The sequence below is a fragment of the Phaethon aethereus genome (assembly GCF_964289735.1).
Source record: "Phaethon aethereus genome assembly, chromosome: 16".
Classification (NCBI taxonomy): Eukaryota; Metazoa; Chordata; class Aves; order Phaethontiformes; family Phaethontidae; genus Phaethon; species Phaethon aethereus.
Window position 1 is genome coordinate 370,440 of NC_138592.1, and position 68,285 is coordinate 438,724.

Here is a 68,285-nt window from a genome sequence, read left to right on the forward strand (position 1 = left end):
GCCTTCTGTGTGAGCTGTCCCCCCGTGGGGGCATGGATATGCTGTTTAGTAGGGGTATGAATGAGAAACTGTGTTTTCTGGTATTGGAAAGCTGAGATTTCAATAAAGTGATCCAGGCGCGGTCACTTAAGAGCATTTAAACAGTACTTCCTGATTTTGGGTCCTGTTATGCAATGTTGTGATGAGTGTTTCCGCTTATTAAAATATTGCATAAATTTCAACACTTCTTACCAGTGGATTGAAGAATTAGATATGACAACAATGGCTGTATTGAAAAGCTTAAAGTTAAGATGTTTTAGTGGAAAATGACTTTTATTTGTGTCTCAAGTTTTAGTGGTTTAACTCTAAACTATCTGCAAAATAATCAGATTTACTACCTTTCAGTATTACAGAAAAGCTGAACCAAAATGCTGCGGTCTACTTTTTTGCCAGGCCTCTGTATCCCTTGTATTAAGACTTCTCTGGAGTGAAATTTGCGTCAAGCAGACCCAGTTGGCTTCTAGTCTGCAAAGCTGTTAAGTTTAATCTTGTTCCAGTTTAATTTTAATGTCATGGATTGAAATTATATGCATGGCCGTTTTTCTTTTTTGCGAAGAGTTGGATTTGGAACGAAAGCAAAATGGCTCGAGGACGCAAGAGCAATAGCATCAAACAGAGCGACTTCACTAACAGCACCAATCCTCAGGATTTAGAGAGAAGACTTTTTATCGGCAATTTGCCCACAGACCACATGACTCGTGAAGAAATGGAAGAGATATTTTCAAAATATGGCAAAATCAGGGGTTAGTATATTATCTTATGCCTTTTTGTGGCTGGGAATTCAGTGAGAAATATAACTTTCATGCTTGTCAAATGCTATTAGATGATGGTGAGAGGAGTGACTAATGTTGTTCCTAAAAAGTGACCTTTTAATGATAATTTTCTCTGCCTGCATTTTCTCTGAAGAAGTGATTCCTTCAGTACAGCTGAAATATAATATGTATATATGAGCTATGTTTTAGCTTTTGTGGTTGCAGTGTGATGTTACAATAATCTTTCAAGTGACTTCATAGTCCAAATCTTAGTTACTTCGTGGGCTGTATTTTGCCTTGTCAGAAGGAAGTTGATCTACGAAATATATTCCAGAGTGTTTAAGTTCTGCATTTTGATCCTGGTAGATTTGGTTTTCCCGCAAAACTTGCTTAGTTGTTTCTGGGTAGAGCCCCTTTGCTTGTTCATCTGGTGGGGTTATGTGATGGCCTGGGTGCGGGTTAGTACTGTCCCTTAGTTGTAACCGGTCTTGCCCTGCTGTTAACTTTTCCAGCCCTCAGCATGTACCATGGCTATGGGTTCGTGCAGTATGACCGTCTAGAAGATGTCCAGGCCGCTCTGGATGGTGAGAAGGGTCGCCTTTATAAAGGGTATAGATTAGGTAAGGAAAACTGATCCGTGCTCTCCTACTGACCCTAGCATGCGTTCTGGTAGAAAGAGTGCTTCTGTTTTAAAGCTCTCTGGAAAGATCACTTTGTGAAACTTGCCTGGCGTTGGTCTAAAATCAGTTTTACTAGGTATGTATTTGTCTTCTGAGTTATTTGCTGTAAGTGCTCTGTGGTTCATCTGCAGTGTTTTCTCTTGTTACGTAGGTCTTACTCTGACCTTATTTTTATGTGTTAGTATTCGAAAAGCACTATTCCCCCATGTAAGAAACTGTTCAACATGTAAGCCCTGGAAAGCAGTCATTGAAACCTCATACACATAGATGTAAAAACATTTGAAAACCAATATTGGGCTTCTTGACATGTTCAGAGCAGTCGGACTTAGACTTTCAGAGGAAAGCACTTAGCGGCTTATTAGATAAGTAATCTTAACTTGGATTTTTTTGCACATGTGAAATCACTCTGTAAGTAGTGCTATAAATACTAGGTTCTTTAAAAAGGCCATTTTCATAAAGATGAAAATAATTCTGCTAAATATGCTGGGAGCAAACTTAAACAGAAATAAATGGTTAGAAATCTAAGAGTAATCTGTTAAATGCAAGCAAAAAAATTACTTTTGAAGTAAGCCTATGCTAATTTAAAGAAAAATTGTTTGACTTAGGAAGGAATGAAAGGAGTAATGACTTGTGGGAAGGTGTGTATACAGTAGCAAATAGGAGCCTGAAGATGGAAATGGAGGCAAATAGACAAGGAGCGTAGAAGGATACAAGAAGAAATTATGGCCAGCATTGTCAAAGTCTAGAAGCTTAAATAGGAACAACTGTGACTGTTTTAGAAGCTAAAGTGTAATTGTCCAGAAATGATAAAATTCCAAACTGGAAAGGACCACCTAGTTTTCAGATAATGTTTCTGCTGTCTATTTTTGAAGAGGCAGAAGGTGTTTTTAATATAGTTTTAATTTCAGTAGCAAACTAAAAAAGGTAAAGCAGCTGCCAAAACTAGACCTCTCAAAAAAATTTAAATCTAACATTTATGAGGCATAGTGAAATTAAGACCTTCCTCGGCTATTATTTTTCCACAAGTCTTGGAAAACTAGGGAGTTGCCAGGGTCCTAGCAGAGCACTGCAGATGTGCCAACAGGCAGCATAAATGGGATGAGCCTGGCATCAGCCCCTGAAAACAAAGAGGGTCTTTCACCTGACACCCAGTGAAAAGTGAATTAATTAATGCCAGTCAAAATGAATCCTGTCAGACTAACTTATTCTTAATGATACTGCAGGTTTTTATGGCTGAAAGTAGCAGTGTTGATGTAAAAGACTTCTGTAGGATGTTTGATTTGATTTAGAAACTAGAACAATTAAAAACAACATAGGGCTAAATGGATTTCAAGTGAATCTCAGTGTAATATAGATGGAATTGCTCAGGGCTTTGAGTGGTGTTCTGGAAAAAATTTATTCCTGGCCATACAGTGCTTTTATAAGTGACTTGGAAAGAAAACACACAATCACGTTTTAAAAAGAATGAAATAATGAAGACTGAGTCACTGATGATGAAATGACCTGGACTTCTTCCTGAGCTGGATGCAGGCAGAACTGAGCTTTCAGTAAAGCCAGAAAGGAAGATCTACACCCAGCGAGAGTGCTTTTGTCATCCTTAGCTGTACAAAACACAGATTTGTAAGTAGGGAGGTTTTGGTACCTGTGGTTTTTTGCTGCTGGAATACTGTGTTCAGTTCTGGTATGCCTGGTTCAAAAAGGATAATGCTAAATTGGAGAAGCCTCAGAAAAACCTGAAGAAGGGTTAAAGAGTTGAAGAACAAGCCCTAGCAAAAGCCTCAAGATATAGGAGTGATGTGGTTGGTGTGTTACAGACAGACCTGGAAATAAGTGAGTTTTAATCTAGTAGGCATAAGTATGACAAGACTTTAAATGGAAACAAATAGTTTTCTTTAACAGCAAAGTAATTTGCTTCTGGAATAATTTATTGGAGCTTTGGTGGTTTCTGTGCTCTGAAGACTTTTAAATTCCAATTGGATGTTTTGCTAAAAGATAAGCGCTAGTTCAATGCCACTGCTGCACTTGAGATAGGAATGTGATTCAAGAAACTCTTGTCACCTGTGTTTATTCAGAAGGTTACACTGTATGATTACAGTGGCCCTGTCATCTCAAAATCCTACAAGACAGAAGACTTTTTTTTTTCTCGTAAGTTTTGTCTGTGTTCAAATACTTAACCTGTAAATGCTGTTGGCATTAAATAAAACGTTATTAAACATGTTTGTTTTGCACAAGAGAAGGATCCCTGTCAAAGGTGTTTTTTTTCTTCTAGTAAAATATTTTTGTTCAGACTTAAATACATTTTTTAATTTGAAAGAAATGTACGGTATTGAGTGTAAAAATCATAATAGGTTTCTGCAATGGCATCTTAAAACAGAAAATAAAAATAATCTTAAACCAAAGAAAGCAGATAGTGTCTTGCTTAAAGATAACGCTTTAAGGGGAAAAAAATTCTCAACTAAAATATAAGTGCAAGGAGAACAGTTGCTTCACTTATGCATTCTGAGTATTAAATATAATTGCTAATAACACAATAAGGTAAAAGGCTTTGGGAGAGTTTAACTTCAGTGTTGCATTATACTAATACTTCCACAAATCCATAGAAGTATTTTCATATCTTTAATGAGTAAAACTATGTAGGGAATAAATGTGCATAAAATTTAGTTTGTGACAGTAGACAATGCAGCTGTATTTGATCCTGGAGAGCCTCCTTTGTGGTCCTGTGAATGTTGTTATGCTGCATTTGTAGTTGATGTTCAGATTGCACTTGCCTTTCCCCCTAAAAAAGGAGAACATGCTGCTTGATTGACAACAAGAGCAAAAATTAGAACCAATCCCTTAATTCTAATTTTAGTCTTGAAAGTAATGAAGGATAGTTTGGGAGGTTAACAGAATATGTTAAGACTGAGTCTGCCTAAAGACATTGTGGCATGTTTATTCTCTTGTAAGAGCTTTGAAAGTAGTTAATGTAAATAACTAATAAGAAATTTTAATTGTCGATAGATTCTCAGGAAGCAGATGGGACATAGGTTTGGTTTGTTCTTTTCTTTAAAAGGCACTCAGAGTAAAACACCTGAAGTCATTTCTGTTTGTTCTTGCCCCCCTCCAGTACATTATTTCATCTTCAATCAGCTGGTACAGAATGCTTTGTTTCTTCACAGTAGAACAATATGGGTCCCTGCCAGATCTGGGCAACTTTTTCTGGTTGCAGACAAGACTCTGTTTCTTCAGCTCTCTTACTACTTTGTATTTAACTTCATGGTGGTTTTCATGGAGGTGCTCAGAAGCCAACCAATTTTAAAATTTCTGATCTGTTGCATCAGTTTGCATCATGTTAACAGTGGTGTTTTGAATGCACCGTGTTGACTTCATAAGGAGCTTATGCTTCAGGCTCCTTGGATCCTGTTTCCTCAGTGGTGAAGGCTGTACAACTTAACGCTGCAGCAGTCCCTTGGAAAGCAGTTGCCTGTGCCACTTGAGAACCCTTGGATTATTTTCAGCAAGGGTAGCGGCATGCTCCGTTGAACAGGACTGGCTGTGAACTTAAGACTGTGCTGCCCATCAGCTTCCTTTCTCGGAGGTTTTCAGACTCTGCTTTTTCTCCTAGAGTCCATGAGTCGCTTTCTGCTTGCTCATAGACTGCAGAAGAAAGAGGTTCTGTTATGGAATGAAGAGTCTGGATGTAGGCCTGAATATAGAGGGTTAAAACTTCACGCAGGCTGTCCACCCTATTTTGAAGTCAGAGAAATCCATGAAAATTTCATTACATTGTACTATCTAAACTTAATAAAAAATTGTCAAAGTGACAATGTCTCTCTGCTGAATGGATTTTCTTACACCATCTGGATGTTGTTGAGCTTAAGTTGCTTTCGTTTGAATTGTGCTGATGATCTTTTTTTTGTTCCATAGCATTGAACAGATGGGTTGATTATTCTTTACAGATATTAATAAAGCAGTGGAAAGAAGAAATATGAATAAGGCTTCATCAAGGTCCAGTCCGGCACGAAGGTAAAGTACCTGGAAGCAGTGAGTTATACTAGGAAGGTCAGGCTTTTAGGGCATAAGCCCGGCAGCCTGTGCTAAATGTCTGTGTCTCTTCCCTACCACCACCTCCCCAGTCAAATGGAGATGCTCAAGCAAGACAGTTGGGACGTGGCTGCTCCACCTCTAAGAGCCTTTCTGGCACTGACACCTCAGGAGGCATGAGGGAAACCTTGTGTCTGCTGCTGTTACTACAGCTAAACGTTATGTTTTGCAGCACAGTTTGTAAGAGACTTGTGAGGAAGAATACACTTGATGTTTGCTCCTGCCTCAAGTTATCGGAGAAGCTCAGGCATAGCTAGAGGACGCCTGGGGGCTGTAGCATTCCCAGTGCCATGCTGCAGAGGACTTCAGGATCTTGCCTTTTCTGATGTCGAATACTTACAGGGCTGAAATGAGACTTGAAAAGAGCACGCGAGCAAAGCACAAGATAGAGCAAAGATCTCTATTGCACTGTCCCGTCTGCATGTGTGCTTGCGTTGTCAGTACCTGGAACCAGTCCCCTTCTGTACACTTAGTGACGGGTACCTGCCAGCTTCTGGTTTCCCACCCCTCGGTAGGCACAGCATGTGCAGCTCCTGCATGTCTTCTCTGTGTGAAATCATAGGCAAGTGGAGAAGACACAGACTGTCCTGTCACAGGAAGACAACTTCAGTTTCCTTTCCTTTCCTGGCATTACTAGGGAGCGCATGAAGACGTGCTGCGGTTACAGTTTGGTATAAGGTGTGCATCTTCTATGCCTATACTGTAAAGCTTTCCACACAAAGGAGTGTTGGACTTGAAGGTAACCAAGCTCTCATGTGTCTGATGTGCTGTACTAACTTGACCTGTTAAATTACTAAAAACAAGGAAAAGTGCAACTAGCAAGACATCTACCACTAAAAAACAGAGAATGAGTAGCTGCAATCCTTGGCATTATCTAGATCTTTTGTATGTGCTGCACTTAACTCTGAACAGGACCAAATGCACTTGCAGAGACCAGTGTGTGGGCATCACCCAGGAAGTGCTTCGGGCACACAGCTGGGGGTTCCCATTACAGATGTGGCAAGCCTTGGGCCTGAACGGTGTCAGGTGTGCTCAGTGCTGGCATGAGGACCCCAAGAATACTTCAAGTACATGAGCAGCAGGCACTGATGGCACATCTCTGGCCTCAGTGGCACTGCAGGTGTGTAATGCTGAAGGCACCAGGCAGCACTGCAGGTGTGAGAGGCAGGCACCTATGCCATGAGTGCTGGTCCTCAGACCACATTGCAGAGGGACAAGCAGCAGGCACTGAGGCCATGGGCATTGGGACCTGCATTGCCCTGCATGTATGCAAGAGCAGATGCCCATATCATGGGCCCTAAGGAACACTGGAGGTGTATGAGCCGTGAGCAGTGGTGCAGTGGGCACTGCGCTGTGGACTGGACTACCACCATGGCTGCTGAAGGCATTGGTGAGACTGTGACAGGCACTGGATTCCAGCTGGTACTGCAGACACCGTGGCTGTCCCGTGTTACTAGGGCCAGGTCCCAAGCAGCACTGGGCATGGGTGGCGATGAAGTCATGGGCATAGAGCCCTGGGCAGGGCTGCAGGCGCACTGACGGTGGATGATGGACTCTGGACCACGCTGCAGGCATGTGAATGACAGCTCCTGATGCTGGAGAGCAGAGTCCCATGCAGTGCCACAGACGGCAGCGCTGGGCCACCAGAGTGGTGAGTCCCAAGCAGATGTGGGCAGTGGTGCTGATGTTGCAGGAGTCCATCTGTGATGACAGAGGCCTGGAAGCAGAAGCCTGCTGCGCGGTGGTGCTGCCCATTGAAAGCAACAGGGCAGCGATGCACGTGCAAGAACAGAGGAGACCCGCGCCATGTCTGTACTTCTGTTGCAGTTGTGCGTTGTTCGTTCTGGATCTTTTTGTCTCTGCAGATAATGAATATGGCCTGTTCTGGTCACCCCGCCTCCAGCTGGAATAAATGTCGTATGCCAAACAATTACACTGCATCTGGCTGTTTTGCTCTATAGTCCTACAGCTACAGAAAGATCGCTTACCCAATATCCATTAGAGCAAATCAGAAGTTTCCCCTGAGCTTCTGCCATCGTTCCTTGTAGACTGGGGGGAAGGGGGCAATGACGTGTGTATCTCATGGGATGTGGTTTCAATGCAGATCACAAACAAATGGTAGATTTGTGTGTCCAAGAGGCTGAAGAAGTTTACACTTGTTTGTGTGCAAATACAGTGTTTCTTTTACAGGAGGAGGCTATATACGCTCTTGGTGGCAACACTGTAGTTTGTCCCAAGATCCGTTTTGTATCTGACATAACAACAGAGAATACCAGTGCTCCTGTGTATCCCCCAGCAAAGCTGGGTGTCCATCCACCAAAGTCCACACACAGAATCTGTACATCCATCTTGTTACTGTCCATTCTACCTGACACTGAACTTGAGCACGTGTGACTCGCTGCTCCTACTGTTCTCTCCAGGTGGCTGCTATGTGGATGTTCTGTAGTGGAAGCAGACTTATGTTCTGCTTATCTTTCATAAACTAGATTAGGCTGGAGAAGACTCTAAAAGTCTGTCAAGTTTTGGAAATACAAAGATTCGAAAAGCTGATTTTTTTTTTCCCAATGATTGTCAGTACCTTGGAGAAAGAACATTCCAAACATGTGAAGCTCAGTAGTTTCTCTGCAAGATTTTTTTATGTTTGGTTTAGACTACAGTGAAAATCATGGGGTTTTTTCTGGAAAACAAAATATAACTTGGAAAAAAACCTACTGTTTTGGGAAAAGATGAAGACTGGAATGTTATTCTTCCTTGCCTCTGAAGACAGCACAGTACGAAGTCTGAATGAGATCATTCAGATGTGGTGGTGAAGCCTGTTGCTGCTGGGGATGCCATGCTGGTTGGGTTTAGTACCCTCTTAACGTGTGGCGTCGTAAACGTAAGACTGGCTTTCTACAGAAGCTGTCCCTTCAAATCCAGGACACGATGGTAGCTATCATTGCTTTCTGCTAGCAGCACAAACCCAACCACAACATGGAACTACAGTGTCTTTGGTCACAACAAGCTCCTTTTTTAATCATATGCCAATAACAAACTATTTCAGGTATTCTGCTGTCATTGACTAGTGAATTCAATGGATCCCTTGAATGCTCCTGGCTATTGCATATTTGTGCGTATTAGGCTTCAGCACCTTGAATTCTCTCAAAGAATTTGCAAAATCATGTTTGGTAGATGATCTGTGGCTGATGGTGAAAGCCAGAGGCTTTGAAATGATGGTTTCTGAGGTGCCTGTTCACTTCTTCCACAGGTGCTCTACACTTTTAATGATGCTCCATTAAGGAGCCTTCTGGGTCTTGTTTGGCTATAATAAACATTAGAATTAAGAAGCTTCTCCAGGCTGCCTCAACAAATAGGGTTTTTGGGCAATTCTTGCTGCTGTGGGATAGGAGGGAGGATTCATCTGCTGAGAGAAGTGTCGCTTTGGCACCTCAGGTAAGAGATCTAGGGGTAACAGTACTTGTGTCATTAGCAGTCTAATGGAATTTCCCTGGTGTTTTCCTCAGAGAGCCATATGCCTATGGGGATGGTCGAGATGCCAGACGTGACCGCTCCCCTCTTCGGGGGAGCCCACGGAGAGACCCCAGAGATGGCAGGGACGGTAGAAACGGGCGAGATTCCAGAGACACTCGAGACATTCGAGCTAGAGACATGCGTGATGCCAGAGACCACAGGGACCCACGGGACCTGCGAGACCCACGGGATATCAGGGATCCAAGAGACTTGCGGGACCCTCGTGATGTTAGAGATCTTCGTGACCCACGGGAGCCACTGTACGATCGATACAGGGATCCACGGGATGTGAGGAATCCACGAGATGTGAGGGATCCACGGGATATGAGAGACCCTCGGGACCCTTTGTACAGGTAATTTCCACAGGTTTTATGACATTCCTGCCTCTATGGCTGCACTGATTTGAGAGGTGTCAGGCATTTAAGATAAAGAAATTGCTCTGGCTGGAGACAGTTGGGTGCCTGCTTTGTGTCTTGTGGGGAGCAGGTGGGTACTTCAGAAATTAAACTTGAGGAAGGTCTGTGTGTGATGCACTGGCCAAGGTTACTGCCTGAGATTGTGCTGGAGCATGGAAACCCTTGCTGCTTCTGTAAATGTTGCAGACGAGATGAAGCTTATGACCGTTACCTTCGCCTTGAAGACTACTATCGGCGGAAGGATGACTCTTACTATGATCGTTACAAAGAGCATTTCGATAGAGCACCAGTGAATTCAGAAGGTGAGTACCTGTGACATTTTAATGGGCAAACTCACATCTTCCCTCTAGGAGGATGCAGGAGATGCCTGTAGTGCCAAGCGTGTTGCATTCTGTGACACTCCAAGCAGGTCCAAAGGGTGTTATTTGTTTTGTCCCTGTGGCTTGCTTTCAGACCGTCTGAAGCGTGAGGAGCGGCGCCGAGAGGAGCTGTACCGTCAGTACTACGAGGAAATCAAGAGACGTTTTGATGCAGAGAGACCTGTAGATTGTTCTGTGATAGTGGTGAATAAACAGACAAAGTAAGAAATTAGTTACAACCAATTTTATTATTGTATGGTAGAAGAAAATGTAATTAAACTTAGTCCTGCCTTGAGACTGTTTGTCTTACAGGTTACTCTTGAGGAATGTGGCTTTAGAGCCCTCAGAAAGCTACAGCTCCTATTGCTGTTCTGGGAATATATGTTGATGAGATGGAAAAATGCTGCATGTTGTGCTTTACTTTTATTTTCTTGTCACCTATCATTAGCCCTTCTCCTGATGCTTTTCTACCTACTCTTCATGTCAGCCTACTGTTGCAACAGGTTATAGTGGCCTGTACTCGTTATTCTTTGGTTAAATGATAAGGATCTTATTAATATGTGTCAAGCAGCAGATAGTACAGAGCAGTTGTCAGAATGGAGTTGTGGGGGTGTTCGTTTCAGAGCTCCTGTCAGATTGGTTACTAGGTCGGATACCAGTCACTACCATTAATCCAACATGCAAGAAATATAAAATCATTGCTGAAAGTAGTCATGAGCTATATCAAAAGCATGTGTAAATAGTAACCACGGTGATCTCATGTGGCAGCCTGAATACTTCCTGAGGTAATGGGGTGGGCGCTGTGTTGTGAACAGGGGGGTACACCTATGCCTGGTAGAGTGGGAGGGAGGCTGTAATGATGGCACCAGTCTGATGTCTGTATCTTTACAAATAAATATATTAAAGAATAACAAATACGTAAATAAATCATAGATCTGGCTTGGATTCTGAAGAAAAGGTTTGTCAAGGTGAAATTTAAAGCCTTGTCTCCTTAGCCATTTGGAAGAAACATCAAGAGTTGCTTTTATTTAACTTTGCTATATCTGTGAGGCAGAAAGAGAGCTGGCGCTTGCCTGATCTGGTGGTAGATGACAGAACAGAAAATTGGAACAAAGGAAGTGGTGAAACTAGAACTAAACTTTTGTGGTTTGCTTTTAATGGAGTTGATTACCTATTGGAACAAATCTTGAAAGGATATTTTAGGTTCTTTATCCCTTGGTGACTAAAAATCTTTGGAAGATATTCTAATAAATCACAAATTATTGTACTTGATAGAGGGAGAATTTTTTTGTGCAAGAGGATCAGCTTGATATCCTAAGGATCATTTTGGTCTGTAACAGCTACAAACCTTAAGAGGTAGAGCATGTTAATAAATCTTGGATATTGAAGCATTGCTATCGTCTACTGTAGACCTGTTGAAAGATGAGTCCCAACTTACTTAGATACATGATTGGTGTAACTTACAAATCCTTAAAAAGAGAGTTGGCGGGGGGGACAGTTTTAGTCACCATTATGGTGTTCGCATCCAAAGATGATAAATTGAACGTCTTTCAAAAAGTGTGGCTGCACACAGACTAAATTTCACAGAATGCATAGGCAGTCAGTATTGCAGTTTTGGTACTGAGTATAGTGAGCTTAAAGGAAGACTTGAAAACTTTAAGCTCAGCCATGTGAGCTATGCTTTGTACTTGGAATGGGAAGTCTGCAGGACAGTGGATACAGGAACAGTAGATCCGTAGATGCTGTGTTGATACTGGGTTAGAGCAGAAAGCAGCTAGTAGAACGAAAGAGCAAGACAATAATGAGTAGGGCGCATTTGAACAGTTAAGATCCTGAATGTAGCCAAGTAACTGACTTCTGTAGGTTGGCTGCTCTGCTCTGTACCCCTTAGATCTCTGCAGGCATAAATTACCTCACTTAATGAGTTCAGTTTAAACACATTTATATGTAAACAAATTTATAATAGTGTAAATCCCTTTGCAAACACTGTTTCTCAGCTAAGCTAAGGCTTGATTTGTAATTTATTTCAGTTAAACTGAAATGACTGATTCACATCAAAATAAGGGCTTTTATATTATTGTAATGAGATTGCTTTAATACTGTCCTGTTAAACATTATGAAGTTTGGCAAGCCATCAGAAAAACGAATCTGAGATGATGGAGAGGGTTGAGCGTGCCAGGGTTTGTTTCTGTATGTGACTGACTTGTTAAACTCTGATGGCTTTGCTTTGTGGTAGGGAATACGCGGAGTCAGTGGGGCGGAAGGTGCGGGATCTGGGCATGGTAGTGGACCTGATCTTCCTCAACACAGAGATGTCACTGACGCAAGCCCTGGACGATGTGAGCAGAGGAGGGTCTCCTTTTGCCATTGTCATCACCCAGCAGCATCAAGTTCACCGGTCTTGCACTGTTAACATCATGTTTGGCACCCCACAAGGTACTGAGGTCTCAGTAGGCTGTATAACTCTGTGGTCATTCTGAAGCGTTCAAAGTGTTGCTTTAGAACACTTTCTTCCAAGGAGAATCACACAGAACAAAGTTCGCCCTTGCTGTGACATAAGTAGTTATTAATGACTTGACACCATGTCATAAATGTGAATATCATTATTTACAAGCTTCTGTAATACTTGTATTTGTCCCTTGTCAAAAGGACTGTCTAATTTCTGCCAAGAGGGAACATCACCAGCTCTTGCATCTTAGGCCAAGTCATGAAACCCAGCTCTAGAAATGACTGCATTGCCTTCGCAGACTTCTGAGTAATACCAGTCCAACCTCAGTTTATCACTTGTTGCTCTCAAAGAGAGTGTTTGCAATGTGACAAATTACAGGACAGATGTTAAAACCAAATGTGATTTAAGGAAAACAGAGTAGTGATAACTTTCTCAGTCAAGGTAAAGATCTGATCTTGAAACTGGGAAGAGTTATAAAAAGATAGAACTATAAAGTGATTTAGTGTATGTGCTCCACCTTTTTAGCGCCATTTACACTTGTCGCATCACTTTACGTCTCCGGGTGACTTGGTGGTTGTGAGCATGAGGGTAGGTGTATTAAAAAACCATCTTGTCAGAATGTGATCTTGGAAAGCGGCCTTTTGCTCCTATCATAGGCCTGTTCACATACTCTGTTTACCCAGGTGGCTTGTTTGACCGCAATAGAGCTTTCAAAGGTTATTTCTCCCTTATTGTGTTCTCAAGTAATGTTTTGTGAAGTTCATCTGGGATAGTAAACTTCTGAATGCAGAGTCACTGGTTTTTGTGTGCTTAATGACTGAAGAAGCCTGGTTTCTTTTAACATTGGATGCTGATGTGATAGCAGGATTCTCTCATTTTCTGCTGAAACACAGCTCATGCTAACTTTCACTGTGCCTTCCACTGCCCTCGGTTTTAACTCTTAACTCTTTTGGTTTAACACCTGTCCTCCCACCAAAGCTTCTGTTCTTCTTTACTGGATCTAATGGTGTATCAGATCTGGTAAGAACCCCAGTCATTACCTCGTCCACAGATCTTTCTAGAGATTAAATATGCTCACTTTAACTGCACGTGGCCACCCTTCCATTCACATTAGTTTTAGAACTCTTTCACAACTTGTGCAATGAGTAATGTTAAAATGAACCCCAGCTTCCTGTTACAAGGAGAAGGGTGGCAGGATTTGATGGTCCACAGGTGTGGAAAGTGCCCAGAGCTTTGGGCACTTTTTGGAAGGTAAAGGCCTTCTCTTTTGATTTCTGTGCTTAAATCTGTGTTCAGGGGAATGTTTGCATTTGTGCTTTGTGAGGTGGAAGTAATGACCTCAAAAACTTCAAAAGGCAAGTGGGAAAAAAAAAAAGTTGGAATTGACTGTTATTTGTTGTATTACAGAAGAACTTGGTTGCTGCTTATTGCCCTAGTGTAGTAAACATAAGCAGCAATGTGACATTGAGCCAGTGCTTCTTTCCTCCCCATCTCCTGCACACATGCACACTATATTAAGGCATTGGCAGTACAGAACCAAAAAGTATTCCTGTTGCTGTCCTACTCTGGGAAGCTTTAGCAGCCTTCAGAGGGCAAGTTTTGGATCTGTCCAAGGCTTTAGCAGTAGAATGGCTGTAATTGTCTCCTCTTGGAGCACTTGAGAATTTATGTGAGAGGTAGAGGGAGCTGCTTTCCCTTTTAATTGGGTGAGAGGTAAGAAACACATTTCTTGGGCTGATACGGTATCTTCTCAGACACCTCAGCTATGGAAGAAAAGGGTGGCCTTGCTGGGTGATATCCTTGAGCCTTCTGTTGGCTGAGGAAGTTGAACTGCTACTGTGTGCCTAGGAAGCTTCCCAAGTCTACGCTCGCAATCCCAAAGCGGTGCCTGCATACTGAATGAGGTGTGCTGGTGTGCATGAGGCAAGGCAACTCCTTTTAATGTCACTTTGGCTTACTTAAGATGTTTCTGTTCCTTGTGCAGAACACCGCAACATGCCCCAAGCTGATGCCATGGTCCTGGTGGCAAGGAATTATGAGCGCTACAAAACAGAGTCACGGGAGAAGGAGCGTGAGGAAATTGCCCGGCAGGCTGCCAAGATGGCAGATGAAGCTGTTCTGCAGGAGCGGGAGCGCCCACCCCCCATGGAGGAGGGTGTCCGAGGAGGTCACCCTCCAGGGATTCAGACTCTCTTGAACCTGCTGGCAGACAATCGCTATCTAACTGCTGAGGAGACTGATAAAGTAATTAATTACTTGAGAGACCGGAAGGAACGGTTACTGAGGGGAAGCAGTGATTCTCTGCAGGGTAAGTTTCTCAGCCACAGACAAGGCTATTAATCATACGGTTTGTGGGCCCTCTGAGCTGGGACCTAAAAACAGTCCTGGGCCTGCAGAGGAGTCCTAGCATCATAACTTCCTCACACAGTGCCTCATTTTATTGAGATGTATGTGTCCTTGTGAGTCCTGAGATGATTCAGGTCTTTGATGTGAAAGAACTTTTATATTGGATTCTCTCAGGGAAACCGCAGGACTGCCATAACTGGTTTGGCTGCTACATGAAGGGCAACGGTTCTGCTGAGTAGTTTGGGTTCCCCAGAGCGGTGCAGCTCTTCTGTTCAAAGGGTGGGAATTCATTGATGCTTGTGTCTTTGGTAACTGTTTCACTAATTTTATTTAGGTGCCCCTTCAAGGGCATTTGCAGAGCTTTAACCCTCTTTCCTTTCTTTCCCAGCATCCCTGTCAAGACAGTCTTTGGGGGCACCTTCAGGATCATCTCTGGGTAGTCAGTCCAGCCTTCCAAGCTCTCAGGCTCATCAGGGTTCACAGCCTCTGGTCTCTGCTCCTTCTGTTCCAGTGTCCTCTTCTAATCCTCAGCAGGAGCTTCAAGCAAAAATCCTCAGTCTCTTCAACAGCGGGGCAGCAGCAGCAGCTGCTGTCGCAAACAGCAGTTCTGCAACCTCTGCGGGCACTTCAGGCAGCACTCCGAACCAGAACTTTTCTAACGTGGCCAGCGGTCAGGCCCGGTCAGCCCAGATGAGTGCTGGAAATTTAAACCAGGCTCAGCAGAGATTGCAGACTCCAAGCACGCAGCTTCCTGCTCTCCAAGGCCCTTCAAGAAATGCAGGTCCAAGACCTGGAGCTCCTCCACAGGCTCAGTCGCTCTATGGTCAGCACCAAAATCGCCTCCCTGCACCTGGTAATGTACCTGCTCAAAGGCCAGTATCTTCCGGTATCAACTTTGACAACCCTAGTGTACAGAAAGCCTTGGACACCCTTATCCAGAGTGGTCCTGCACTCTCCCACCTAGTGAGCCAAACCGTGGCCCAGGGGCGAGCAGGGACCTCAACCCAGCAACCTATCGGTTCCTACCAGCGACACTATTGAAGCTGAGCTGCCAGGCCCTTTGCCCTTCCCTTTGCCATTCCATACTTATAGCTGTTTAAAGAGTCTCCTGTCCTTGATATGGGACAAATGCCCCTGGATATCCATGTCCTCTCTGCTTTGGAGAGAGTGTACCCCCAGTGGCATTGCTGCTGACTGTTGCTAGCGCAGCCCTTCCTCACCTTGGTCTGGTTAGCAGTGTTTGAAGAAGTATGCTCTGTTTTCTCAGCGGCAGGATGTACTAAGAGCCGCTTTGGATAATTGGTTGTTTTGTCCAGTCCTAGCAGCTGCTGCAATGACAGTCCTTCTGCATTTTTCCTCAATTCCAGTAGCTGGTGCATCTTCACATTGCGGAGCAGTCTGGTCCCGCTGAATGGTCTTAGTATAGTTTTGGGTCAGTGGTGAAGAAATGACATGGGACTGAACAGAGCAGTACCCTGACTAGGCCATCTTGGAGACCCACCTTTTTGGAATGGGCACTATTTTTCTTTGGATTTTTTAATTTCTTTTGTTTTTTTAATGGTATATAAGCCAGTTGGAAAGTACAGTGGTAGTGCTGGCAGCTGAACTCATGAAGCACATGCCTGACCACTACTCAGTAACGCAGGACCGTGCCGTTTGGTCCTTCCATAGCTGGGACTGTCATATCCTGGCAGAGTGAGGCAGAGGACGCTTGCCCAGCTCACAGGGACTGGCAGCTTTGGTCTGAGTACTGTGGCAGATCTGAAACACAAGAGCTTCCAGCCAAGGCAGGGGTTTCAAATGGTCTGTCAATTTTCCTACACCAAGTAGTCAGCGTTAAGATCAATCTGTTAAATTTGGCGTATAAATTTCCTTTTCTTATAATCTTGCTTTGGGACAGTTGGTTACCGTAGCCCAACAGCTCAGCTGCAGCCATACTGGTGTGCTGCTGGTGCTCCCTTGGGAATATCTGCAGCCAGCTACTAGGTGGTGAATGTCTGCTCTCTGAAACTTTATTTCACTGTTAATTGGTGTTTTGTCTATCTAAGGTGGAGAGGCAGTGCCAAGATGCAATACCGTAATTTTATACATTTTTTTCAACACTTTGGTAGCTGCAGTGGACAGTTGAGTGGAAAATAGGGCAGTGATTCTTCACCATGTTTTTAACCAGTAACATACTTTGATACCAGAACACAAAACATCTCTTAACTAAGTGGTCCTCCCCATCACGGCCTTCTTGGAGTCCGTAGGCTTCCTACAGAGAACCAAAAGAAACTAAGAAAGCAGTGTTCTTGGAGCAGAGGATTTTCTTTGTCCCAGGTGGTTTGTGTTGTAGCATTTTTTTTTTCTCTCTGTGCTGTTAACAAGAGGACATTACTTTTTAATAAAAAGGCAGGAAAAATGTTTTTGTTGCATTTTTGACACTTGACAGCTTGAGTACTACTGGAATACATTATTCCACTGCATTTGCCATTACTTTCTTCTTCCAGATAAGCTGTGTCAGACATTGCTGAGTGCTGGGTGCTAAGCGAAAAGTGTACAAACTGACTGACCCACTGTGAAAATATTGTAGTCTGTCTCCGTTTATAACACTTTGAAGTACCTCACAGATACTCATTCTCACGCAGTGGACTTGAACAATCTTGGGCAGAGCAGCCCACCCCATGTCCCCGTGTTGAGGCACCTGCACACAGGAGCAGTGTGTGGCAGGGGCTGGCGTGAGAGGTCTGAAGCCTCTCCTGCTTCTGGTGGTGGGAGGGGGGGAGTGTGCTCAGGCCAGCAGCGAGCTGGCCTGGTGTCTGTGCTGCAGTTGCTGTTAATTGTACAGGCGCCGCGTGAAGTTTAAGCTACAAGTCCCTGTGCATTTAGCACTGGCCTTCCTTGACTCTGTGCTGCCATTACTACACTACCTGAAATTCGATGGAAGTATGTCTGTCTTCCATCTTTCCTCTAGATCCCCTTTTCTATCTCTACAACCCTGCAGACAGGTAAAGCATCTTTGCTGGGGTGATCAGAAATTTGCATGAACTTAAACATGGGCACTATGGTACTTGGGAGGGGCTGTTCTGCTCCTGATGTTTTGCTTCCTCTGCAACCTGCTGCTCCTCATGGTGACTTGCTCCTTTTTACAGAAGTGGTAGCAGCCAAGTGCAAAATAGTCGTGGAGACCCTGGAAGCGAGTGAAAACTCCCCGTGCAAGTAGTGAAGGGTGTAATAAAATCATTTATTGCATTTTGTGCAGACAGGAATCTAGAAAAATGAGTACAGTTAAAGCAGTAAAGCATTAACAGGGAGCATTCAACAACCAAGGAGCCACTCCTCCATTAATACCTGCACAGAGAACACTGGGTCTGTACTGAGGCGGCCTAATGCACAATACTGAAACACTCACAGAAATTAAATGCAAGCCTAATACTTTTTTTTTTTTTGGTTTGCACCTGTTTTATTTACAAGGTTTTAAACTTAATTGCATTGCTCTGCACACAGATTCTCTAAAACACAAAGCATACTAGGTTACTACATGTCTAATTGAAATATTGCACTCGAATAAAAGTCACTTGAATGAACGTAGAACACTAGCTACAGTGATTAAAAGATTATTGAATGAACTGACTTTGTGATAACATTCATAACAAATATATTGCACATGTAGCACAGAAAGTGGTGTAACCAGCAAATAGACCTTTTGGTCTTTCTGCTAGTTTTTAGTCCTGCTACACAGAGGAGGGTCTTGACTCTTTTAGTGCAACTCTTACCCTTGTGCAGTGTCTAGTCCTTCCTCTTACCTGGCCACAGACCAACGCTGACCCGGGCTGGATGCTGCCTGCATCTCCTGTAACTGCTGTCTTGTGGCTTGTTGCCTTGGCGGCTGCAGTGACATGAGCCACCTGCTGCTGCTGCTGCTGCTGCTGTGTGCAGGGGCCTGCAGCTGCCCAGCTGACGGGGGTAGGGCAGCTCCCCGCTCAACTCTCCTGCAGCAGGAACTGGAGCATACGCCACTGCCAGCCCGGTGCTGCATGCTTGCCGAACACAAGCTGTGGGTTCACGTGCTTCCCCACCTGCTGTGGGCCACGTTGCCATCCCACCTTCCTGGCGGGTCATGTCTGCTCAGTGCTGCACCGGGCAGCAGCCTGCCTGTGAAACAAACTTGGGGGGTCAAGACCTTCCTGTCTGGAACAAAAACCGAAATGTGTCTGCGCATGTGCCAAGGAGGAACTTGGATGTCTACCGGAGGAGGACACTGTCTTCACCAAGGTGGAACAGCAGAAGGGTGCTCCATGGGGAAACTGAACACTCACGGAGGCCAAACGTGCAGGGCTGGGTTTGTAAACTAACATGCAGTGCTGTCTGCTAAAACTGGCCCTCTCCAGCCAACGGCAAGTGGGAACTCGCTGTGGAAACCAGCACCTCTCTTGCCACAGCCAAATTTTGCCTGGCAGGGGTGTTGAGGCAGCCCTGCCTCTGTCTAGAACTGTGCCCCTGCTCTTGCTGGAGGATGAGGAGGGGGAACACCTTCTTTCAGCGGTAATGATAGAAAGGGCTTGCCTTCCTGCTCCCTGGGGGAGCTGGGACCATGGCTTTACCGTGGGGGGTTGAAGTGATGCCAAGGGAGAATGGGATGTGCTGGTGATGCTGGGGAGGCGATGAAGCAAACCCCTCAGCAGAGAAGCATGCCCTGGCCTGTGGTCTCACACCACTGCTTGGCAGCCAATGTCATTCCCTGCTACCCTGTACCTGTGTCCAAAGGAAGAGCTCTTTGCCCTGATGCCACCAAGGGTGGATGCTGTCTGTGGCCTCAGCAGAGGCAGCTGCTGGTGGCTGCTGCTGCACCTAACCCATCTCTCCACTTGGGCCCTTGGTGCTGACCTACTCCGTGCGCTGGGGCGGGAGGGGACCAGGCCTGCTGCTGCAGGACGGTACCCACAGCTGTAAGCGCAGTGGTGCGGCAGGGCAATAGCCAAGCTGTAATTAGTGGATGATTGCAGGGAGCCAGTGGCATCTTTTGAAGAGGCAGAGCAGCTGGCAAGCATTCTAGCCCCAACAAACATGGTGCTAGCACATGAGATGAGTGGGCAGGCTGCTATGCATGCCTCCTCCATTGCTGCAGAAGTGCCTCAAATAATTTTGGGAGGCTGGAAACAGCACATGAGCTTGTGTGTGGTGGCATAGGACCAGATCCAAGGGGCAGAGCAGCTAGACACTGGCAAATCCTGGTTCCCGTGGCTCTGCCCTTCCCAAAGCTAAAGGAACTTTTCACTCATGGATGCCTGCCTGCTCTTTCAACAGTTCCCAAGCGGCTGAGACAGTGGCGGGACCGGAGAGTGCCGCCCTGTGCGTCTGCACCATTCATCAAGCTCGGACCTCCCATGCTGAAACCAGGACTTGGCTCACCCTCACAGTTACCTCCTGTAAATGCCGAGCTCCCCATGCCCTTGGGACCACCTTCCACACCAGAGTCTGCAACACAGACCAATGCAGCCGTGCAGGTAGCTGAGCTATCGTGGCAGAAAGTCTGGCTGTGGCTGCTGGAGAGAAGGGAGGCACTTTGGGAACGATGGAAATGTAGGAGCAAGGTATGAGCTGGCACAGATGTGCAGCTGGGCTTGGTTTTGGGCTTGGTTTTGGGCTTGGTTTTGGGCTTGGTTTTGGTCTGGGAGTGTGTCCAAGTAGTATCTTAAAGCAGAAAAAAAAACAACCAAAAAAAACCCAACAAAAGAAAACAAAAAAACCCACAAAAACCACACTCCTTTTTATCCAAGCAGCCCCACATAGCTTTGGCCTGGACCTAGAAGAGCTCTGCAGAGGGAGCGGGGTCTGGAGTCGTCTAGTGCAGAGGGAGTTTCCTGCTCTCAGGGAGGCAGGAGCGGAGGAGTGCAGCCGCTCTCAGCTGCAGGAGTGATGGGCAGGCAGGGGGCTGGACGCTGGGACCAGCCAGGACTGCCCGTGCCAGGCAGGAGGCAGCTGCTGCCAGGCCACTCGTGGGGATGCTACGGCAGCGCCCGCTCCCTCTGTGGCGACTGGGGGGCTGTGGGTTGCGCAGGGGCTGCTGCGGCGTGGGGAGGCATTGGGGAGCCGTCGGGGGGGGGCCGAGGAGGCGAGTGCTTCAGCACAGAGGCTCAGCTCTGGCCGGGGTCAGAGCGCTGCTGCGTCAGGCCAGGCTGGCGCAAAGCAGCCAGCACTGCCAGGAGAGGGCAACTCTTAGCAGGCTGCACTTCGAGTGGAAGCTCAAATCTGCTGTGAAACAAGTTCAGAAAAGTCTGTGACTTCTTTTCCCTGAAAACCCTGAAGAAGCTAAATTGAGAAGAGAATTAACCTGCAACCTGGCCCTTTCCCAGGGGCTGCCAGTGGCCGGGGAAGGCTGCAGCCTTCACCACCGCTCCAGAGCACTGAGCGCGACGGATGGGTGCCTGTTTCATGCAGGAGCAACCCGTCTTGGCTCTCCGTCTCCACGGCCTGGTGCTGTCAGAGCCCTGCATCTCTCAGAATAGATATAGATCTCTATATATAGACTTCATCTGGTTCTATTAACATAAATATGATCACTTTAAAAATACACGTACTGTATTATGTACACTATGTACACGGGGCCAGGGCGGGCGCCCGTGGGCACCCTGGCTGCCCTCGGCACCGCTTCCTGCGTGGTTCCTGGAACCGTTCACGTTTGTTAAAAGCTCCTCAGTTTCTCTGGCATGAGAGATGCTGGGGGGGGGACGACGACGGGGGGCAACCCTGCAGCTGCTGCCAAAGGTAAGACGTGTTTGAACTGTCCCGGTGTGCCCTGCTGCCTGCACGTGGGGGCTGCCTGCCGCTGCGCGGGCTGGCGGGACGGGACGGGCTTCGGGCTGCAGCAGCCATGTGGCTGGTGCCTGGGCCGCCCTGGCCAGCCGCGTGGGGGAGTGCCATGACACCGGGGGGGGGCGGTGAGACCCCTACAGCCACCCCTCACTGTGGGGTCCGGCCCTGTCAGACCAGGCAAACAGACTTTGCATATGTTAAAACTACGCATAGGTCTGGACTTTACTACAGCCCCACGGCAGCATCTGCGACTGCCTGGGGCTGGCTTAGCAGCAAAGCCCTGGGGAGCAGCAGGGAGCACAGCGGGGCATGGGGGACCCGGACGTACGTGCAGATGCTGCGACCAGCAGGGCTGGCCAGCGCAGGGGGCCTGAGAGCCCCGGGTGCCCCCTGCTGCAGTGTGGTGGGGGTTGATGACCAGGCCAGGCTGGGCCACCACTGCACCCAGGCCAAGAGCAGGCGCTGATGCCTTGGGGGGGCCGGTGGCACCCACACAGCTCCAGCAGCCAGAGAGCAGCTCTGGCTCACACCGCACACAGTGGGGCCTCTGCTTGGCTCCGGATGCTGCAGCTCCACACCGCAACTGTGGCACAAGCAACAGGAGAGCACCAGGGCAGAGAGAGCCTGGATTCAGTGGGGAGGGGGACAGGGAACACCCCCCATCCACTCCAGGGCAGGGGCTCGTGCTGTTGCGGGAGTGCTGCGCTCCAGCATCTGACCCCGCCGTGGCTGCCCCCCACCCTCTGCCCCCTCCAAACCATCACACTGCATCCCTGCAAGCTCGGCCCACAGCCTCCAGAGACGGACGGCACCAAGGCAGCTGCGAGGTGGGGCTGTCCAGGCCCATTCTGGCGAGGGGCAGCCGGGGGGGCAGCGCCATGGGAGGCAGCCCCAGGCACTGCCGGAGTTGGGAAGAGGAGCGTCCGGCGGGGAAAGCGTGCTGGTGGCCTCTCTCTTCTCCCAGCACCTCCGCGGGAGGCAGGGTGTGAGCAGCGGGTGGGCACTGGGCACAGGCGCGTCCAGCCGAGCTCTGCGCAGGGGTAGCGGCACGGCAGGGCCAGGCGCCCGTTTTGGCACAGCCACCCTCCTGCCCGGCTGGGGGCTGCAAGCAGCAGTGCTGGCGGTGGGGCTGGGCCTGCCAAGGACAGGTGGTAGCGGCAGCGCTGGGCTCTGGTGCTCAGTCCGCGGTACAGTGTATATATTTATATATAAACAAGGACAGCAGTGCTGTGATGTTGCAATGAGGAACAGCTGCTCTGGTGCTGGATGCTCCCGGAAGATCTGGTGCTGCAGTTCGAATGGAGAGATCAGGGGCACGGCCAAAACCAGGTGAAGTTTCTGTGCACCGGCTGCCATCAGGCCTTCCCTCCTCGCCTCTAGGCGCACGGTGCAAAGGGGTGGCGGGGCTCTCAGCGTGCAGACAAACCTCTCTCACGCGCCGTGTTTCAGGAGTAGATGGTGATGACCTCCCGGCCCCCACCGCGCACCAGGAGCACTCGGTCCAGGTGCTCTGTCAGCACTTCCAGGAACTCCATGTCTGCATGGCCATCAAGGAGGACCAACGCCACACTGGAGCGTGGGGACAGCCCAGCACCATCCCTGCCCGGCCCCGCTCCCGGGGACCTGAACCCACAGCACCGACACCTCTGTACCAGAGCTGGGAGCTGATGGGCCAGGCCCGAACCAAGGAGCCAGGGGAAGCCACCCACACTGGTGCTGCGCAACAGGGACCGTGGCTGAGCCTGCCCCAGCAGGCAGCCAGGCCCTGTGGATCTCTTCCCTCACCCCTGTGATATGCCATCATGCTCAAGTGTCACATGGCCCCACCACCCATCCTGCATGTGTCAGCTCTGCCGGAAAGGCAGGCTGGTGCCAACGACGGCTGTCGGACCCAGCGGGGGGCAGGAGGCATGGGGGGTCTGGGCTCAGGCGCTAGACCTGTGCCCCTTGGCACTGCAAGATCCACCAGCCTCAGGGCAGCTGTGGCCCTCTGTCCCCCAGCCCCCACTGCAGACAGGGGTCTTGGCACCAGCAGCGAGGCAGCAGCCCCACGGAAAGGATACAGTTCTCATCCCCCTTCCGGTTGCGGGGAGGCCCCGGCATGTTCAGCAGCACCAGCTTGGCGTCCTGGGACTTCTTCACGATCACCTCGTTGAGCTTCACAGCCGTGTGCATCCTCCGCACGTTGGACTGGTTCCTGGGGGTGACAGCACGTGTGGGTACAGGGCCAGGCACAGCCAGCTTCTGGCCCCAAACCAGCCCCAGAGGGTCCAGGGCTGAGCTGTAGCATGAGCCTGGGGTGCAGCAAGCTTTGCCTGTCATGGCTGCTGGTGACCCTGAGCCCACATTGGCAGCTGTGAACTGCAGGGCCATGCATGGTGCCCACAGGCAGCAGCACACCATGGCTACTCGGGGCCAAGCAGGAGCCGACAGCATGAGTGTCACCGTGGGTGCCCAAGCCCAGACTTGCAGGAAGCTGCCAGCAGCGTTAACAGGGCAGACAGGGAGCACGCGGCATGGGCACTGCACAGCGCGCAAAATCTGCACAGGGACTGGCAGCCACGGCCCCCGCACACCACGCGGGTGAGCTGTCTAGCACTGCACTGGCAGCAGCTGCCACAGCACACCAAGCCGCCCTCACACACGGGGGCAACCCTGATGGCTCTGGGCACATTGCCCTGCAAGCGGTGGCCCAACAACCCCTGCCCTGGGACCCAGCTCCCAGCCAAACCCAGACTTACAGGTTCTCCCACTCCCTGCCAGGAGCACGATGGGGCCGGTGCAGGGGGGGAAGAGAGAGAGAGAGAGAAGAGATGAGCTCCGGGCGTGCATGCTGGGTGCACACCCCAAGTCCCCACAGCACATGCTGCCCAGGCACCCTGTCCCTCACCAGCACAGGTCTGCACAGGGCACCCCAACCCACATCCCACCCAGCCCCTCCGCAGGAGTGAGCTCAGGGCACCCAGGCTGCCAGATACCCCCTCAGAGCAAGGACCGAGCTGGTGCTGCCAGGGCTCTGCCTGCACCCGCCTGGCTGGGGTGGACAGGAATGGCCAGGGATGTGGGGCACGGGTGAGATGGGGTAGCAGCATGTGGGGCCATACGGCTTCATGTTGAAGAAGTCCTTGATGCCCTCGGGGCTGACAGGGCTCTTGCTCTTGTTCTTTTCAGCGACAGACTTCTCCTTGGTCCAGGTGAGATGCACCTTCTCAGGGGCCGTCTCCACCTCGTCGCCAGGGGACTGGGAACTGCTGGAGAAGGTGGTGGCGTTTTTGTCATGGATAAGCTGGACCTGCAGAGAGGAGAGGGGCACGGTGGGCAGGGGCCAGGGCCAGCCGCCTGACCAGGCCCCATCTTGGCGCAGTCCCTCACCTCCTCCTCCGGCTTCTCCTCGCCATCGCCCACCTGCTCCTCGGGGACGCTCAGGCGCAGGCGCGTGTTGGCCGGGTTCTTGCGCCGGATGGAGCCACGGGACTCATCCGTGATGCTCTGGATCTGAGCGGGACGGGGTCAGCCAGGGGAGCGGGGCAGAAGAGGGCTTGGCCAGGCAGATCCCAGCCTGCAGCCCCAGCTCCCTGGCAGGATGAGCTTGCAGAGCTGTGGGGAAGCTTGTTTGGCAGCACAGCCACCACAGTGGCTGGATACCACCCAGGCTGTCCTGCATCCTCACCTCCCGCTCCCGCTCATTCTTGGTGAGGTGCATTTGCTTGAGGATCTGGGAGCGCTGCTCCATCACCAGTGTCTTCTCGTAGGTGTAGGCAGAGATGTCGCTCTCATGCTGTGGGAGGGATGAGAGTAACCATGGGGCAGATTGAGCTGCACCCACTGCTCCCAGTCTGGCCCTGCATGTGTCTGTGGACCTGTGTGTCTCCATGATGCCGCACATCCCTGTGGTGCTGTGTCCCACTGTGGAGCTGTGTGTCGTCCCCGTGGTGCTTCATGTCCCCGTGGTGCTGCGTGTCCCCCCATGGCAGGGTCTGTGTGGCTCTCCCACAGCAGCATCCCAGACTGCGGCACGCACCCCATCCCAGCACTCACCATCTCCACCACCTCCACCTCTGCAGTGATGCGCAGGTGGTAAAGGAACGTGGTCAGGTCCTTCTTCATCTGGATGCTGTTGTCATCCATCTGCGCCACCGTGAAGATACGCATCTTGCACTTGCGCCAGACCTACAAGGAAGGGAGGCATGGGCACAGCTCAGCGGGGAGGGTCCCGGCCCCAGCCCTGGCCTCTGCCCCAAACTGTGTGTCCCGAGCTACCTTGTGGTGCCGCAGGAGGAAGGGCAGCAGCATGAGCATCCCCCCATCGTGGACAATCCACCAGACATCAATGTGGCCCTCCGAGAACCGCTCCTGGTTGCCCGGGAACATGGCAACATTCTTGGCCACCAGCAAGGCCAGGTGCCCAGCCGTGGTCTCTCGCACCAGTTCTGGGAGGGGAAGGGCCACATCAGCTGGGGCGGCTCACAGCCCCTCCACCAGCCTAGTGGCACCCACCCTCCGCGGTGCCTACCGATGAAGTTCCTCCAGGTCTGGTGGTCCTCCTTCTGGCGCCAGCTGCGGGGCCAGCCCACCAGCACCGTGTTGTGCTGTAGCCCCCCCAGCCCGCTGGACTGGATGAGGTGGGACATGCCGTCCCGCAGGTTGGAGGAGATCACCACCTGGCAAAAGCCCTTCACCTTCTCCGCTTCCATCAGACGGCGGATGGACTAGTGGCAGGAGACGGGGGTCAGACACTGCAGGGCTCGGGACGGGCACCTGCTGCAGCACAGCAGCTGCCAGCCCCGGCAGCCGCAGCCTGGCCAGCAGCCTGGCCACGCGGGGTGCAGGCTGTAGGATGTGGGGTGTGGGGTACGGGATGCAGGGTGTGGGTGCAGGCTGTGGGGTGCAAGTCCCCGTGGGGTGCCCAGGGCTCCATGCCCTACAGCAGGCCAGCAGCTGCAGGCCAGGAGGTGCGAGGCCCGGTGGTGAGCGGAGCTGGCACACAGCTCCGCACCGTGCCGGGCGGACGGTGTTCCTGTGCCAGGGCTCTGACGGGCGGCAGAGCAGCAATTAGAGTTATTTACTCAGAGAAATTATAACATGTCGGCATGGGAGAGAAACTGTTTGCTTCTGAGGGCTTAATCTCATTAATGTGCTGGTGCGGAGGTGTGGGGGGGTGGGGAGGGCTCTTGTTCCGGCAGGGAAAGGCTCCCATCTCCCACCCTGCCAGGCACTGGGGCCATGGGGGCCTGTGGGGAGGGTTGGGGCTGTGGCGGCTGTGGGTGCTGCAGGGCAGATAAGGGGCTGCTCAGCCCAGCAGCACTGCAGCCCCTGGCTGGGCACGGTGCCGTGCTGCGCTGTGCCGTGCTGTGCCATGCCAAACCCTGCAGCAGCTGGCCAGGACTGGGACCAGTGCCCAGCTGGTGCTGGTGCCTCTGGTGTCTGGGGAGGAGGGCAGGTGTCTGGAGGTCCCCATGGTGCCCCCAGCATGGATGAAGCATGGAGTGTCCGGACTCTGCCGGGTACTACCCCAGTGCTCTCCCAGCCAGCCAGGGCCGCCAGCCCTGTCCACGGGGCAGAAATGCCCCTGGGCTCCTGGGGACAGCTGTGGGCACCCACTGCTGGCACAGCCCGGCCTGGCCCGGGCAGTGACCCCGGTGTGGGAAGCTCTCACCTCCTCTGCCCTCTGAGCCTGCGGGTGATTGTCCAGGAAGGTCCCTTCCAGCACGGAGGCCACGATGGTGAGACCCTTGCCAGCCTTGAGCTGCGACGTGAAGGACAGGAGCTGCGGGTGCACCACGTTCTGCTCCTGATCCCCGCGGACCAGAACCAGCAGCTGCGGCCTGGAAGGACAGTACTGCCGTCAGCGCCCGTGCCCCAGCTGGCCCCTGCCCCGGACCGCCCAGCCCAGCCTCACCTCCAGTTCTTGGTGTGCGGGGGCCCCTCCTCCAGCCGCAGCAGGGCGTAGCGGGCTGCGCTCAGGGACAGCCCCCGGATCCCGTCGCCCCACTCCTTCTCTGCCCTGCAGGAACCGGCAGTTACGTAAGGGATGCCCACAGCTCTGCCCATGGAGCACCACGCCAGCACCCCAGAGCAGCCCAGGACGAGCAGCCTGGGGGAGCTGAGCAGCCCACAGCAAGGGGCTGAGGGGCCAAGGGGAAGCTGTCAGTGCTGGCCAGGGTCTGTGGCACCGCCACCACCCTTACCCGCGGTACTCAATGTATTTGTAGATGAGGCCAGCGATCAGCATGGCAACCAGCGCGTAGTACCAGGAGCAGATGAACATCAGTGCCAGGCAGAGGCTCATGCCCAGGAAGGACAGGGTCCTGCGGAAGGCAGCATGCCGTCAGCACGCCCTGGCCCCTGCAGCAGTGCCAGGGTCCCCGGCCCGGGAGCATGGCAGGACACCTTGTCCCATCTGCTCCTGCCCCGTCCCATCCTGTCCTGGCTCACCAGTGGTAGTAGCGGAAGCGGGGCCGCCAGTTGGGTGTCCGCAGCAGTGTCTGCACTGCACATGCCAGGTTGACGAACATGTAGCACATGAGGAAAAACCTGCAGGAGAAAGCACGAGGCTGGGCCAGGCGCTCCAGGCTGGATCAGGGACGCAGCCAGGCCCCACCGCACCTCCCAGCCCCAGAGCAGCCAGTGCTGGAGCGGGCTCCGCTGATGGACAGAGGAGCCAGGGCCATGGAGAAACCAGGCCCCAACGCCAGCTGAGGAGGGACCCTGGGCTCCCCGCAGGGCTCCCCTCTTCCCAGGCGGGGGGCCAGGGCAGCGGGACCGTCCCCACCCTGAGCAACAGAGACCCGCACGCGCCACCCGCCTGGACAGGGCGAGGAGGCACGGGCCCGTCTGCCGCTCGCGAAGGTGCGGGTGGACAGAGCATGCTGCCTACATGGAAAGGATGGGAGCCACCTCGTCCAGGGAGGCAATCAGGATCCCGATCTCACAGATGCAGGCCGTGAGCAGCAGGGCCCACGTCGGCTCCCCGTTGGCTTTGCCATGGCCGAAGACCTGGGAGTGGGGCAGGGAGAGGGGCACGTCAGGGCTCTGCGACACTGGTGCTGCAGAACCCTGGGCGAGGGTCCTCAGCATGGCCCAATACGGCCAGACCCTCCCATGCGCCCAGCCCGGGCCAGGAGCAGGGACAGGGTGCACCGGGGACATGCGAGCACTGCCGTGAGCTGGCACGTGTCCCAGGCCTGGTCCCGCGGGGGGAGCAGTGCCAGTGCCAGCAGGACGGGCTCCCGCTGCCAGTGCAGCCCCGTTCCTGGCAGACCCTGTGGCCCTCCCTGCACCCAGAGCAGACTCTGTCTCCCCAGGACCCCCACCCAGGGACAAGCCCCACCTCAGCCTGGCCACAGCCAGCGTGGAGTCCGGCACCCCATGCCTGGGACAGACACGCTGCCAGTGGAGAGCGGCTCCTCCCGTGCCTGTGGGGACATGGGGGTGAGGGTCTGGGCGCGAGGGTGGGGGCCGGGGGTGCATGTCTGGATGCATTAGAGGGTGTGGGTGGCACGAGTGAGCGAGAGCTCAGGCTGGGGCTGGCAGAGTGAAGGAGGGAGGATAAAATTAGCCTGATCTTCCCTGGGGGGAGCTGTCGGGTTGGATTTGGAGAGATGAGGTTGTGAGAACGCGTCTTCAGAGAGCAGATAAAATATGAAGCGTCACGGCAGTGGGGGGAGGGGACCTGACCCTTCCCGGCACTGTCCTCCCACCGACACAGCAGCCAAACCCACCACGGCCACCCGCTGCCACGCTGGCGGGACGGGGGCAGGGCAGCCGGGCGGTGGTGGCGGCGTGGGCAGCGCGTGGGCCTGCCGGTCTCTCGTACTGGTGGGACCCGCAGCCACGGTGGGCGCTCAGGGCCGGTGGTGCTGGGCTCGGGGGACACCTACCCTGAGGAAGGGCACGATCCCGTCCCTGGAGATTGCTTGCAGGAGGCGGGGCGCTCCGGTGAGGCTCTGCAGCCCAGCCCCACATGTGGAGAAGAAGGAGCCGATGACAATGACCCACGGGGATGGCCATGCCAGGGTGCCAACCACCAGGTTCCCGTTGACAGCTTCACCAAACCTGCGGTGAAAGGTGAAGGTGAAAGGGTCACCAGCATCACCTGCTGCTCTGTCCCATGGCTGAGCCCCAAGGGCGTCAGTGCCGCGGCGGCACAGCCCAGCCCCCCGGGCAGGTCGGCCACCAAGGGACACCGGCGTGGGGGGACGGGACAGGGCTGGGGAAGGGCCCTGCCCTGGCTGCTGGTGGCCCCCACCCCCACAGGGGGCGAGCAAGGGAGTGGGGTCTCAGGAGGGTAGGGGTCTGTCCCCATCCTCCAACTCCGACCGTGGTGGGGGACAAGGGGGAGATGTGGGATGGGGCTCCCCATCCCCTGTGCCGGGAGGAGGCTGATTAAGGCTGCGTGCGGTTGGATCCCGTTTGTGTCGCTGCTGGCGACCCAGAAGTGTCACCTGCCGCGTGCAGCAAGCTGGGCTGCCCCAGATACGCAGGCAGCGCAGGCAGCCCTGCCTGTTGACAAACAAGCACGCTGCCTGCAGCCCTGGAGCGGGAGGAAGGGCTGCGGATGTGCAGCAAAACATGGGGGGTGGGTCAAGACACACATGAGCCCCCAACGCCTGTTACAAGCTCGGGGCCCCCCGAGAGACCCCCACCACCTGCCGCTCTCACCCCAAGACCCCCATGGACCCTCCAGTGCCGCTCATTCCCACTGCTGCCCGGCTCCTGCAGGGCCCCAAAGACACTCACTTGTCACGCAGGACGACCCCCTCGATGCATGCCCCGAAGAGGATGACGGAGCTGATATCTGCCGGGCGGTCAAGGAGAGCCAGGAGCATGCGGAGTCCCACTCGCCCCCGCTGGCGGGGGTCTGGGACCCCCGTCCCAGCCCAGCGGGGCACCCAAGCAGGTCTGCCCTGCACAGCAAGCCCACCCACCCTCAGCCCCGTGGCCCAGGCTCAGGTGAGCCCTTAAGGATACAGACTGCAGAGGTGGTGGCGATGGCCAGGATGGTGCCCGTGGGGATGGACTTCTGGGCATCCCGCAGGTCTCCGGAGCGGTTAGAGCCAGCCATGATGCCTGGAGAAAGAGGGGATGGTGCCACGGTGGGCAGATCCACAGTCCTTGTCCATCCTAGTTGGCCGGACGGCTCATGTCGGGCAGCACGCACACCCCAGGCGTGGCTGGGCACTGGCTCGGTAGTGTGCCAGGATGGGGAGCGGGCACCCAGCTGGCAGCGGAGCGGGTGCTGCTGTGGCTCAGGGTCCGCAGCCCGCTCCCCCCGTCCCCCCAGCACTTCCCCCCCCGAGCCGCAGTCTGAGGCCACTCAAGGATTAGGCTCCAAATGCTCTTAAGTGACTTGTCTCATTAGCCCTTAATTAGCTCAATGGCACTGCAGCAGTGACAGGGACAGGGCCCAGCCCCGGCACTACTCCGGGAAGGCAGGAGGCCAGGCTGGGACATGGCCGGCGCTGGCAGGCCCGGCACAGCCCGAGGGACGACCTGCGCTCCTGCTATGGCAGCGGCCAGAGCAGCCGTCCCACTGTGCCTGGCACGGCAGGACGCCACAGCTGCGCCGCAGCCACCTGTAGCTCAGCCCACGTCACTGAGGGGACACGCAGCACACAAAAAGCGGGACCTGCCAGTAAGGGGGCACTGGGCAGGAGGGTGCCAGGCTCCGTGTGCCAAGCGGCACTGCAGGGCCCGTCCGGCGGACGGGACCCCTGCAGTGCCAGACCCCGCCAGCAATCGCTGTGCTCAGGCCAGCCCTGGGGGGGTCCCACCAGCTCCGGCACCAGTGGAGCTGCAGGCGGGAGCCGGTGGCTGTGCCCCACAGCAGCCCCACAGCGGGACCGGGGTGGGGGGGCCCCCTCCGCCCCTGGGGAGCTATAAATACCGGCGCCTCGGGACGTCAGCACGGTGCCGAGCGGCACCATCAGATCTGGAGTGCGGGTGGCTGCGTGGGAGGCGCAGGCTGCGATCCGCCACCGCACCACCACCCCCGCGTGGGCGGCAGGCGCACGTGGGGGTCCGCAGGAGCGTGCCCAGCAGCACGTGCGCGGGCCGGTACCCCACGGCACACGACGGAGACTTCCCCACCTGTGACCGAGGGGAAGTAGATGCCGACGAGCAGGGTGAAGTAGGAGGTCATGTCGCTGAAGACGTAGGGCTGGTCCATGTCCACTGGGGTGTCAGGGGGGCTCACGGAGGGCAGCCCCCGCTTCTCCACGATCACACCCTTGGTCAGGTATGAGCTCCAGAGGTTCTCTGTGAGGATGCAGGAGGCCAGGCAGCGCAGCCAGCATGAGGACATGCCGGAGGGCTGTCTGCGCCCGGCGCAGAACCCTCCCACCCCACAGCCTGAGAGGACGGAGCATGGGGGACGTCCCGCACCGCCTCCCCCCACCCCAGCCTCGCTGAGCAGCCGGCATGGCCAGCAGCCGGCGTGGCCAGCAGCCGGGGATGCTGGCATTTGGCGGGTGAGGGATGGGGCATCCCCAGTCTGTCACAGATGTGCGGAAACACCCGGCCTCAGCACAGGCCCGGCAGCGCGGGTGGGCGACCGGACCAGGTATGTCCTGCCACTGGGATCGTCCCTGTAAGATACTAGAGCAGCTGACATGGGATTGCAGTAGCAAATAATTAAGAGGGTAATATAATTAATGCTGATCCACACAGGTTTAAGGGAAGTGGATCGTGTCAAAGTAACTTGATAACGTTTTTGATGGGATTACGAGTGCAGGGCTGATATAACAGGCTTAGTGTCCCTCCGCGTGCTGCCTTGGCCACAGATCACGGTGAGAAACTGGAGCAGCAGAAAGTAGCCAGCGCCCAGGAGCAGCAGGGAGAGGCCGACAGCCCTCGGCACAGCACTGCAAAAGGGCTGCTGAGCAGGTTCAAAGGGGCTCCACAGGGACCAGCCCTCAGCACCTGACGTCGAGCACCCCTCCCCAGCCACATGACATGCCCTGACTGCTCTCAGGTGATGGACAGGGATGGCAGCCCCCACCGACACAGCCCTGCCTGGCTCGTCCTCCTGGCACCGCACACCTCTTCCTGCAGAGAGACACAGCGCCTGGGCCACAGCGAGTCCCAGCCGCCTCAGCGGGGGCCATGCAGTGGCACCCCATCCCAAGGCGCTGCCAGCCTGGTCACCCTCACCACCAGCCGCTCCAGAGCCAGGTCCTGGCTCTGGCCTGCATGCCTCAGATGCAGGAGTGCTTGCTGTCTGCTGCCCTGAAAAAGACTGGCCGGGCAGAAGGTCCACGTCCCCTCCGCAGCAGGACTGCTACCAGCAGGAGCAGGCTGCACCCAACAGACAGGGACTCCTCATCTGCCCCACGAGACCTCAGCATGGGATGCCATCGGGAGCCTCCCGAGCACCCAGCGAGCATGCTCCACCACATCGCTGTGACGCAGCCCTGCAGCCGTAGCCATAGTCCCGAGCACCATGCGCTTAGCGAAGTCCAAGCTCCCATGGTGGGTCTGCGCAGCTGCCATGGCAGGGATGAGCTGGAGCAGCCCTGCCATAGCCTCAGCCTCAGCACCCATCACAGACACAGCCAGAGCTGCCCCACAGCAAGTGCCAGTCAGAACCTGGCACCCCAGCCCCCGCCCTGCTCTGCGGGACCTGCCAGAGACAGAGCCGCTGCAAGCTCAGCACCTGCACCCTGCATGCTGCACCGCCAGCACAGCCACCGCCCCGACACCCAGCCTGGCACTGCAGGAGCGCCCGGCACGGATGCTGCACCAGGGAAGGGCTGACCCTGCTCATGGTTCACTGGCAGGGAAGCCTGATGGAGTGCTGTGCTCCTGAGCCGCAACACCCACCCCGGCACAGGAGCACCCAGAGCAGGTCCTGCTGGCATGGCCCTGTGGAGCAGAGGGTCTACAAATGCCCTCTGAGCCTGGCACTGGGCATAAGCCTTTACCACCCAGCCACTGAGTGTGAGCACCTGGCAAATGCACCAGCAGCTCCAGAAAAACAGGTCAAAAGTGGCTCCTCCCAGCAAATTCGCAAGTTTTCATGCAGCCCTGGCCACTCTCCCGGCGTGGCTGCGGCCGCAGCAGCAAAGTGCCCCCAAGGGGCGATTACTCTTTGAGAAACCTCAGATCGATATCAGCCTTTCCGAAGGCCAAGAGGAAGCAGAGGGAGGATTTATTCCTCTCCAGACTTTGGGCATCCTTTGGAGCTGTGCTGCTGCGGTCTGGCTGGCACAGACCACGCACGGGCGGCTGCAGTGCCCAGCTCACTCCCATAGTGCAGGAGCCTGTCCCGCTGCCCAGCATGGCGTGAGTGCAGCTCGCTGAGCCCCAGAGGCAGGGATCGCCCACACGCCCCCTCCCCTGGACCTGGTGCTGCCCGCCTGCCCCCACAACACCTTCCTGGCATGCCCCGAGGGGACAGCCCCCCACAACACCGGCCCCCACGGCACCAGCCCCTCCACCAGCTCTGCCAGCTGCCCCACCACGGCTCCCCTGGGGCTTGTCCTGCACCTCTGTCCCCACGCCCACATCCCCACGCCTCCATCCCCATGCCATACCCACCTTGGATGAGGCCACTGGCGGCGCCGGGGATGCCCTCGATTTCGGTCACATTGTTCATGGTGAAGTACTCATCACAGGTGGCATTGAGGAAGCGGGACGTGCAGAAGAGCTCCCAGAGCTTGGAGCCCACTGTCTCATTCCCCTCCACCACCATCTTGGTGCAGAGGTCGAAGCCATGGCGCGAGAGGGTCCTGTTGCCCAGGAGGCAGATCCTGTGGGGAGGAGGCACTCAGCCATGTGCCCACACACCCCGGCCGCACTGCAAACCCGCAGGATGCTGTACTCACGGGAAGCTCGGCGGGTCAAAGGCCGACTTGATGACACCAGCATAGATGGCAAGGATGGAGAGGATGACGCAGCCCAGGAAGACCAGGGCAAACTTGTTGACGTACTTGACCCCCACAAACACCACAGTAGCCATGCAGGTCAGCACACAGGTGCCATACACACGCATGTTGTTGAGCATCGCAGCTGCCTCCCCGCTGGCATCCTCTGCCTTGAAGATAGCCATGGCTGGGAAGATGTAAGCCTGGGAGAGAGTCGCGGCATCACTGCCCAGCTAATGGCCCTGCAGAGGGAACCCAGGGGAAGGCTCCCTCGGCCCCGCTGCAAAGGCTCAGCTCCCTGCCAGCCACAAGGAGCAGGCAGCATGGGCAGGCAAGGGCAGAGCTGCCCTCTCAGGACCTGAGTCCTCGGCACCGCGTAGGGGAAAGGACCAGGCACGTACCAGCAGGATTTCGATGGTGCCCAGGATGTACATGGCGCCGGCAAAGGTGGTGCCCAGGTAGAAGCAGAGCCCCACGGCCCCACCAAACTCGGGTCCCAGGGAGCGCGAGATCATGTAGTAGGAGCCACCCGCTGCCAGAGAGAGCAAAGGTGGGTCCCAACCAGACCCCAGCGGTATCCCCAGCCCTGCCAGGCGTCCCGGAGGGCAGGATGAGGCCAGGGATCCAGCAGGAAGCAGGGCACAGTCCCCAGGGCCCCAGAGCAGCGGGAGTGACCGTGCTGGCAGAGCCATTCCCTGGGAGCCCAGCAGCCAGGCGCAACGGTCGCGAGGACACTTGTCCTCTGGGATGCCAGACAGGTGCTGGGGAGCCCCAGGGACACAGGCCATGCCCTGCTCTGTCCTCCCAGAGGAGCCCTTAGAGCCGGGCGGCTGGGATCGACGGTCCCACCGCGGCGGCAGGATGACAAATAGCCTTAATTACACCCTGCGCTGGGGCTGTCAGTGCCATGCCCAGCCCGGCGCAGCAGCCGGGCTGGCGCAGTGCGCCCGCTCCCTGCGGCTCTGTGGGGCTGGGTACGCTCTGGCAGAGGCAGCCTTGGCGCACCCGCACTGCCAGACCCCGCCGGTGCCTCCCCGGGGGCAGAGACCGTGCATCGCAGCGACCCTGCACGCGGAGCGGCTCAGGGAGGCCAGTGGGAGAGGCCACATCACCGCCCAGCCCACAGCGCCCGGCATGCCTGGCTCCCCATCCTCCTGCCAGCATCTCTCCCTGGCTCCCCCACGGCCCTGCCAGTCTGGCGGAGGGAGGAGCCGTGGCTGGCGGCTCTCGCTGCCATCTGCACCTCGCAGCTCTGGGGATGGGTGGCAGCCCCAGCTCTGCGCTCCCCCTGGGCGATGGGGAACCCGCGCACGCTGGTGGCAGAAGTCCAGGGAATGGCTGGTGGTGATGTCCACCCTTGGGTGCATGGCACAGGGCAGCCCCCGAGCTCGTCCGGCACGGCCCAGGGAGCAGGACGGCCTCAGGGGATGCTCCCTGGGAAAAGACCTTTGCCAGGGCTTTGGACCAGCCCTTCTGAGCACAGGGGCCCCCACAGGGGCCTGATCCGGCAGGGAGCCAGTTCCCCTTGCCCCCGGCACACACATAGACACGGTCTTCGCTCTACCTGGGACTACGCCGTTAGTGGCAATCGCGCTCATGGAAATGGCCGTCAGCATTGTCTGCAGGAAGAAACACAGTGTTGGCACCCGGCAGAGCTCCCTCCTCACTGGGGCAGAGGGACAGGGGAGCAGGAAGGGACAGATGGAGCCATGCTGGCACATGGGGCTCCCCAGAGCTGTGCTGGGATGTGGGGCTCCCCAGGGCCACGCTGAGATGTGCCACTGGGCCGGGATGCCCGGGGGAGAGCCGGATGGATGGATGGATGGATGGTTGGGCAGGCAGGGCTGCTGGCTGGCAGCGCAGCTGGGGGGCTGAGCCCCTTAGAGGGACTGGCAGTGCCATGAGGGGTGGGGGGGGCCTGGGCTGCCTAGGACGCTGCCTCTGTTCAGCCCCCCAGCCTCTGCCTGGGGGTCACCATCCTGGCGGGATGGCTCACTGCAGCACAGCATGCAGGGCTGCAGGGCCAGGGCAGGGGACCCCTTGCCACGTCCCCCCCCCCCGCATGGCAGCTACGATCTGGGTCACCATCTGAGCACGTTCTGCTGCCAATTCCTTTGGGAAGCCAGAGGCTTCCCCTTGCTGTAAGTGGGGCAGGAGTAGGGGCAGGGTGGGCAGCAGCTAGTGCACCTCTCCGCAGCCCAGCTGGTGCACCCCCAGACCCTGGTGAGGCTGGCAGGGGCCCAGCCGGCTCCATCACTCACGCAGGAGCAGCAGAGGAAGACCATGCAGAAGGACTCCATGATGCCGGCGATCCCCACCACCCAGGTGAGGCGCAGGAAGAGGATGACCCCAAAGATGTTCTGGAGGCAGGGCAGGTAGACGCCCATGAAGGTGCCCATCCGCGGGGCCTGCCGAGGGAGCGGGCAGCTGTCAGGGCTCTCGGGCCCAGCCGGCAGAGCAGCAAGGGGTCCCGGTCCTCCTGCAGCACGGCCGGGGACCCCAGGTGAAACTGCTCCCCCGGCAGGGTCCGAGGGACTTGGCTGTCCCTGGGGCAGCCCGTGGCTCGGCAGTGCACAGGGAAGGGCCAGGAGAAGGGGCCACATCCCTCCCGCATCCCTCACCTGCACTGGCTTCTTCTTGCCCCCGTCATTGTTCTCAGCCTCCTCGTGCTCCCGGCTGCCCTGTGGCAGGTTGGTGTAGTTGGCCAGCCCACTCAGCAGGGATGAGACCATAGGGCTGGTGTCCATCTCCTCCTGTGGAGAGCAGAGTCCCAAGCCATGAAGACAGCTTCGCAGGACCCTGACCAGCCCCGGCACTTTGCCAGATGCCACCCCACCGCCCGTCCCATCGGGCATGGCTGCGGCAGCTGGGGGACCCTGACCTGGGGCTCCAGGGTGTCCTGCTGCCCGGGGTGTGGGTCGGGGTGTTGTGGTACAGCTGCCCAGCTTGGCGCCCTCCCCAGGGAGCCTCCCTGCCCCACCGCTTGCACGCCCTACCTCAAAGAGGGCCATGTTCTTGCCATCGTACTCTTTGCCCTTCTCCAGGTCCGTGCTGTTGATGAAGGGGCTGCTCTCCTTGGGATTGCCATCGCCTGTAGAGATGCCACCGGGTCAGCCAGGCAGCCCCAGCCCAGCCTGTGGCCCTGCAGCACCCCACCACTTCCAGCCCCTGGGAGAGCATCCGCCCCATGGGGCTGCCACTGTGAGGGGTCGCAGCTGCACCCCAGCCCCCACAGGAGGCCTGCCGGGGCCGTGGGCAACATGCTCACGGCCAGTCCCACGACAGGCAATTGGCAGCCCCTGCGTCCCAGCTGCCAGCATCGCCTCCCACGCCACGCACAGGCAGCCCATCCCTGGGAGCCACACGCTGCCCTGCCCAGCCAGGCCAGTGCGCGGACCCACTGGAGCGCATCCACGCAGTGAGGTGAGCGGTGTGGATCCAGGGGAAACCCAGCTGGCAGCAGTAACTCTGGGCGCAGGGTGCCGGTGGATGAGTGCACCAGGGCTGCCCGCAGCATCGCATCTGCAGGTGCATGATCTGGCCAGCTGCTCGGCACAGTGTCGCGGAGGGGGACGGTCCCAGCGTGGTACCTGGGAGCGGGGAGCTGGCCCTGCCTCCCAACATGCACCGCAAGAGCAGGGGCCGCGGCCTCGCTGGCTGCACCGCAAGGTGGGGCGGAATGCAGCGGTGCCACCACCGAGCGGTCCGCAGCAGCACAGAGCCTGCAGAGCTGCCGGGACAGGGCCACGGCTGCTCGCTGCATTAACAAGCTCATGCAGGAGAAACATGGAGTCAGGCTTAATAGTAGCGAAAGCAGCCGAGCTGCAGAGCAGCAGAAATAAATCAGGCTGGAAATAGAGCGGCAGCAAGGACGGTGCTGCTGGAGCGGCGCAGCACCGAGCGGAAGCTGGGGCCTGGGAGTGGGCGCAGGGGCAGCAGGGGCCAAAGGACATGGCGCTGGGCAGAGCAGCTCGGCGGGCGACGGCCCCCACAGTGCAGGACAGCTGGGCCTGCCCCCCGGCCCCAGGCAGACAGAGAGGGGTTCCCCACCACACACCCATCCCCAGTGCCATGGTCCCGCAGCCAGGGCAGTTGCATTGCCAGCGGCAGCGGCATAGCCAGGCAGGCTGCCTGCATGGGCAGGGTTACAGATCTGCTCTGCACCCCCAGGCCCAGGGCAAGAGCCGTCCCTTCCAGCAGCCTCGAGCATGGTGCCCAGGAGTGCCTGGGGGCGCAGGGATGGCACCGCGGCCGCCCATGGGCCAGGGCAATGCGGCCACCTGTGCACCGCGGCAGCTCTGGGACAGACCCTGCGACCCTTTGGAGCATCCTGGTCCTTTGAAGACCGCCTGCCTCCTGCCCGTTGACTCATATTCGGGATCCCGGGAGCCGGTTTGCCTGAGCGCGGCGGTGATTCACCATCTGCAATCTCCCTGGCAGATGCGGCCGGCGCTCCTGGCCAGCTGGGAGGTGAAGCCCCGAGTGCCACAGGTGACACCTCCTGCTGGTCCCGGGCTCCTCCAGCGTGGGGCAGCGGGGTGGCAGCGTCCCCGGTGGTGTGGCCAAACCATGGGTCAGAGCCCGCAGGCTCCTCCCGCACAGGACAGCCATGGTGGCAGCACTGGACACCCTGGACTGAGGGTCCGGCCGGCCCTGGTCCGTAGCCCCCTCAGACACACGCCTGGGACGGTGCGCTGCGCAGCTGGCACACGCCTTGCTCCGGGTCCCCCACCGAAGGGTGTGCGGGGGGTTCTCAGCCCTGACCCAACATGCTCCTTGCTCCAGGTTTGGTCTAAAGCACCACATCCAGTGCTCATTCAGTAACAGTGGTGGCACAGGCTGGCACCCAGCCGCTCGCCATGGCTCCCACCCACATCAGCTCCCAGGGCCACGCGGATGTGCGATGTCCACCATGCCAACAGGGATGCCCTCCAGGCCGACGGCAGGGCCCATCCCTGGCACGGGGGCAGGAGGGCACAGGGTGAGGGGTGTCTGGACCTCCCACCCCGTGGGGCTGAGCAGGGCCGGGCGGCACCTCAGGCTGTGGGGGCAGCCTGGCAGGGGGGATGTGCTTGCAACCTGGCGAGGCTCCGGGACCCCACTGGGAAAGCAGAGCCCGCGGAGCCTTGCCTCGCCGCCTGGTACCCAGCCGACGACATCACCGTGCCGGTTTCCATGGCAACGGCGAGCCACAGGCGCCTCAGCTCCCACTCTTATGCAACGGCACAGGCGGCCGGACACCAGCCCCACACGGCACCTGCGCCCTGGCCCACCAGCACCTGCTGGATGGTGTAGCCAGGCCCCCCGGCCCCAGCCCCACGGGACCGGCACTGCCCAGCTCTGCGCAACGGATGTCAGCAGCACCCTAGGGTGCCCACACTCCAAAGCGGCAGCACCACGACAGCACCCAAACCTCACAGTCCATCCATCCCCGGCTGGGGCATCACTCCTCTCCGGCACCACAGGGATCATGGCCCCATGATGGCATCATCCGGGTTGCCAGGGCCAGCCTGCAGCACAGGAGCCCCTCGCCTGGTGGTGCTGCCAGGAGGAGCGGTACCGGGAGAGGCCCCGGGCTGGCAGGAGGCGGGGGAACAGGGACAATCAACACAGCACAGCCCCGGCGCCCCTGGGGCATGGCTTGCGGGGACCCCTGGGCACCCGCCCCATCCCTGGCCCCGCAGGCTGGAAGGAGTTAAGTGCCAGGGCCGCGGGGTCCCAGGTGACAACGCACTCCCTGCTCCTGCCGGAGACCATTTTGCCGCAGAGGGGCTGGTGCAGCCTCTCCCTGGCAGCTGCCATAGGATTTGTGGTCCGTGCAGGCGGAGGCAGGCAGGGCCACCACAGCCCATCCTGGGCAGGGCCCACCCCATCCATCACCTGCCACCGCCGTGGCCAGTCCCTGCCCAGTGGCACCGAGGCGGTGACAACTCTGGGCCGTGGGGACACGCTGGCCACCGCCGGGCCTGCCTGTGCCCCGCTTGCCCAGCACAGCTTGGGGACGAGTAACACCAGGGCAGGAGCACGGGATGGGGCTGGGCAGCCCAGTGCAGGAGAGGCAGTGTGAGCAGAGCAGAGCGGAGCCGTGCCAGGCTTCGATCCCGGCGCTCAGCCGCCCCCCTCCCCAGGGATCACTCAACATGAATCGGCCTTTTAATTTGCTGCGGCGGCTGGAAGGGCTCACGGCGGGATTGCTGGCAGGAACCCGCAGCCCTGCTGTGGGCACTGCACAGTCCCACTCGCGGCAGGGGTTATCGCTGACCCTGCCTGCCCAGGGCATCCCAAAGCTGACCCTGCTGCCCGCCCCGGCAGCCCGGGGGCCCCAGGACCAAGGGACTGTCCCTGCACCCCTGGGAGCTCGCCCGCCCCACAGGGCAGTGCCTGGCCTGCAGCACCAGCCACAACGTGATCTCTCCTAATGGCTTTTTACTCAGCCCTAAATTGGGATGGGAAGCATCATGTCCCTTATTCCAAATCCTCCCTAATCCCTTTACATGGCGCAAGATACCAAGCACTGTCTGGGGCGAGCCCAGGCAGCCAAACCCTACAGGCTAATTAACCAGGGCTGCTGTCTGCTCCTGCCTGGCCACGGCCAGCTTGTCCCCTCCAAAGCACCCCATGAGGGACAACTCCCTTGTGCCACCACACACAGCAAGCCCTGGCCAGGGACATCGGGCGCTGGGGCTGTGGCACAGGCCGGGAGGAGCAGTGGGTGAGGGGGGACGTGGCAGGGGCAGTCCTGGCCCTACACTCCCCCTGCACCTGTTTGTGCTTGCAGTGCCCTAGGGCCCACTGGGTGCTGGCACAGGGGTGCTGACAGCTCAGGGACCCCCCTGTGTGGACCTGGCCACTGGCCCCTCCTGCACCACACGTGCCCACGCCCCGCAGCAGTCCCACCAGCCCCAGGGGCAGCAGCAGTGCGGCGGCTGCTCACAGCACCCGGGGATGTCCCAGGGCTCCCCTGGAGGCACACAGGGCACCTTCACTTTTGCCAGAGTGTTCGACGGCACCGTCTGGCAAGCAGCCTCCTCCTGCTTCCCGGGGCTCTGCCCGTGGCCAGCAGCAAGGGGCAACCCAGGGTGACCCAACAGCCCGGCGAGCACACGGGTGAGCACGTGGCCCTGGCTGCTGTCCCCAGCTGCTGCCGTCTTGCAGGAGCTGCTGGCCAGCTAGGCCATGGTGCTGTTCTGTCACCCCTGGCCATCAAGGGGACTTGGCTGCACTGGCCCTGGGCTGCTGGCCTGGGGGTGCCTAAGGCACACAGGTGGTGACCAAGGGGCCCTTATGGCAGCTGTCACCTCTGCATGGGACTGCTGCCTGCCTGCGTCCACCCAGGCTTCCTTCTCCCCTGAATGAGGGTATCTGCCAGCTGCCCTGGGCAGGGCACCCTTCAGAGAGGCCACTGAGCCCCTGCTGAGGCAGAGACCACCGGTGGCCAGAGCGGCACTACCTCGTGCTGGCAGTGCATGCAGAAGTGCCGGCTCCCGGCTGCACCTCAGCAGTGGGGTGGGGGGCAGGGGATGCTCCCCCCCGCCCTGGGCTGCGCTTTGTCTCCAGCCAACAGGAACACTGAGCGGTCTTTCAGCCTGAATTCTTTCACTGCCTGACCCAAATTGGACCAACTGCTACTTCAGACCTATCCTCTTCCTTCCTAAACCCGGGATTATCCTGCCTTTGATCAGCCGGCCCTGCAGGCACAGGATTTCCAGCACAGGCGCTTTGGCTGGCTGCATTTAAACAGCTTCCCAGATTCTCCAACAGCCCAAGCTCTGCCTTGGAAATGGCCATGGACACAAGCTCCAGCAAAGCCTCCCAGCCCCGGGTCTCCCCTCCTCAGGCAGCCTGGTGCCTCCAGACTGGAGTGCCGGCACAGCCACCTGCAGCGGGGCTGCGTCTGACATTTCCACACCCCAAACAGAGCAGTGCAAGCCACCAGCCTGGACACTGCAGGCAGCTGCCCTGCCGGCTCCCCTGCTCCCCACCACCTCCCCAGAGGGTCTGCCACCAGCCCTGCCCTCGTCAGGCTGCCAGGGCTAGAGCCCTTCCAGCTCTTGTCATGGAGCTCTCACAGGCTGCCCAGAGTGGGGACCTGAGCGGGGATGCTGCTCGGCCATTCTGACAGAAAGGGTCTAAATGGCACCCAGGGCTTCAGCAGCTCTCTGGGCTCGGCAAGTTGCCGGCCAACCAGCACGGGAGCAGCCGGGACATGCAGGGGGGCCCCTGCTGGCATGCAACACCTCTGCAACCCCGCTGGGTGTCCATGGTCCTTGCAGACAGATCCCATGCAGGGAGCTCAGCATGGCCCTCCACGGGGGCAGGCAGCAATTCCACGCCCTCGCAGCAGCCACCCTTGGCACAGGTGCGGAGGGCCCTGCCGTGCTCCTCCCCACAAATGCTCCCCTGCTTTCCCAAGCCCCACAGGGCCCCCACCGCCTCCAGCCCCGTGCCCGCCAGCCCCCAGGGCACCATGTCACCAGGCCTGGCTCTGGGGACAGTCGGCCTGGCTCTGGGGACAGTCCGCCTGGTCCATCTGTAGCGGCACCATGTCCAGCCCTCCTGCCAGACCCCAGCAAGGCAGAAACACCTGCTTGCTGCACTGCCAGCACTGCTGCGATGGAAACGCAGCCAGTGGTATAGATCCTGATGCTGTAGAGGGCAAGAGGAGGGCAAGAGCCCAGGGAAGGGCATGGCCGGGGACCAGAGCGGCTCCCCTCAGCCCGGCAAGGTGCCCCCAGAAGACTCCTGCCAGCCCTGACCTTGAGTAGAGCCGTGAATAAACAAGCAAATAAACAGGCTCTGTTCGGCAGAGCAGAGCGAACACCAAAAGCCTCGTCGTGGCTGTGCCCAGGGCCTCACTGCAGACAGCCAGGGACTTCTGCAGCGACTGCCAGCACTGGCTGTCCCCTCCTGGCTGGGGCTTTCAGCAGGCCTGGCAAAGAGACCTGGTGAAGGGACCTGGCGGGAGGCTGGGGGCAGTCCGACAAGTACTGCAGGTCCCCTCGGGCACATCGCTGCATTTCCCGGGCTCCAACACCACCTGTGCCCGACAGAAACACCTGCCAGAGAGGGTGCTGCACTGGCCCGGCTGCCCGGGGCTGGACATGGCCGCGCAGGGGCCCGAGGACCCTCCGCAGTGGCTCGGCTGCTGGCGGGTGCCCCGCGGAGAGCTCAGGCCAAAGTGCCAGCAGTGGCGTGGCTGCTGCCGGGGCCCGGCAGCCCCATCGCCCGCGGGGCTGCAGCCCCGGCCCCTCGCCCGCAGCTCGCAGCGGCCCTGCCCGCCTGCACTGCGCCGGGGCTGCAGCATGCCCGGCATGGCGCGGGTTGGCAGGAAACGGCACAGCTTGGACCGGACTGGCAGGGCACGGCGCGGGCTAGACCGAGTAGGCTAGCTCAGCACGGCTCGGAGCGGCTCGGCTCGGCACAGCTCGACACAGCACGGCTCGGCACAGCTCGGCACGGCACGGCTCGGCACGGCACAGCACGGCTCGGCAGAGCGCAGCGGCCCCAGCCGGAGCGGCTCCTGCCGGGCCCGGGCGGCCGCTTCAGCACCGCGGACAGCAGCGGCGGCGGCGGGACGGGAGAGCCGTGCGCGGTCCCGGGGGGCGGCAGCGGGGGGGGGGGCGGAAGGGAGGGAGGGGGGGGCGGCAGCAGGGAGAGGATGAGGGGGGGCGGCAGCGGGGAGGAATGGGGGGGCGGCAGCGGGGATGAGGGAGGGCGGTAGTGAGGGATGAGGGGGCGGCAGCCGGAGATGGGGGGGCGGCAGTAAAGGGAGGGCTGGGGGGGCGGCAGTAAAGGGAGGGCTGGGGGGGCGGCAGTAAAGGGAGGGCTGGGGAAGGCGGTAGGGATGGATGGGGAGGCGGTAGCCAGAGATGTGGGGGAGGCGGCAGCGGGAGAGGGGGAGACGGTAAGGAGTGATGGAGAGAAGGTAGCCGGGGTGGGGGGGCGGCAGCCGGGCGCGGGGACCCCTGCGGGGGTCCCGGGCGGGCGGGAGCGGGCCGGTGCGGCGGCTGCCGGCGGCTGCCCTGAAGCGTGCAGGAGCCGGCACCCGGTGGGATCGCCCAGAGCGCAGCCCGCAGCTCCCGCCCGGGAGGAGGCTCCCTGGCAAGCCCCAAGCACGGCTTGGTCCCGCCGCGGCCGCCGCTCCAGCCGCGCCGCCGTTTCCCGGGGCTGCCGCAGCGGCGGGAGCGGGACCGGGGCTGCGCGGAGGCGCCGACAGCGGGAGCAGCCCCGCGCCGCCCGCCGCAGCCCCGCGGGGCCGCGGACCAAAGAGCCGCCGCCGCGACCCGGGCCGGTACTGCCCGCCGGCCGCGGCACCCCCCAGCCTTCGCGGCCCCCGGCTCCGCGCCGCCTCTGCCGCCGGCTCGGCGCCGAGCCCCGGCCCCCCGCCTCGGCAGGGGCGGCCGCCTCGGGCTCCCCCCGGTGCCCCGGACCCGGCTCCTCACCTTGGCTGGCGCCGCCGTCGCCGTCCTCGCAGTCGGCCAGGTTGTTCAGCATGGCGCCGGCTGCCCGCGGCCACACGCTGCTGCCCGGGAGCTGCGAGCGCCGCGCTCCGCAGCCAGCCGCGTCCCCGCACCGCCCCGCGCCGCCGCCGGTGGGAGGGGGCTGCAGTGCGGAGGCGCCCGGGCGCACGGCTCGCTGCCGCCGGCGGAGCCCAGCCCGGGCGCTCACTTCATCACGTATGCGGGAGGCATTGCCCCGCCGCCGCGGGGAGGGGAGCAGCGGCAGGCAGGGGCGAGGCGGGGGAGGGCGCGGAGCGGAGCGCACGCCGCCTCCCGGCTGAGCCAGGCGGGGGGAGGAACTAGGGCACAGCAGCGCTGCGGGCCCCGGCTGGCGCGGGCGGGACGGCTCCGCACCGGCCCTCGCACCCCGCACTGGTCCCCGCACCGGCCCCCTGCGCAGCCCCGGGACCGGGCACCCGGCTCGTGCGTGCAGTGGGGCAGACCCGGCACCTGCGGGACCGAGGCATGCCGGGGGGATGCTGAGGCCTGGGGTAAGGGCAACCCCCTGCCCGGGCAGCACCGGGCCCTGCCCGCAGCGAGGCCAGTGGTGGGCAGCTCCCGGGTGGGGCACTGCCAGCCACGCTGAGGACCCCTCTGCAGGCAGCAGGGTGCCGGCTGGGGGCAAAGGCCCCCCCACCTCAGCAGTAGGCCAGGCCTGCAGCCAGCATGGTCCAAGGGCACCCCGGGGAGGAAGGGGATGGCCAGACTGCCCAGCAGCGGGGCCATTGCTGACCCAGCTCTGCCCAGCTGGGCTGCGGCAGCCCTCCAGGGCAGGGAATGCCACCCACAGATGGGAGCAGGCTTGGCCTGACCCCTCGGGTCTCCAGGGGGGGTCAGGGTCACACTGCTGCACCCAGGAACACCCCGGCACAGCCTCACCTCAGACCCACAGCACAGCAGGTCTGGGGCCGACCCTGGAGAAGGGCTGCCAAGGTGCCAACCCTCCCAGGCCCTGCTGCCTCCTGCGGAGTCCCCAGCCCTCGCAGCCCATCCCCCAGCAGGGCCACAGGGCTCGGGGCCACCTGACAGGACCCCGCACTGACCCCGCAAGGCCACTCACAGCCCCCGCTTTTCTCACCCACTTAATCCGGGAGGATCCTAGAGCCGGAGCTGGCTGCAGCTCCCAGCATCTCCTCCAGAGCGGGCTGAGATCATGACAGCCCACTGGCGTTAGTTACTTCTTGACAGCTGTAATTAATTGTTTACTTTCTCCTGGTATGGGGCCAGCTGCTCTGCAGCGCGGAGGCTCCCTGGCCCTCACCTTGCGGGGCAGGAGGGCTCGGACCCCTCACACCGACCTTGCCAGCAGCCCCTGCCCTGCCTGCTGCAGCCAGGACCCCTGTGCCCAGTGTCCCACGGGAGCCGCACTGGCACAGACCCAGCTCCACAGTAAGCAGTGCAGGATGACCCACAGGCAGTGTGGGCAGCTCAGGGCCTGCCCCAGCATGGGCAAAACGCTGCCAACACTCACCTCGGCCCCCACCACACCCTCCCTGCCCAGGACCCCACGCACTGGTCATGGTGTGGGGCTGCCCCTGCCCAGCCACAGCAGCACTGTCCCCTCGCCCCCACGTCCCTTGGCCTTGAGCAGGAGCCAGCTCTGGAGCAAGGGGCTGGCCCGCTCCCAAGGGACGGGACTGTACCCCGCATGCTGCCTGCACAGCCAGGGCTGCAGGCAGGACACAGTGGGCAGAGCTGCTCTCCCTGGCAGGTTCTGGGGGGTTTGCAGAGCCCACCCACACATGGAGGCTGTGACTGGGCAGAGGGGCAGCGTGCCGGGGGCCGTGCGGGGGCTGGCCAGCCATGGCAAGTGGCAAGAGGGTGGTTTTGCACAGGAGGCCACAGTGCGTGGGCTCGGCACAAGAGGGATTTTCCTGCTAAAACAGATGAGGGGGAGGGAGCACGTGAAAGACCACTAATCCCCTAATCCCTAGATTATGGCTCCATTTCAGGGGCTGGGATTTGCCAGCAGTGCAGGGGTCTATGCTATCGACTGCATTTGCTTAGCCCATGTGCAGGGTCCCATTGAGGGTGTCCCAGGGGCAGAGCCAAACCGAGGGGGCTCAACCCCCTAGCACAGCACTGACCTAACCCTGGCCTGTGAGCGTGATGTCCTGGGGCTGGGGTACATGGCCCCAGCACGCTGGGAGTGCAGAGGCTTGGCATAGCTTGGGCAGAACCCATGCCCTTGCGCTGCCTGCAGCCCTGGTGCCAGACCCCTTTCCCGCCACCCTGCAGCACTCAGGGCACCAAGAAAGGGGTCTGGCACTGCGGCTGCAGGCAGCACAAGGGCACGGGCAGAGGAGCTGGGGATGGAGGGAGGCAGACGGCTTTCCCTGGGCATGGGGGCAGATCAGCTGCAAGTGGCCCCTGAGTCTGGGTGCAGGCAGGATCCTGGCATGAGGCCAGGCACAGTATCAGTGTCCCACTTAACTGCAAGAGGCTGCCCAGGAGTGACGAGGGAGAGCTGCACAGCTCCTCTGCCCATGCCAGGGGGTTGGCACAGCACAGCTGGACCACCCCCCTACAATGCCTCTGCACGCCCCCAGCAATGGAGAATGCTGAGCTGTGTGAGACCCCAAGAGCCAGAGCCTGTCCAGGACACGGAGCATCCCTACAAACTGCCCTGTGCCACTGCAGAGCCCACAGAGTCCCCCAAGCACATCCCAAACCCACCTGTACCTGCAATGTCATGCGGAGGGGGGCAAGCATCCTCAAAGCCCTTCCCAGGGCAGGCATCCTGGCAACCAGGCGCACAGCCCTTGCCTGTCCTGTCACCAGAAGTGGTCAAACCTCCCAGGAGCAAGACACATGCCAGAGGTGCGGGGAAACCTCCTGAGGGCATGGAGCTGGCAGCTTGGCAGCAGCCTGCCCGGGAGGCGAGGGTGGCCAGGCTGCCAAGATGCTGGTCGGCACGCTGCACAACCTGTAGCGATCCCCGGGCACCATCGGCAGCCTGCCCAACCCACGCCCTGCCTGGACGGGTCCCGGTTCGGCAGGGTGCTCCTCACAGCACCGGGGGCTTGAGGGCATGAGGCCAGGCAGCCCCTGGGAGAGAGAAGAGCTGGGGCAGGAGGGACCCCAAGAGGATGGGGAGGAGGAGGAAGCCCAGAGGCACAGCGGGCCGTGGAGGGCAGTGATGCACACACACACAACCGGAGCTGTGCTGGAGGATTTGCATCATGGTGTGCCCTGCACCACTCTGACCTGCTGGTCCCATGAGACCAGGGGCAGCACGTTCTGCAGCACCTCGGCAGGATGGAGCAGTCTTGCTCGTCCCCATCAGGACAGGTCAGGGCCCTGCCACCAGCACCAGGGCAAAAACAGAGCCTGGAGGTGACAGAGATGCCAGCTGGGACCTGCCACCAGCTCCAGCATTGGGACAGGATGTGGAGGGAGGGACAGTGTCCTGTGGGGCTGGGAGTGGATCCACGGGGAGTCAGGAGACATCGCAGCTGCCCAAGGCCAAGAGCAGAAGGGTGGCAGTAGGGCAGGGCAGGAGGCAGTGGGGCTGGGCAGGAGGACGTGACCTCCTGCGTCACAAGAGCCCAGCGCTGCACGCAGCTGGCATGGCGTCCCCAGCTGCCCTGCCCAGATGTCTTGCCAGCAGCGGGGCCGCAGCAGGGGGTGGCTGGACAGCCCGGCACAGGGATCAGCCACGAAGTGGCCTCCTCCCGCTGGTTCCCGCTCCCGGGCAGCACAGCTGAAGAGGCCCCCCCGAGCAGCCCTGTGCCGGCTGCAGTGCCCCAGGGATGCCAGGCTGCCGCAGCTGAGCGAGGGCCAGAGGGCACAGTGCCGTCCGGGGAGCGGCTGCGCAGCCTTCGGCGGCTGCTCCCAAAAGGGTCCGGTGCAGAAGTGCAGCTGATCAAGGCACTGGGGTGTCCTGCATCCCACATGGCACCCCCTGCCCAGCCCCACAGCTTGTGCAAGGACCCCCAGCCCCTGGCACCCTGCCGGAGCCCCCTGTGGTGGGTTCCGTGGCAAGTGGAGGCCTTGGGAAGGTGCTGCAAGCAGAAGTTGGGGTTTGGGCTGCCCCAGACCACCCCCGGGGGCCATCCCACACCCCCTGTGCCACATGGCCCTCCACGGCAGAGCCTCTCAGCGCTTTTAACAACACCTCCCAAGAGCACTCAGGCTCCCATGAACCTGCCTTGTACAGCTCTGGGCTGGGGGAGCCGGGAGAGGGCCGCAGCAGTGGGGGGTGGTGGGCAGGGGAAGCTGGGGCCCCGGCTGGCACAGCCCCCACAGAGCCTGCCTCTTGCACGCACCCCTCTGCACCTGGTGCCTGGTGCCTCGAGTGGGGCTGCGGAGGCCCTGCCCACCCTCACACCCCGGCCCCCCAGGACAGTGGCCCTGCAGTGGGGCGTCCCTGCAGGCAGCAGCCACACGGCCAGGACACAGCCAGGGCTGGTGGGGTCCCCGCTGCCACCCAAGCCCACCCATCCTAGGTGCCCACCCCCTACAGCACAGCTGTGCCACGCAGCCCTGCCCACGGCCCCCGGCGAGTCTGGGAGCGCGGCCGAACCCCCCCCAGCACCAGGAGCCGCCGACAGGGATGACACCGGGCCTGGTTTCCATGGCAATGAGAGGCGCCTTAACCAGTTGGTTGCCATGGCGACTACCGCCGAGTCCGGCCGCCTAGGGACACGGCGGGGCTCCGCTCCAGGGATGCCCCGCCCGAGCCAGGGCACCTGCCCCACGGCCAGCGCCCCGGGAAGGAGGGCCCAGCCCCACGGCCAGCGCCCCGGGAAGGGGGGTCCAGTCCCGCCCGGCTGGGTCCCAGGGGACGCCCACCCGATCCCCGGCCCCGTGGAAGGCCCGGTCCCCCACGCCGTGGGTGCTGGGGGGAGACCCCCGTGGGGGCGGCGGCAGCGGCCGGGCCCCGCGGAGGCCGGCGGGGCGGGGCGGGGCCAGGCGGGGCGGAGCCGGGGCGGGTGGGGCACAAGCCCCGTCGGAAGCCGGCCCGGCCCGACAGCGCCCCCTGGCGGCGCCGAGGCCCCCGCAGCCCCGGCCGCCCCCGCCGACACCCGCGGCTCCGCACAGACCCCGCGCCGGCCGCGGTCGTCCCGTCCCGACCCCCCGACCCCAGCCCCGGCTCCGGCCGTGCCGCTGCAGCGCCCTGCCAGCATCCCGCGCGGCACCGGCAAGACCTTTCCAGCGGCCGCCCCAGGCCGCCGCTACCCGGGGTCCGCAGGGGGCCAAAGCCCCTCCCCAGCGTCGGCCGCGTAGGGCCGCCCACGGACAGAGCCGGCCGGGGGGGGCGGCAGCAAGACTGCAGCAAGCCCGCACGGTGCGGGGAGCGCGGCACCATCCAGCCGGACAGGCTGCTCCCACGCCGGGCCCACTGCGAGCGAGGCCCCGCGGGGGCCGGGTGGTCCCGCAGTGCCGGGGTCTGCGCCGGGGCAGAGGGTCCTCCCACCGACCCTGTGGGTCCCCACGCCGCCCCGGCACCAAACAGCATGGCCGGCTGCAGCCCCCACCTGCTCTGTCCCCGGGACACGCTCTGAGGTCCCCGGCCTCCGTCACCCCAGCGCCGCTGCCAGCCCCACGCATGACACTAGGAAGGGCCAGGCGGCACTGAGCACCCGCCCCAGACCTGATCCTTCCCTGGCGCCATGCAGGCAGCTCTGCCGTCCACAGCCCCATACCAGCCCTGCAGACGCCCAGCCCCACGGCACCCCCTCCCATCCATCCCCCCAGGAGGCTGCATCTGCAGCCCCTGGTCCACAAGCAACATGGGGCATGAATCGGGGCAGCCCAAAGGCTCTCCGGCACACTGCCTCAACTCCTTGGCAGGCACCCTGCCCTGGCCGCAGACGACCCACGGTGCAGAGTTGGTCCTGGGGTGCCTGCCGGCAGGTCCAGGCCACTGGCTGTCCTCTGCAAGGGCACAAGGTCACAGCTCAGCCATGGAGGAACGGCATCCCTGCGCCTCCCCTGCTGTGGCCCCTGCGGCATGCCCACCCCAGCTCTCCCATGGCCAGGCCTGCTCCTCGCCTGGCCTGCCCAGCCCCCTGCCAGTAGATCAGCCGGCTGGCTGATCAGCTGTTCCTGGAGGGCCACGGCCTCCAGCCGCGGCTCCGTCTCAGCACCAGCTGCTCTGCCCCCGGCACAGCCCATGGTCCAGGCCCAGCTGCCCCAGGATGCTGTGGGGTAACAAGTGGCCCTGCACCCACCCACCACTGCTTCCAGCCCTGTGCCACCCCACCACAGCTGGGGTCCGGGGCAAGGGGTCCCGGGGGCCAGAGCCCACTCGCAGTGGCACAGCCCTGCCTGGCCGTCGTGGCGCCCGTCCGGCTGCTCACTGCCTCCCACCAGCGCCCTTCTCTGAGGGTGCAAGGTCACAGCTCCGCGCAACGCGGTGCTGCCATCGGCCGGGTTTCTGGGATCGATACGGCTCCGGTGACGGTGCAGCCCCGCCGCCACGTCCCCCAGGCACCGCAAGGCAACGGCCTGTCGGCCCCAGCACCTGCGCCCACTGCATCCCGGTGGGCCACCGCCACTGAGAGTTAGCTGCAGCCTGCCCTCCCCATGCCCTCCTGCCAGCCCAGCCGCAGACCACCCTCCTGCATGGCTCCCGAGGAGCAGCATGCAGCCTCGCACCTCACAGCCATTTCACCGTGCACCAGCCATGATCCCGGTTCTGTCCCGCTGCTGGACCCGCAGGAGCAGGGCCTTGATCTGACAGACCCCCGCGATAGGGATAGGGCAGGGGAGCTCCCCAGGGAGTGGGGCAGCCCCGGGGGAGAGCCTGGGGATGAGGAATCTTGCCCAGGCGGCCGAGCCCCACTCCCTGCTCTGCACCCCCGTCCCCTGAGCCTCGCAACCTTGCACCAGCTCCGCTCTGGGGGTCCCCGCCGATTTTGCACACACACCCCCCCCGGTGGCCTGATGGCCCTGCCCTGCCCCGCAGACCCTCCCCACGGACCCTGCCCTGCGAACCCTGCCCCATGGACCCTGCCCTGCCCTGTGGACCCTCTCCACGGACCCTACTCCACCGGTTCTGCCCTACTGGCTCTGCCCTGCGGACCCCTCCCCACGGGCCCTACCCCGCCGCACCCTGCCCACTGACCTTGTCCCAGGGACCCTGCCCCACGGGGCCTGCCTCACGGAGCCCCACCCGGCGCCCGCCCCGCCGGCCGTGCCCGGGCGCTCACCTCTGCCGTCGCGGCCGGGCAGGCGGCCGCCCCCCACGCCGCGGTCGTGTCCGCGGGCGGCCGTGGGGCCGTGGCGGGGCAGCGCGGTGACAGTGAACCGCCGGCTCATGGCCCCGCCGCCTCCACAAGTGGCTCCGGGCCCCGGCGGCCGCCGAGCGCGGCCCCGCCGGGCGCTGACCGGGGTCCTAGTGCCCGCGGCACCGCCCGCCGCGCCACCCCCGCGGCTGCAGGGCTGGCCCGGCTTGGCCCGGCTTGGCAAAGCTCGGCTCAGCTCGGTGCGGCTGGGCTGGACTGGGCTCGGCACGGCTTGGTTCGGCTCTGCCCGGCACGGCTTGGCTAGCCTAAGCTTCGCTTCGGCTCGGCTCGGCTCGGCTCGACGGGACGGACCGCCCGCTCCGCCTCGCAGCCGCCGTCGCACGGGTGTGCTGGGACCGGACCCCGGCGGGACGGGGCCGCGCTCTGCCCCCGCCCTGCGCGGAGCCGTGGCCGCTAATTACAGCTAATTACAGCCCCGGGGCTGCGGCCGCCCCACCCTGCCACGGCCTCGGGCAGCCCCCAGACACTGTCGCGGCCCTGCCGCTGGCCTCCGTGGGCCGCGCTGGGGCAGGCCCGGGTGGGCCACGGCAGGGCGGTTCGGCGGGGGGCGGGCAGGCCGCAGCGGGGGGGTCCGGGCTGCATCGGGGCCCGGCCACGCGCCATGTCCCTGTGACAAACGCCCATCCCACAGCGCCGGCGGAGAGCCGGAGACGCAGGGGAGGTCTGGGTGTTGGCAGGGTATGGGGGAGCCAGGGCCTGGGGGGTGGCCGGGGGGCAGGAGGGGCTCTGGAGGGTGGGAGGGCACGGGGGGCTGTGCGTGGCATGGAGCTGGTGGCGGGACATGTTGGGATCGAGGGACGTCCTCCCCGGTGGGACCCAGTGTCCCTTGGGGATCCCAGAGCCCTCAGCAGAAGGGAGGGGGGGGCTTGACTGCAAGCCCCGCCTCCCAGCGCCCCCTTCCCCACCGACGCTGGCACCCCCCACCTCGGGAGTTCGCCGCGCCGTGGCCCCGGCCGGCTGACGGAGCACTCGGAGGCCATCTCCAAAGGACTGTCTTTATTAGACACGGGCAGGGGGACGTGGGCAGGGGGAGGTGAGTAGAGCGGGCAGCAGGCGGGGGCCAGGCAGAGCCCCGCGTCCCCGCCTCGGCCGAGTTCCCGGGCGCCAGCTCCCAGCGGAGCCGAGCCTGGCCCGACCCGGCGCGGCTGGCTCAGGAAAAAGACAAAATCGTCACAAATCCGTGTGCGGTTTGCACCAGGCAAACGTCTCCGTGCGGCGGGACCGGCCACGGCCGGAGCCCTGCTCCCTAGCTGGGGCAACCCGGCCGGGCAGCTCCGGGGGGCAACCCCAGGACTCCCTGCCCATTCCTGCTGCGGAGACCCCCACCGTGGCGGGGGCTGCCCCACGACCGCGAGGCTGCGAGGCCCCCAGCACCACGCAGACCAGCCTGCAAGACAGGAGCTGGGGGCTGGGAGCAGTGGGCAGGGAGCAGTGGGCCAGGCAGGCCCTCAGTGCTGGGGACACTGCAGGATGTCATACTTGACGTAGCCCACCCGGTCCACCTGGTAGCGTGGAGTCATTCTCCAGTAGAAGCTGCCCCGGCAGAAGTGGTACTTGTCTGGGTGAGGAGGGAGGTGGAGGGAACAGATGGTCAGTGGGAGACCAGCCGGCAAGGACCCATCTCAGCAGCTGCCCAAGTGGCACGGGCAGGCAGGGATCTGGCCCCGGCAGACAGCCCTTGCCCAGGGTCCAGCCGTCCCCGCCACAGGGACCCACCGGCATGCCCTGCCCCGGGGCTGTTCCCCATGCCTGTGAGCATCCCGAGCCCAGCACCAGGGCCATGCAGCCCCTGCCTGTGGGAGGCTTGGGGCAGCCCAGGGATGACAGCACAGACCCCACCCGCTAGGTCCCCACTCACCTTGGTAGAGGAAGACATTGCGTGCGTCGAGGGGGACACCAGTGAAGACATCATCGATGGCACGGGGGTAGCCCTTGTCCACCCTCTGGACCTTCACGTCCAGCCTGGCGGGAGAGCAGAGCCGTGCTGAGGGCTGCCAGGAGTCCTCTGTCCCAGCCCCTTGTGGGGGGAGCTGGTGGGTGCCGCTTCAACTGCCCAGACCCACTCACCTCCAGTAGTTCTCCCCACTGAAGAGCAGCACTTTGCCGCGGCCCCGCTGCAGGGCCCCTGAGATGCGGCCAGCTTCCTTCCCGATGCCCAGCTTCTCAATCCCCCGTGGGCCCAGCATGATCTTGCCAGAAAACACCCAGAACTGCCGACCTGCAGCCAGGAGAGAGCACGGGCATCAGCCGGCCCTAAGGGTGCCGGGGCAGCACTGGGCTCCTCACAACACCGGTGGTACAGGGACCAAGGGCGGCAGGGACAGAGCTCACCAGCAAAGAAGAAGACCCTCTTGGTGAGCACATCCTGGAAAGCGGCGTCAATGACAGCCGGGAGGCCAGGCCAGGTGTCTGCGATGGAGAAAGCGCCCTGGATGCCTGACTTCCAGAAGGATGAGCGGGTCCAGTATTTCCTGGTGGGGAAGGTCAGCCGTCCTGGTAAACCTCAGCCTGGCGCAGCCCCATGTCCCCCCACACCCCTGGCACAGCTCTGTGACCCCCCAAGCCCCCTCATCACCCTGGCACTCGCCAGGGCAGGAGCTGCTGGGCACTGCTGCTCACCCATCTTTGAAGAAATGCAGCTCCCCATTGATCTCCGTGATGGCATCGAAGTTGTTCTCCACACAGGCATCCCGGCTGGGGTCCACAGGAACGGGCTTGGCCGTGGGCTCTGGCGTCTCCTCCTCCTCCTCCTCGGTGGTGGAGGTGCTGCCAGTCTCTGTGGGCATGGGCTGGGGCTCCGTGGTGGGTGCAGGTGCAGGGGCTGTGGGCTCCGGGCCAGAACCACGACCTGAGTGAATACAGGGAAGGGCATGAGGCTGGGGGCCAGCCCAGCGCCACAGGACCCCCAGCATGCCCGGCTGTGCTGTAGCTGCTCACCATAGAGGTACTGGATGCCCCGGACATCATCGGGGTCCAGCTGGAAGTCCTGGACATAGCTGTACATGGGGTACATCAGGGCCTCACGCACGCTGGAGTGGTCCAGCCCCAGCGAGTGCCCAAACTCATGGGCAGCCACCAGGAAGATGCTGTAACCTGTGGGAAACCACCGGCCTCAGTGCCTGGGGGGACGGGACATGCCAGCCAGGGACTGCAACCTCTGTGGGGACTGCACCAGTGCGGCAGTATGGCATGGGGCTGGAGGGCACAGGCAGGGGGCTGGTACCTCTGTCTGGGCAGAAGCCCCACTTCTTGTCGGTATCGTAGTTGCTGGTGGTGGCACACCAGAGCTTGCCATCCTGCCGGCCCTGGCTGGTGCAGGCACTGTAGGACTGTCCCAGGAAGGTGAAGGGGAAGACACACGGGTCCCCCTGGGAGTTGCCGCCGATCACTGCCGTGTCTGCAGCACAGCGTCAGTGGGGCTGGCCCTGGCCCCCTGGACAGCCCCAAGTCCCCTCGGGCACCAACCCTGTGCACTGCGACTGGGAACCAGCCACCCTGTGCACCCCCTCCTTGCTCGCACCTCGGTTGGGGCAGAAGCCGTATTTCTTGTCCTGGTCGAAGTTGGCAGTGGTGGCACACCAGCGGTAGCCATCGGAGCGCCCATCCGTGGTGCAGGTGTCATAGGAGGTGCCGCCAAAGATGAAAGGGAAGACGCAGGGGGACCCGTCGCTGTTGCCACCATTGGTGTAGAGGACTGCAGAGCAAGGAGGGGTGAGGACGGCCCCGGGCACCCGCGAGGCCTGGCAGGGGTTGTAGCCACAGCCACCACTACTCACATTCGCTGGGGCAGAAGCCATATTTCTTGTCCCGGTCGTAGCTGGCGGTGGTGGCACACCAGGGCAGCCCATCCGTGCGCCCCTCTGTGGTGCACCGGGAGTAGGAATGGCCCTCGAAGATGAAGGGGAAGTGGCAGTTGGCCCCGTTGGCATTCCCGTGGCGGGTCTTCACCACTGCTCAGGAGAGGGGTGGCTCAATGTCAGAGCTGGGGTGGGTGCCATCAGCCCCCCACAGCCCACCAGTCCCTGCCCTTACCTAAGCCGGTTCCCAGTGTCCAGAACTCATCATCATCAAAGTGGGCATCGCCCTGGATCCCCTGGCCCGGGGGAAAGGCATGGGCCAAGAGCCCGTCCTTGCCATCGAAGGGATACCCGTCCCCATGCTCTGTGGGGGCAAGCACACTCAGAGCTGTCCCCGCCAGAGGAGGCCCCATGCCCCCAGCACACGCGCAGACCCCCGAGCACGTGAGCCCTGTGCGTCCCCGGCACACCTGCATGTGCACGTGCCTGTTGGCACACATAGGGGAGGAGGGACCCCAGGCATGTGGGGACACAGCCCGGGGAGGCGCAGGGTGATGGTCCCAAGGGCAGGGCATGTCACCAACGCTCTCCCCGCAGTTGAGCTGGCTCCCAGCTCCCTGCCGGCCTGCGGGACGTCACCTTGGCTGCCAAACATGATCATGATGTCCGCCTCGCCGCTGTATATCTGGGTGAAGGTGAGGGGGGTCACATCGCTCCACACTTTGAATGCTCGCTTGAAAGCATCATCGATCACGGCACGGTCCAGGTCGGGGGAATAGTTCATCACCCTGCCAGCGGAGGCAGGAGGTCAGTGCTGCCAGGTCCTGGTTCGTGACGCAGGAGTGACCCTGCTCCGGGCATGCGGCAGGGACATGCCCCTGCTCCCATAGGGGACAGCAGCACTGGCATGGCCAGGTGCAGCAGCTGGCCTCCACCCTCGGGCCGGGGCTCAGATGCTCTCCCAGGCACCAGGGAGCAGATGCCGCCACTGTGCCAGCTTGGCCCTGGCTGCACCAAGACCCAGCTGTGCCAGCAGTGCCGAAGCCCGGCTGGCAGGCAGGGCTGAGGCTGCTGCCCCGCCTGGGCCCTTGCGCCCATCTCCATCCCCTGGGGACCATTGCCCTGTGGGCATGAGGCTCCATCTCCTAGGGCAGACTCACCGGTACGTCAGGTCCATGTGGTCCCACTTGAGATCACCCTCAAAGGTGAGGAAGGCTCCCACATCAGGGACACCACAGCGGGGGGCTCGCATGGCCTCCAGTGTGCTGGCATCCAGCTCCCCCGTCTCCTCCAGGCCCAGTTGCTTCTGCATCTTGCGCAGCGCCTCGGCCAGGGACATCTGCTTGCTGCCCGTCTTTGCCTCTGCCTCCGTGGTGTAGCCAAACCGCAGCAGGTAGCTCTGGGGAGGAAAGGCAGACAGAGGGGCTGAGCGAGGCGGGAGGGGGCTTGGGCAGTTCCAGGCACCGCACAGCCCCAGTGCCTGATCCCAGCCTGGGCACCTCCTGGGGCACAGGGAAACAGGCAGCCCCTGAGCATGGGCTGCAGCCCCACGCTGCTGGCCCTGGGGATCCTGGGGGTCCTGGGTGCTGGGAGGGGGCCATGAGGCCATGCTTCCCTCACCTCTGCCAGCTCCAGGTCGGACAGGGTGCTGACCAGCTCCCCTGGGAAGGTGACAACCGCCTGTGGCTTGCTCTGCAGAGGGGCCGCACAGCAGGAGAGGGCCAGCAGCCCCACGGTGAGCGGGGCCAGCAGGACGAGTGCCATGGTGTGGCAGTGGCAGGAGGGCTGTGGTTGTGCCGGGTCCCCGCTGCTCCACTCTGGATGCCGCCGTGCTCCCGGTCCTATTTATGTGGCGGGGAGGGCAGTGAGTCACCCTCAGACCCCTCAGCCGCCGACTCACGATCCCTTCCCACGGTGACGAAATGCACACTCAGGCTCCTCCATTCTCTGCCTTAACTGTTTCATCACCTTGTTTACTAAACATGCTCAGTCCTGCGGCCACACAAGGAGTGAGGATGGGCACGAGGGAGGGTGGCTGATGCTGCCAGAGCCAGACTCACAGGGCCCTGGGTGAGCATTGGGGCTGCATGGGCAGAGCCGGCAGGAGAGCCCCTGCCCAGAGTCCTGATGCCTCCAGCCCGCCTGCCTGGGAGCCGGATGCCAGAGCTCGGACCCTCACCTGGGACACAGGGTCCATCCCCATGTCCCCCACCATGGCCCTGTCACCCCAGCGGCGCAGAGGGTTCCCGGCATAGGAGGTCCCCGTGGCTCATCACACCCCACGGGTGCCTCTAAGCCCGCTCGCCGGCAGCTGCCTGTAGTCGCCACAGGACCAGGGGCAGTGGCCCGGGAGCAGCTCTGTGCCTGGGGACGCTCTAGCCAGCACACAGGACATGGGGGTGCCCCGTCCTCGCTGCCGGCTGCTCTGCAGGGCACTGCTGACTCAGATTCCCACCCGGCACAGCACAAACCTCGCCATGGGGTGGTGTTTTCCTGCTTCCCCCAAAGTGCCGACGCTTGTGGGAATGGGAGCGGTGAAGGGGAAAGCAAACAGGGATGAGGAGTGAGGGGAAAACAGATGGCAGAGTGGAGAGAAACACTCAGCGTCAGCGGGGCAGGCAGGAGGGCCAGTGCAGTCCTGCGATGCTGCCTGAGACACAGGTCCCAGGATGGGTCTCCCTTCGCCAGCTCTTGCTAACCCTGGGCTCACAGGGCCCCACTGATCCCTCAACTGGCTTTGGGAGGATGATCTTCCCAGGCTATCCCATCCCTGCTGGTGCTCTGTGCTCCTGGCTCCTGAAGGCCCCTGACTGTGCCCCTGCAGCCAACCCTCCCTGCATCACTCCAGCTCTGGCTGAGCCGAACCAACAGCTCCTGGGCCAGCCAGGGGATGAACAGGTTACGCTGGAGCCCAGCAAGGCTGGGGGATGGCGAGAGGAGAGGGGCCGCACTCCCCTGTGCCCTTCCAGAGGAGCCCCCACACCCAAGGGAGGGCTCATCCTGGGGGAGCATCACCCATGCAAGGCAGACAAGCTCACAAAGGGGGCTCACCCTGGGCACAGGCTCTGCCCCAGAGCCCTCCCCCCCAAGCCAGGGTCCTGCAGCCCCGATCGCAGCCCAGCCATGTGCAGCGGAGCTGCCAAGCAGCGGGTGCCCAGTGCCCAGTAACCAGCGGGATACAGGACCGGAGCTGTGGCCGGCCGAGCGTGGGGAGCTCACAGGCAGCGCGAGCACCCCGGGAGGAAGTGGTGCTGAGAAATCGCGGGGTTGCCCCACTCTCCGCCACAGCCATGCAAGAGCAGCCCTGGTTCCCGGGTGGAGGAAGTTGCTCCACAAGCAGCCGCCATCCTGCGTCCCAGCATGACAAATATGTCCAGCCCGCAGTGCCCACACGCAGCCCCCTCTCGGCAGGACACAGGCCGGGGTTCCCTGCAGGCAGGCCACCCCCATTGCCTCCCCTCCCCGTGGGGTCCAGTCTGCCACCCCTCACGTATGGCCCAGCTCTTTGCAAGGCAGGAGGCAGCGGCTCCCTGAGCTCCCTGCCTGGCCGGCAGCCAGGGAGAGGATGGGGCTCTGCCGAGGTGCCCCGAGGATCCCACCGCAGCTGACGGCTCCTGGAGTGCGCAGCGAGCAGGCACTGCTCCACATCCTCTGCCCTCCAGACTGCCAGGACCTCAGCCCCTAGCACGTAGAGCCAGTGCCGGAGCTGGATGCAAAAGCACCCCCGGCACAGCCTTGGCAAGGGGACATCTGCTCCAGAGCGCAGCCAGAGGGGCCAGATCTGGCTCTGGCCTCCCCAGCGCTGTGGCAGATCCCTGGGCCTTTCCTATGCTGTTCCCATCCCTCGTTTCTGCTGCATGCAGGAGCCGCTGCTCCCACCGCCCAGGCACACCACCACAGCACCGCCTGCACCGTACTGCACTGTGCTGCACCATGCTGCACCGCCTGCAGCACCCCTGAGGGCAGAGCCCAGCAGAGCAGCACTGTCAGCATCGGGGCTCAGAGGAGAGCGGGGGCTCTGAGCACGCGATGGCAGGAGCAGAGAGCCGGAGCCTCGCACATCGCACAGCCCGTCCCGGCAAGCCCACACTTGCTCAGCCCCAGACAGCTCTGGGGTCCACCAGCAGGTCCATGGCCAACAGCCCTGAGCATCCTCGAGGTGGGCAGCCGGAATCCCAGCGGGGGGCTGCTGGCCGCAGATCTGTACCCCAGCCCGGCCTCTCCCACTGACTCACAGCCCCGCTCGCCAGCTTCCTCCTGGCACCAGCCCGGGGGATTTTCTGGTGACTCTCTGGAGGAGCAGGGGCAGGGCTGGGGCAGCAGGGAAATCCCCACGTCTGGCAGCACTGGAAGCCTCAGAGTTGGGCAGGGGAACTCCACAGGATGGGCTTGGTGCTGCTGGCATGAACCCCATGAGCAGCCCCGGCCCCACGCGGGGCCAGGCTAGGGAGCTGGGGCAAGGCATGGGTCCCTTGGCATGGGCACATGCAGTGGGATGCGCAGGGCAGCCACTGATGCTGGGGGGAGAGGAGGGAGGTAGCGAGCATGGGCAGCACAGCAGGCAGGAGAAGGGTTTTGGCTTCCAGGGACCCCAAGAGCATCCAGGCGCTGTGCCCAGCTCGTGTCTGCCCAGGGGCACCGTTTACACCCAGAGCCCCTGTAAGGACAAATGATATGGAAAAACCCACGCAGACATCCTCCATCCCAGCAGGCTGCCCAAGCCACGAGGCTGCCTGTCACCACCGCCGCTGCCGAAAGGGGAAGGAACAGCCACCGCAGCTCCTTCCCACGCCTTTAACTCATGGCCACCCTCACATGGGTGGGCACTGCAGGGAGACCCCCGTGGGAAACTGTCCAGGACCCCAGCTGGGGCTAGACGCCTGCCTGGATCCCCGCCGGCGGGGAGGCAGCAGCCCTGCCCGCGGCAGAGGCTGACGGGACACTGCGGCACCTCTCGAGGCTGCAGGTCTCCAGCCTGAAGGTGCCAGCTGGGCCAGCAGCGAGGTTTGGGGGGACTGGACAAAAGGCCAGGACCCTCCCCAGCTCTGTTTCCCCAGTGCAGACAAGCAGGGTGGGTGCCAGCTGGGGAGGGAGTGTGGCACCGGCTGGCCGGGGAGAGGTCCGACAGCCATAGCTGTGGGGTGCACCAGGGTGGCAAAAGTGTCGGGAGAGCTGAGGAGCAGGGAGCAAGGGGACACCCAGCTGCCACAGTCGTGCCTCACAGCTGGGTGCCCGACGAGCCGGGCAGGGGACAGTGGTGACGCGGGAGTGAAGGGCAGGCCCAGGCATGTGGACGGCATCGGCCGCCCTCCTGGCGCGAGGGGCCGTGCAGGAGCGCAGCAGGCAGGGGAAGCGGGGCGGGAGGGAGTCAACATCTTGTGCGTGTGAGACAGCGCTGGTTGGGGGAGAGCACAGCACCGGCCACTGTGGGGAAGCACGGCCCGTGCGGAGGGCAGGGAGCCGCTCGGACCTGGCAGCGGCCACAGGAAGCGCCAGTGCCACGGCCCCCACTGCCCTGAGCTGCAGTGCCCTGAACCCATCCCACGGGCTCTGCAGCACCCCATGCCCAGGGAGCAGAGCTGCCACCCGTGTGCCGACTGATCCAGCCAGCACCAGTCCCCCGTATGGCATGGTGTCCCGGGCACAGGGATTCTTGGCACTGCAACGGGACCAAAGGCACAGGGAGCAGCTCTACATCAGAGGCTTGGAAGCCACGTTGCTCCTGCTCAAGGGCTCCAGACAGAAACAACATTCCTGCACATGCTTCCCGTATCTGCTGCCCCGACGCCGGGCCCTGCGTGGGCTGGGATTGCGTCCTCCAGCTGGGCCCAGGACCCTTCTTGGCAAACCACGCCGCATGCCACCGCCCCGCAGCACTCCCAGCACTGCCGGTCCACAGCCCCGCATGCCTTCCCTGCCTGCCTGAAGCTCTGCGGATGCACCTGCTCGTCTCCCTGCTTGTCCCTGCCAGACCCTGCCTGTCCCTTGCCTCACCTGGGGATCTCCCCAGACCCTCAACACCAGTTTCTTGTGAATTCTTCATCCCCATTTGTCCAGGCAGGAGGTGGCATCCTGCCCCCCCACCAGCCCCACTGCTGTTTCTCTCCGCAGTCTCTCGTCTGGGTGAGGATGACGCAGCCGGTGTCAGCTGGGAGGATCACCTCCGCCCTGCAGGCACTGAAACCAGCACCGCAGTTTCATCACTCAGCAGGACCAATCCCAGCTGCAAACTGCACATGATGGATCCCCCCGGCTGTCACACCAGCTCCAGGCACCCAGGTGGGTGGCACAGTCACCTCCCTGCATCAGGCTGGGACATCCCTGCTCCACGTCTTCCCTGGCCCCTTCGCACCCCAGGAACTCCTCGTCTGTTCGGGTCCCACAGGGATGCTGGAGCAGGAATCTCCCACGCAGCGCTCTGCTCTTCCAGGCACCAGGGCCGGCAGCAGGCACAGTGGCACAACCTGTGCCAAGGCAGCTGGGCAGCCTCCCTGCCGCACACAGCCCTGCTGATGCCAGGAGGGGAGGCAGCGCCTTGCAGACCCCCGCACAGAGCCCTTGCCGTGCGGCACAACCCCTGTGCTCAGCAATGCTGTGGGATGGAGAGGAAACCATGTTCCCGTCTGCTTGGAAGCCCTCGAGGTGGGAAAACGAGGAAGGGTTTGAAGAAACGAGTCAGCCTCTGGCAGAGGTGTCCAAAATTGCCTTTGTATTCAGTCAGAGGGAAAACAACCCAGACTGTCCCATCTGCCAGGGAGCGGCATGAAGAGCCCGGCAGCTCCAGGCAGCCCTGGGACTGTAGGAAAATGGGTGTGAGTGCTCCAAACACCACGGGGTTCTTGTGTTTCATTACTTGCTTTGCTGTAAACTCATTGCCATCCCTTGAACCTTGAAACCATCTCAGCTTTTGCCTCTGGCTTCGACCAACTTTTGTTCTACCAAACTTTCCCCACCTGCCAGGAGCGGGAGCGCAGTGCGTTCAGACACGTGAGGGGGCACAGGGCCTGGGCTGCCCCGGCTCCTGCAGGCTGCACGGGGCAGCACTGAGCCTTTGTCACTTGCGGGGGCTTTGGGAATGGGTGCCCACAGGCAGCCCTGCTGCTGTCATCCCCTCAGCCACCCGGGGCCATCCCCTCTGGGCTGACCTGCCGGATCAGGCCCGTGGAGGTAAGGCAGGGGCCAGGAGGGGATCAGGGCAGGATGGGGCTGGGCGGCCGCAGGCTCCTCGAGGCGCAGCTGCTGCGCTGGACCATCAGCCAGCACGGCACGGCATGGGTGGGCAGCGCTTTGTTCTCCGGCGGTGAGATGGGCACAGCAGCTGCCTGCTAAAACGGGAAGAGCAGCAACTGTGACAATGACGGCAAACCTGCCTGCCTGTCCGGCACACAAAGGGACAATGCAGTGCCAGGAACTCACCGGCTGTCAGTGATGCAGTAGCTCAGGAATAAGAAATGAGGGTTTGTAAAAGGTGAAATATGGGCAAAACTGGTTGTATCTAATTGTAAACTCCAAGCAGCAGAAGGAAGAGTGGTAGATGCAACATGCTCAGATTTCAGTAAAACATTTGACAACTGCTCTTACACTTGCTGCCAAATTAATTCAGAGCAGCTCAGTTGTCAACACAGGCATATGGACAAAACCCAGGCAGCCCGGAGAATGGCAAACGGCCTGGCCGTCAGCCGGAGAGCTGCCGGAGCTGCATGACCCTTGGTGCCTTTTAAAACCTTTTCTGCAGGCGCAGGCACCGTGGTGGGGAGGAAGGCAGCCGCCAGGCTGCGGGAGCACTGGGGATGGGGAGAGCTGCCGTGCTGCCAGGTGAGAAGAAGGGCTGAAAAGCACCCGGGCAAGAGCCACCAGCCCTTCAGGAGCTGACGTGCCCCGAGCACCACGGGTGCCTCTGAACACCACGCAGGAGAGAGCAGCCCCGGAGCCTGCCTGCTCAGCCCTGGGGCGGAGGGGACCGACCAGACCAACACCACACCCCGGTCACTGCCTGGTGGGGCCCAGGACCGCTGCCGTGCACAAGCCACGGGGCCCCTCTGGCCTCCGAGAGGGACTGGACATGGGCAGAACTGCGGGGTTGGCGCAGGCTGGGACCCCCTGCGGCAGTGCCGGGTACCAAGCTGCCCCACTCCACGGGTGCTGTGCAGGCGGTGAGCGCAGAGGATGGGAACGGCCCGGCACAGCACACGTTTAAGGCCTCTGGGGCCCTGATACACACGCAGTTCTCCTGCCCACCTTGTTTATTTTACTTATATTTCAGTAATTTGCTGATTACCCTTTTTTTAACTAACCAGCAGTGATGAATCAGCAGCACAGGAGAGGGTGGAAGCCGGTGGCCTTGGACCGTGGCTCCGAGGTCTCAGGTTCTGGGAAGGAAGCCACAGGATCCCTCCAGAAGGGAAAAAAAACAACCAGCAGCAGCAACACTTCTGGCAGGCGAGGAGGGGCTGGGCAGGGCCGCAGCCGCAGCTGTGTTTCATCAGCTCCAGAGACATCCTGGAAAGGCCGTCGATGGTCCCAAAGCCCTGCAGGACCAGCAGCCACGGCTCCAATGTGGGTGCAAGACAGGACACACGGGACAGGCAGCATACGGCGTGGCTCGGCGCTGCCGTCACTCCAGCCTGCCTGCAGGATGGTGGCCACCGATGGCCCAGGTGGCAGAGTGGGACCAAGGAGGGCACTGTGGCCCCCTCCAGCAGGCAGAAGCAGGCAGCAGAGTGGTAGCGGGCGTGCTGACAGGGAGCTGGGCTCCATGCCTCGTCCAAAGCCAGCCCGTCCACGCAGCGCTGCCTTGACCGGAGGAGAGCCCCACCGTGGCCACAGCACAGCCACCGGCAGCACCTCCTGGCCTGGCTGGGCAGAGCCAGGGCCAGTGAATGGCCTCCAGGCAAGGGGACCTTTTGAGGATAAAAGTCGCCTCACCACGGGCTTTTGTCGGCTCCTCTGAGCCTCTGGGGAGTAGCCAGGAGCGGCTCCTGCCTGTCCCAGGAGTGCCCTGCCAGAGACCAAGGGTGGCATTATGGCTGAGGCTGCGGGAAAATGGGGCATTATCCTATGACACTCCCACTCGTGCCAGCACCCTGGGAAGTGGAGATCCCAGCAGGAACAGCCGGCATCAGCGAGAGGCTGCTCCCAGCAGAAGCGCCAGTGGCCCAGCAAGGCCGGGGCACCTGGCAGAAGGGCCGGAGTGGTGCCCGGTGGGAAGCTGTCCCAACTTGCTGCCACCCTGGCACCCAGCAATCCCCCAGGAGAGCCTCCAGCACCTTCTTCAAGAGTCGCTGTTGCTGGGAAGGAGCTAAGTGGTGAAGCAATCTGGTGTGAAGAAAAACCCATTTCCTGCAGCAAGGGTTGTTTTGCTCAATGTTTTACAAAATGTGCTGATGCAACTGCCCTTCCCAGGTGGGATATAAATACGAGCCTGGTTGATGTGGATTAATGCCCTGCAGCTACACAAACATCGCCAGCGATGTTTTCTTTAAAAAGAAAAAAGGAAACAAGGAGGAACAGCACAGAGACAAAATCACTGACTGTGGAAGTCTGGGGGCTCGGGTTGCAGGGAGGCTGGAGGTGTGCTGCCCTGGGCACCGCACTCAGCACAAGCCACCACCTATTCTGGGACACTGACCGAAGCCATTAGCTCATGGAGAAGCTATTGTGGCAGCAGGGCAAGTCTGCGGAGCAGGTCAGCACGGCGAACAAACTGCCACTGGGGATGGGGCAGACCAGCGTGGCTGAGGGGCACCGTCGAGAGCACAACCGCAGCCAGACTTGCTTGGTTGGCACACTCTCGCCCAGCCCCAAGTGGCAGCTTGTGGCTGTAGCTCCTTCCAAGCTCCAAATCCAGGCTGGAGAGCGTGGAGCTGGGAAACCTGTCAGTGCAGCTGATCAACCGTCCTCTTAAAAATCAGCTTCATATCCAACTTGAGTCTTATCGCTTTATTCTCCAGGCACAAGTGTTTGTGTTGTCTACTCAGCCTGTTCCCAAAAGGCCTTTAACCTGGCACTTGCCCCGCTAAGGTATTTGGACACACATCGAATGTGTGCTGCATCCATTTTTGGATTCTCTTAAGCCTCTTGCTGAGATTTCTTTGTGTTTTCTTTGGCTCTGAAATTATTTCAGGCACGGGAGCCGCAATGACAGAGCATTATCAGAGAGGAGCTGTGCCTTCAGAGCAGAGCATGGGAGCTGTGCTTGGAAATTCTCCGCTCACCCCCGCTCGGGGGCATGCAGCATTTTTAAAAATAGCAAGTTACCCATCTCAGCAAAGCTCCCGCCAGTACAATCCTTTGAGACAGAGGACATGGGGTATCTCTGCAGGGTAACAGGGAAGCTTTAAGAAAGTTTCCATCAGTTCAGCCAGCATCAGGAGGGCCCACACTAGCCCCTGAAGCTTCCAGAGGTCAGGCTGCTTTGCCCTGGAACCATCATCCATTGGGAAAATCATTCACTTGTCTCAGACAGCAGCTGACTGAAGGCAAAAAGAGAGGAAACTGGCTAGTCCAACACAAATCCATCCCGTTTCCTCTACCTGGCAGGCAGCTTTTGCCAAGGGTTCCTCTGACCCACCTCTCCAACAGAAACACAGTGCTTCCCCCAACAGGGAGCCCCAAGCCCACAGCCAGAGCCAGCCCTACAGCCGGTCACCGACAGCACTGGGCTCCTCCAATGTGAGCTACAGAGTGAGGACATCAGAGAGAGAACATTGGCCACAGGAATCCCTTGCATCTTCCCTGGCTCCACTTCGCTCTCAGCAACTGCAGAGCTATGCAGGGTTGCTTTAGAAAGGAACAATGGGGGGAAAAAAACCTCAACCCCTTGGTCTTTCTCAGCTTCTGGCACGACAGTGATCCCAGCAGCCGGCTGCGCGCAGGGACTCAGCACCCAAGTCACTGGCAGGCAGCGCTGCTGCAGCAGGAGCGCTCATGCAGCCAGCCCCTTAGGTCCTGCCAGCCCAGGGATGTGCTTCACTGGTGCTGTCACCACATGATAGACAAGGGCATAAACCTTTCAAGGATGTATTTAACTAGCTTGAAAAAGAGCTGGAAGATGCATGCACACCAGGCTGGTGGTTCAGCGGCAGCTCCCCTGCTGGGCACATGGCACCTCCAGAAAGTCTCACCTGTGGCAGGAGGCACCAGACGGATGTGAGGGACCTGCAGAGCCCCATGGAGGAGCCCCAGGCTGAGGGGGGCTGAATCCAGCCTCCGCCCTCCTCGTCCTGGACCAGAAGCACTACTGCCAAACAACGCAGAGTGCTGATCCAGCCCACCTCGCTTGTCCAACACCCGTCCACTCAGATTTCTGGCAGGCTAACTCTGCACTCACAGACTGTGCCAGATGAGACACTGTCCTTCTGCAGCTGGCACCACGTCAGCACCAGCACTGTACTGGCCATTCTGGCCAGCGAGACAATGCGACTGCCCGCCCAGACCTGCTCTGGACAGAGCCGCACTGCGGGCTGACTCAGTCCTAGCAGCCCTGGGACTTGGCCGGGATGCAGAGCCTTGGTTCCCTCACACAGCAAGTGCATCTCTTCCACAGGGCCTGAGCAGCCAGGTTCAGCCCAAACATGTCCCAGCCTCGGAACAGCACAGGCACAACACACCAGCCTTTCTTCCAGAAAAAAGGATAGAGATGTTCTCAGTAGAGCACTACAACATGACAAAACATCAGTGAGAACAAGGAGCCACCCAAGCCAGGGGTTTGTTAAAGACATCAGTGTGGAATGAGGTCTGGCTGGGCCAGGGGCCTTGGCCAGAAGAGGCCGAGCCCAGGCTCTGTCACAGATGAACTCAGCTGGAGGAGATGGCACGCCACCACACTCGATGGTGCTGCCGGAGAGCCGGGACAGCAGCAGACTCCCGAGCACATGCCTGCAGGGATGCCATGGCACCAGGTGCTGACAAAGCCCCACCACCTGCGGCGTGCTGAGAACCCCCAGCCAGCCCAGGGCACCTGCAACTTGTGTGTCTCAAGCACAGGCGCTGGAGGAGCTACCAGCAGCCAGTGCAGCCAACCCAGGCTTGCCAAGCCAGTCACCCATCACCATCCACAGTAGGGTGTAAACCAACCCAGATGACAGTTTGGTTAGCAAGAGAACAGAGGAAGATGGCTATTGTTCAGCTGTAGAACTGCCATCAGAAGAGGCAAGCTTGGCTTCTGTCGTACACAACAGAGCAAACCTACAGCACCCCTCAGGTGCCATTCCCACACCGGAGAATGAGGAGGAAAGTGCTTCACAGTCTGAAACTGTGTAGGCCCCGGGTCCCTGCGGGGAAGGGCATGGCCGATGCAGCTCCGGGGAAGGGCGGCCCCAGCTGGCGACCACAAACAGCCGCGCGGCCTCTGTGCCCACCGCGAGATACAGAAAGGGAACCGGAGCGCCGGGGCTGCGCGGTACCGCCCGAGATGCGGCCGCCGGCTGGGGAGAAGCGCCGCCG

At 59.9% G+C, this 68,285-nt stretch overlaps 3 protein-coding genes across 4 annotated transcripts; 1 reads left to right on the forward strand and 2 right to left on the reverse strand.

The window, feature by feature from the left end:
* Positions 1 to 601: 601 nt before the first annotated feature.
* Positions 602 to 15,675, forward strand: NCOA5 (nuclear receptor coactivator 5; the record flags this gene model as incomplete). Its single annotated transcript, XM_082006995.1, has 9 exons — positions 602 to 782; positions 1,304 to 1,411; positions 5,410 to 5,476; positions 9,058 to 9,417; positions 9,667 to 9,782; positions 9,934 to 10,060; positions 12,076 to 12,275; positions 14,273 to 14,596; positions 15,023 to 15,675. The coding sequence occupies exons 1-9, from the start codon at positions 620 to 622 to the stop codon at positions 15,673 to 15,675; spliced, it is 2,118 nt and encodes a 705-aa protein (XP_081863121.1). The 5' UTR covers positions 602 to 619.
* A 7,199-nt stretch (positions 15,676 to 22,874) lies between these two features.
* On the reverse strand, positions 22,875 to 52,057 carry SLC12A5 (solute carrier family 12 member 5; the record flags this gene model as incomplete). 2 transcript variants are annotated; one of them, XM_082007245.1, is made up of 26 exons in its annotated part: positions 22,875 to 22,966; positions 23,493 to 23,626; positions 24,171 to 24,185; positions 24,534 to 24,721; positions 24,802 to 24,924; positions 25,100 to 25,207; positions 25,468 to 25,599; positions 25,690 to 25,859; positions 25,943 to 26,138; positions 27,086 to 27,254; positions 27,329 to 27,433; positions 27,618 to 27,737; positions 27,865 to 27,963; positions 28,307 to 28,425; positions 29,310 to 29,484; positions 30,169 to 30,226; positions 30,400 to 30,498; positions 31,519 to 31,686; positions 33,967 to 34,178; positions 34,254 to 34,495; positions 34,694 to 34,824; positions 35,857 to 35,911; positions 36,554 to 36,700; positions 36,914 to 37,045; positions 37,289 to 37,383; positions 51,949 to 52,057. In XM_082007245.1, 26 exons carry the CDS (start codon positions 52,055 to 52,057, stop codon positions 22,875 to 22,877), a joined length of 3,393 nt encoding a protein of 1,130 aa, XP_081863371.1. The 2 variants fall into 2 exon arrangements, with proteins under 2 accessions (XP_081863371.1, XP_081863372.1); XM_082007246.1 differs by lacking the exon at positions 51,949 to 52,057 and adding an exon at positions 44,735 to 44,786.
* Positions 52,058 to 53,326: 1,269 nt separating this feature from the next.
* MMP9 (matrix metallopeptidase 9) lies at positions 53,327 to 57,605 on the reverse strand (the record flags this gene model as incomplete). The annotated part of the gene is made up of 13 exons (XM_082007268.1): positions 53,327 to 53,602; positions 53,903 to 54,006; positions 54,112 to 54,262; positions 54,376 to 54,515; positions 54,664 to 54,892; positions 54,982 to 55,137; positions 55,268 to 55,441; positions 55,565 to 55,738; positions 55,821 to 55,994; positions 56,077 to 56,205; positions 56,481 to 56,629; positions 57,002 to 57,240; positions 57,462 to 57,605. The coding sequence occupies 13 exons, from the start codon at positions 57,603 to 57,605 to the stop codon at positions 53,493 to 53,495; spliced, it is 2,073 nt and encodes a 690-aa protein (XP_081863394.1). The 3' UTR covers positions 53,327 to 53,492.
* Between the last annotated feature and the right edge of the window lie 10,680 nt (positions 57,606 to 68,285).